The following is a 68,516-nucleotide window of genomic DNA, read 5'->3' as shown; positions in this document are numbered from 1 at the left end:
GTGGGTGTCCCTTTTAGTGAGACAGCCCTTCTCGGGGGTCCACTCTCTCTCGGGGTCAGGCCCCTCCACCTCCTGGATCCGCACCTCTCTGAGCCTTAGCACGTCTGTCTCTGCCGTGGGCCCCCTCAGGAAGTCCACTCGCTCTGGACCCCCGGGGCCTCCACCCCCGAAGGGGTTGATGCAACCCTGTTCTCTAGACGGGAGTGACTCTCAGCCAGCAAGAAACAGGAGGGTTTATTGAGAGTTGAACACAGCACAGGAAACTCTCTGACCCTCAGGCCTGGCCTCCCTCAGCACAGCACATCCCAGTCTCCCCTGCATCCAGGGGAGGGGACGCTTGCTTCCCCTCTCCAGCCCAGAGCCCCCCTGCTCCCATCTGGGCATCTGAGATCCCCGGCCCCAAGCCCCGCCTCTGTCCATTGTCTTCTCTCCAGGTAAACAGGGTCGTAAACCGGGGCCTCCTCTCCTGCTTCTGTCCTTTGTCTGGAACCGGCTAGTTAGGTCACGGGGTCCTCACTCTGCAGCCCATTGTCCTCCCACTGGCCAGAACCGGCTGCATCTCCTCAGCTGGGCCTCTGGGTCACCACGTCGCCAGGTCACCGGTCGCTGGGGTATCCATCCTCCCGGCCATCGGCTGGGTCCCCACATCCTCTCTCCAGTCCTCTGCAAAACACACTCCCTCTCCCCTCACCTCGTTAAACCAGTAATACCCAGGGTAACTGAGTCCCACCCCCTCTGCATGCAAACCATTGAAACTCCACAGAAAACAAGAAAACCCTCCACTTCGTCACAAGGGGTGTGTACACGGAGGGATGGATGGACGGAGGGGTGTGTGCGTGGAGGAATGAATGGATGGAAGGGATGTGGGGATGGACAGAGGGGTGTGTATGGGGATGGAGGGGTGTGTACGCGGAGGGATGGATGGAGGGTTGGGGGGATGGCTGGAAGGATGTGTATGCGGCGGAACGGATAGATGGAGGGATGGGGCGGGAGATGGATGGAGGGGGTGTACGCAGAGGGATGGATGGAGGGAGGGTTGGGGGAGGATGGACGGAGGGGTGTGTACGCAGAGGGATGGATGGGGGGATGGATGGATGGAGGGCTGGGGGGATGGATGGAGAGGTGAGGATGGACGGAGGGGTGTGTAGGCGAAGGGATGGATGAAGGGGAGTGTATGGGGATGGATGAAGGGATAGAGGGGTGTGTACACGGAGGGATGGATGGACGGAGGGCCGTGTATGGGGAGGGATGGACGGAGGGAGGGCTGGGGGAGATGGACGGAGGGCTGTGTATGGGGATGGAGGGGTGTGTATGGGGATGGAGGAGTGTGTACGCGGAGGGATGGATGGAGGGAGGGTTGGGGGAGGATGGACGGAGGGGTGTGTACGCAGAGGGATGGATGGATGGATGGAGGGGTGGGTAGGTGGAGGGATGGATGGACGGAGGGCTGGGGGGATGGATGGAGAGGTGAGGATGGTGAGGATGGACGGAGGGGTGTGTAGGCGAAGAGATGGATGGAGGGGAGTGTATGGGGATGGATGAAGGGATAGAGGGGTGTGTACACGGAGGGATGGATGGACGGAGGGCCGTGTATGGGGAGGGATGGACAGAGGGAGGGCTGGGGGAGATGGACGGAGGGCTGTGTATGGGGATGGAGGGCTGTGTATGGGGATGGAGGGGTGTGTACGCGGAGGGATGGATGGAGGGAGGGTTGGGGGAGGATGGATGGAGGGGTGGGTAGGTGGAGGGATGGATGGACGGAGGGCTGGGGGGATGGATGGAGAGGTGAGGATGGTGAGGATGGACGGAGGGGTGTGTAGGCGAAGGGATGGATGGAGGATTATGGGGGGGATGGATGGAGGGATGAGTATTCCGAGCTCTGGGAGGAGCGTGGGGTCTAGCGGTTAGAGCCCGGGGTGGGGATCAGGACTCCTGGGTTCTCTCCCCTCTCGGCGGGGGCGGGAGCAGTGTGGGTGGATTTTCTCCCCCATCTCCCCATAGGCCGTTAGCGGTGACGGCCGATCTCTAACCGTGTGTTTTCTCCATTGTCCCCTTCCCGCCCCCCAGGCTCACGTTCTGGGGACAGTGATTACAGCCAGATCAATGCGCTGCGCCTGGGCCTGGGGGCCGCCGTGCTGCTGCTGGCGCTGCTCTTTGTAGCCCAGGCCTGCTGGGAGGAGAGACACCTGCAAGGCTGAGGCCAGTGAGTTGGTCCTGGCATGGGAGGTGGGGACAAGGCCATGCTGGAGACTCCTGGCTCCCAGCCCCCCTCCCCCCACTCTAACCACTAGCCCCCACTCCCCACCCAGAGCCGGGGAGAGACCCAGGAGTCCTGACAGGTGCCTGCACCCACCTCCCCAGCACCACCACCTCGATTTCCCGCTACAGCCCAGCTCCCAGGGGGTATTTGGGGTGAAGTTGCCCCCTCCCCCCAGTCTGTTTCACGGTTGGTGCTCTCCTGCATCTCCCCAAGCTCAGGGGGAGGGCTGGGGTTTGGGTGGGTTCCAGGGCGGGAGGAACGGAGCTGAGACCCCATCTGTCCTGCGGGGGCTGGGGAGGCCCCTCTGTCCTGGAAGGGGGGGTGTCTCAGGGGTGTGGCTAATGGGGTTCTCTCTCCCCTCACAGGCCGTCATGGGCCCGCAGGCGACTGGGGGAAGGAATAGGCCCCCCCACACACTCCATGGAGCCCCCTCTGCTGGAATTCACCCCCCACTCCATCCCCCCCGGTCTATCCCACCCTCTCCCTTCGAGCCCCCCAGCCCCAGCCTACCAACCACCCTTCCGTCCTGTCCAACCCAGTCCTCTCTGTTCCCCCTCCCCCATTAGCCCCCCCCCAAATACTGTGATCTTGCCCCCCAACATCCTCTCCACCCTGGGCTATCTCAGCCCGTCCCACCACCTCTCTGCTCTGCCCCCATCCCAGCCTATGGCCGCCCCGGATTTCAGGGTGGGTCCCCCATCGCCCTGGCAAAGGGAGAGCAGATGAGTCGGAGTGGGGGGAGCCCTGGGGGAGCCCACCCGGTCCCCGGGGTGGTTGGTCAAGCCCTGCCCCCCAGGTGGGCAGGGGAGCTGCTGGCGGGAGAGGGCTGAGGGATGGTACCACACGTCGCCCCCCTCTGGAACCGCGAGCGCTGGGCTTCACCGCTGCCCGGCACCTCCTGTATTTATACGGCACTGCCCTGGTTATACGGATCAGGGACCGGGCCTCAATAAAGTAAGTGTGATACCCCCAAGGGGGTGTGTGTCTGGTGATTGGCAGCTTGTGTCTTCCCGGGCTCTTCCTCCCTCACACCCTGTTAGTACCACACTCCCAGTGTTAGTGCAAGGGCCACCACCGGGACAATGTAAGTGTCCCCATCATGGCAGGCACTGCACAGTCCCCCCCAACTAAGATCGGTGCCTCCATCACACCAGGCATCCAGGCAGGGCTTTAATGCCCGAGGCGGGTGTCAAAGGGCTAACAAAAGAGGGTAGTCGACCTAAAGTGTCCACCCATTGCAATGGAATCGCCCCGGACACTGAGATAAACCAGTGGTGGAGGGGCCCTAGCTGTCTACCCCCTGGGCGCAGATGGTCCCTCAAGGATGGGTGAGCTGGAGCAGGGAAATGCAGGCAGGGTTGCTTGGTTCTGTATGGACCAGTGCATTTGTCCCGTGATTCCATGTAGAGCCCCGGCGCTGGGCGAAGTCTCTGCATGCGTCATACCCCTACCTCCAGAGAGCGCTAAGCTGTCTCTCAGACAGCTGTCTTCGGTGAGATACTGGGAAAGGGGCGGTTTAAGCTACTGGGATATCTTAAAATACTGCGGGATCTAGAGTGAGTGGCCAGTGGGGGATGCCGGAGCAGTTCCGCAACATTCAGGGCACACAGGTGAGGCGGAAATCAGTGGGTTTTTTTCTATTGTTTTGATGGCTAATATCGATGATCTCTCTCAGCTGGTGACCCATTGGGAGGCCAGGATGGAATTTCTCTTTCTCTGATTTTCTTTTGAACCTGGTTGATTTAATTCACACGCTGAGAAAAGCCCCTTAGAACCAGACGTTACAGTGTAAAGCCGCCATCATCGCTCAGCTATGGCACAAGGGGCAGCAAACCCAGACGTTCCCCATCACGCCCGCTCCTCACACGGTGCCACAGCTCGTGTTGCATATGGGCAGGTTTGCAGGCTGAGAGAGAAAGGTGCAACATCAAACCTTCCAGACTCAGCAGTTGCCACAGTTAAGGTTTCCTGAACAACCTTAACTCTGCCCACTTGGCCATGTGCCACACTTCCTTTAATTGCATGATCATGTACTAAGTTTACCTCCGTGGGTCACCAGCTGGGTTTGAACCCAGAATATAAGAAAGGAGAGAGGGAATCTGCATGGAAATAGTGGTCAGTCAAAGACTGAAGACCAGACCCTGTGGTCTTCTGGCTTTCAGCCCACTGCATCGTCCCCAAGGCTGCAGGGTACATTGAAGGTGAGCTGTCCCCTCCTCCCCACAAGCTGCGAGTGGCATGACGCCTGGCCAGGCTGACCGTCCCAAGGTTTCCTGAGTGTTGCAGGGACCACTGCTTGATTTGGTTGAGGTAGATTTGGCCTGCAGATTAGAGACAATGTGTAAGAGACACAGGAAGAGATGAGACATCGCTGGCTTCCTATAGCTGCAACCCCTGGCTCAGTGCCTCATTCCGGGCTGGGTGGAGCTGGGCACCAAGGCATTTGTGGCAGCGCTGAGGGCCCCCCCGCCCCACTGCCCAATCATGGGGTCCAGGATCTCACTGGGCAGGGTGCATTTGGCCCTAGCGCTTTCCCAACCGCCGGTTGGATCATTAAATCCCCCAGGACCACCAGGGCTCATTGCCCAGCCCAGAGTCGGGCCCCTCCCATCCCACAGAATCATAGCCCCCCAAGACAGAGCCCCCGGCCCCCTGTGTGGGGCGCTGCGTCTGGCCTTGGCACTGGAATAACGGCACTTACTGTCCCCAGGTGTCCGTCCTCCTCCTCTCTCTGCAGCGGGTCCCCCAGCCCCTTTTCTCTCCCCCCTTTCTCCCTAGACCTCCCCCCATCCTGTATTTCTATTGCACAAACCCCCAGAGCTTCCAGCTCCCCTGCCCCCCAAATCTCCCCGACCCGTGGGGGCTGTGATACCAGAGCCTCCAAATGTCCCCTCGTGGGGGGGTTCAGCTGACGAAAGTGAGTGAGAAGTTCAGGCAGCGTCACGAGAACCTGGACAAATGAATGTTGGGGGAAAGTTGGCGAGATAGAAAGACAGGATTAGTCCAACCCGAGCGGCCCCCGGACAGACCCCACGGGCCGGCTGGGGCCCGCATGGGACACGGGAGAAGTGGGGGAGCAGAAATCCATGACCCAAAATTAGGGTGTCGGAAACGAGGCCTCATTGGTGGACAGAATATTGCGGGGACGGCCTGTGCCACCCACCACCCTTTGGGGGCCTTAAAGAAAGACACTTGTGTCATAAATATAAAGGGAAGGGTAACAACCCTTATGTATGCAGTTGTCACGGACTCACAGATCGTGCCCACTCTTGGCCCCGTGCGGTCCGTGGGGGGTGCCCCTTTCAGTGCGACAGCCCTTCTCCCGGGGGTCCACTCTCTCACAGGGGTTAAGCCCCTCCACCTCCTGGAACCGCACCTCTCTGAGCCTTAGCATGCCTGTCTCTTGCCGTGGGCCCCCTCAGGGAGTCCACTCGCTCTGGACCCCCTGGGCCTCCACCCCCCGAAGGGCTTGATGCAACCCTATTCTCTAGACCGGAGTGACTCTCAGTCAGCGTAATACAGGAGGGTTTATTGATCATTTGAACACGACACAGGAAACTCTTAGGGCCTCAGGCCTGGCCTCCCTCAGCCCAGCACATCCAAGTCTCCCCTGCATCCAGGTGGGCCCTGCCTGCTCCCCCTCTCCAGCCCCAAGCCCCCCTGCTTCCCAGCTGGGCATCTGATATGACCGGCCCCAAGCCCAAGGAAAACCAAGAAAATCCCCCATAAGAAACGAGGAAATCCAAGAAACTCTCTCACTTCGTCACAGCAGTAACATAAAATTCCTACTGGCCAGAGGTACAGAATTCCCTTACCTATAAGGGCTAATCAGTTCAAGTAACCTAGTTGGCAGCTGACCAGAAGGACCAATGGGAAAAGAAGATACTTTCAAATCTGGGGGCAGGGGGAGGTTTTGTTTGTGCTCTCTTTGTTGTTTCCCTCTCGGGACAAAGAGAGAGACCAAACAGGTAACCCAGCTCTAAAAAGATCTTGAATTGATACATCTACAAATTTACAATCCAGAAATTGTAAGTAATAGCAAGGAAATGCATTAGATTATCTTTTGTTTTAGCTTGTGAATTTTCCCTGTGCTAAGAGGGAGGTTTATTCCTGTTTTTGTAACTTTGTAGTTGAGCCTAGAGGGGAATCCTGATTGATTTTTCAGTGTCCTGAAAACCAGGGATTTGGTCTGTGCTCACTTTGTTAACCTATTGGATGGTATATTATTCTCAAGCCTCCCCAGGAAAGGGGGTGAAGGGACTTGGGGGGATATTTGGGGGGAGGTAGGGATCCAAGTGGCCCCTCCCTGAATGTTTGTTTAAAATCACTTGGTGTTGGCTGCAATACTGTCCAAGGACAAGGAAAGGAATTTGTGCCTTGGAGAAGTTTTTAACCTAAGCTGGTGGAATAGAAGCTTAGGGGGTCTTTCATGCAGTCTCCACATCTGTACCCTAGAGTTCAGAGTGGGGAGGGAACCCTGACAACTCGCTTCACCCTCGTGGCTGTCACCCCCTGTCTCCTGGGCCCACCAGGCTTTCCGGACCCTGCTCTGCGGAGACATCCTGTGCAGAGCAGCCGGAGAGAGGGATCCCGACGCCATCGCCCCTCCCCTGGCTGAACCCACAACCTGGGAGGAAATGGGGTCGGGCTTTAACAGCAACCGCGGCGACGCCGGCTCCAGCCCAGCTCCGCTGGCTTCTCTGCCCCCCAGGACAGTCACTAGCATCTCTGGGGCCAGCGGGGAGACGCCCAAACCCGGGGGATTTTCCGGCTAGAGACTCGCTCCAGCAAACGGGGCCGGGGCTGGAACAAACCCCTCGTTTCACACGGCACCTGCCACGGCTCCCCTGGTTCCTGCTCTGCTGTGTCTGTAACAGCCGGTCCCCGGGGTCAATGGGGGGGTTGCCATGGGGCTGAGCAGGCTGCGGGCTCTGGACCCCACCCCGGCCCATGTTTAACCCTGTTCAGTGTGGGGCAGGGCCTGGGGCATGTTCTCACCTTGGGCCCTATACTGCATCTCCATGAACACAGCAGGGCACAGAGTGATTTAGCCGCCGGTGCTTCTGGGACCCCCCATGGTGGGTGTTTGGGGGGAGCTGGATTGGGGGCACTGGGAGTTTGGGGGAAGTAGGTTGGGGGTGTTGGGAGGAGGTTTGAGGGGGCTGGGATGGGGGACAGGAGTTTGAGGGCAGACAGGCTCCCCCCAAAAGGTCAGAGCTGGGGGGGATAGGATTGTTGGGGTGTCTGAGGGGGGAAGGGCAGATGGTGCTGGCTGTGAGGGAGCTGGGGAGCCAGAGCTGGGCCATCTGCTGGGGGGGGCAGTTTCTCTTGAGCTCTGTCCCGGTGATCTTGTCCCTGTGACGGGTTCGGTCACAGAGACCCCCTTGGGACTGTCACCTGATGTGCTGAATTTGCCTCTGAGCCCGTTTTTCCTGGCAGCTTGGGATTCCAAGATTGTTGAGCCAGACACATTAGCCAGGTGCAAACACAGACCCAGGTCTGGTCCACGCCCCCAAAGCTGCAGACTTTAACCAAAACCTGCTCAGCAGGTCACCTATCTCCAGCACCCAGACACCCAGCTCCCAGTGGGATCCAAACCCCAAATAAATTCATCTTACTCTGTATAAAGCTTATACAGGGTAAACTCATAAATTGTCTACCCTCTATAACACTGATAGAGAGATATGCACAGCTGTTTGCTCCCCCAGGTATTAATCACTTACTCTGGGTTAATTAATAAAGAAAACTGAGTTTATTAAGTATAAAAAGTAGGATTTAAGTGATTCCAAGTAATAACAGACAGAACAAAGTAAGTTAATACATTAAAAAAGGTGAATACAGGTAAATCTCAGCCTCAGAGATGTTCCAATAAGCTTCTTTCACAGACTAGACTCCTTCCTAGTCTGGGCCCAATCCTTTCCCCTGGTACAGTCCTTGTTAGTTCCAGCTCAGGTGGTAACTTGCGGATTGCTCATAACTGGCAGCCCCCTTTGTTCTGTTCCACCCCCTTTTATAGCTCTGGCACAAGGTGGGAATCCTTTGTCTCTCTCTGGGTTCCCATCCCTCCTTCTAAACGGAAAAGCACCAGGTTTAAGATGGATTCCAGTATCATGTGACATGTTCACATGTCCTGCGAGACTTCATTACCCACTATCTGGCACAGGTACACAGGAAGGCTTACAAGTAAACAAAGTCATTTACAACCAATTGTTCTCGTCAATGGAAGCCATCAAGATTCTAAACCACCAGTAATGGCCCATACTTTGCATAATTACAATAAAACCTCAAAGTTATGCTACATAGTCCTAGTTTTAGATACAAGAATGATACATTCATACAAATAGGATGAACAAACTCAGGAGATTATAAGTTTTGTACTGATACCTTACAAAAACCCTTTTGCATAAAGCACATTCCAATTACATTATATTTACACTCATTAGCATATTTCCATAAAACATATGGAATGCAACTTCATAGTCCTCTCCCCTTTCTGGGGGGCTGGTTGGCTCCCCCTGTGACATTGCACTCTATATGATTTTATAAAAATATGCTAATGAGTATGAATATAATGTAACTGGAATATGCTTCATGCAAAAGTTCTCTTGTAAGGCATCATTACAAAGCTTATAATCTACTGAGTGTGATCATCCTATTCGTATAAATGTATCACTCTTGTATCTGAAACTAGAAATATGAAATATAACTCTGAGGTCCTATTGTAATTATGCAAAGTGTTGGCCATTAATGGTGGTTTGGAATCTTAATGACTTCCATTAACCAGGACAATTGACTGTAGAAGGCTCTGTTTTATTTGTAAGTCTTCCTGTATACCTGTGTGCCAGCAAGTGAGTAATGAAGTCTTACAGTGACATGTGATCATGTCACCTGAACTGGAATCCATCTTTAACCTGGTGCTTTTCCATTGAGAAGGAGGGGTGGGAACCCAGAGAGGGACAAAGGATTCCCGCCTTATGCAAAAGCTATGTAAGTGGTGGAACAGAACAAAGGGGGCTGCCATCATGAGAAATCCCCTAGCTACCACCTGAACTGGAACAAGGGCTGTATCAGGGGAAAGGATTGTGCCCAGACTAGGAAGGTGTCCAATCTGTGAAAGAAACATCTCTGAGGGAGAGATTTTATTTGTATTCAGTTTCATTACTGTACTATGCTTAGACTGTTTTTATTTTATTTTGCCTGGTAATTCACTTTGTTCGGTCTGTCACTACTTGGAATCACTTAAATCCTACTTTCTGTATTTAATAAAATCACTTTTTACTTATTAATTAACCCAGAGTATGTATTAATACCGGGGGCAGGGAGGGCAAACAGCTGTGCATATCTCTCTATCAGTGTTATAGAGGGCGAACAATTTATGAGTTTACCCTGTATAAGCGTTATACAGGGTAAAATGGATTTATTTGGGGTTTGGACCCCATTGGGAGTTGGGCATCTAAGTGTTAAAGACAGGAACACTTCTTAAGCTGCTTTCAGTTTAAGCCTACAGCTGTTAGGGGATGTGGTTCAGACCTCGGTCTGTGTTTGCAGCAGGCTAGCAGGTCTGGTTCAAAACAGGCAGGGCACTGAAGTCCCAAGCTGCCAGGGCAAGAAAGCAGGGGCAGAAGTAGTCTTGGCACATCAGTTGGTAGCTCCCAAGTGGTTTCTGTGATCCAACCTGTGACGAACTGGGACTGTTCTTAATGTGGTCTTTGAATGCTGAGTGGGGAGTGTGGCTAGGATGGTCTGCATTGGGGGATGGGAGACTGGCCTTGAGGGGAGATACAGGAGCATGTAACGTGAGAACGCAGGAGGGGGGTTGGAGCCAGGTGACACCTCTGCCCAGGAAACTGAACAAAGGCTGGGCGAGGAGCCAGGGGAGGCTGGGTGAGAGACGCTGGAGGGGGAGAGTTTCAGGAGCTGGCTGGTAATGGAGGGAACCCAGACGGGGCTCTGCCCCCCAATGGGGCTGTGGTGCCCCTGGGACCCCAAGATGGACCTAACTGGGGGGGATCCTGTTGTCTGTGCCTGCAAGACCTGTCTTGGACTGTGTTCCGGTCATCTAAATAAACCTTCTGCTTTACTGGCTGGCTGAGTCATGGTGAATCGCAGGAAGCCGGGGGTGCAGGGTCTTGTGTCCCCCCACACTCTGTGACAGCTGGTGGCAAAGGTGGGATGTACTGCACCCCGTGGATGGTGCTTCCTGCAGTAAGTGACTGGGGAGCAGTAAAACGAAGGGGGATCGACGGGGACCAGGCATGCTGAAGAGTCAGAGAGAGACGGTTCAGGGGGCGATTAACCCCTGGGAGAGTGTGACCAGAGAGAAGGACTTTTGCAGTAACAGGGTCCCCCGGGGGATCGCAGTGAGCGGTCCCAAGGGCGGAGGAGTCTGCAGCTCGACCCTGGCGGAAAGGTGGTGACCTGAAGAAGGGCTGGCATACTAGGGGTCTCCCTGGAACGGTGGAAAGTGGAGAGCGCAGGCCGGTGAGTGGCCAGCAGGAGGATGTATGCTAAATGCATCAAGAGCGACCTGGTGGAGCTGTGCAGGCAGAGGGGGCTGCGCATTGGAAGGTCCACCAAAGAACAGCTCATTGCCCAGCTGGAGGAGAGGGATCGCTTGGATGAACCGAGGCCTGTCCCTGAGGGAAGCCGCCCGGCGGATGCAGCGCGGGTCCCAGGGCCTGACATGGCTGGGAGGGGTCAGACTGCTGCCAAGGACATCCCGAGACCCTGCCTTCCTATACTTAGGGGAGGGGTTGGAGGAAGCCCAGCGAACACTGAGGGCACCCTGACCCCGGCGGCCAGCAGGGGATCATCCTGGTGGAGCTTCCCATCCCTGGAACAGAGGCAGCTGGAATATGACAGGGAGCTGAGACTGAAAGAGCTCGAGTTAAGGAAGCAAGAACTGAAGCAGGAGCGGGAAGAGAAGGAGAAATGACATCAGCATGAGCAGGACCAACGTCAGCATGAGCTGGAACTGGCCGGGCTGAGGAGCAGCGAGCCCCTGGCTGCGGTGAGCAAGGGGGGACCCAAGACTGCAAAGAGCTTTGATAAGTGCTTCCTGGCCCAGCGTAAGGAGGGGGAGGACATGGTGTCACGGACTCACAGATCGTGCCCACTCTTGGCCCCGTGCAGTCCGTGGGGGGTGCCCCTGTTAGTGAGACAGCCCTTCTCGGGGGTCCACTCTCTCTCGGGTTCAGGCCCCTCCACCTCCTGGAGCTGCACCTCTCGGAGCCTTAGCACACCTGTTTCTCGCCGTGGGCCCCCTCGGGGAGTCCACTCGCTCTGGATCCCCGGGGCCTCCACCCCCGAAGGGATTGATGCCACCCTGTTCTCTAGACCGGAGTGACTCTCAGCCAGCGTAAAACAGGAGGGTTTATTGAGAGTTGAACACAGCACAGGAAGCTCTCAGGGCCTCAGGCCTGGCCTCCCTCAGCCCAGCACACCCCAGTCTCTCTGCATCCTGGTCGGCTCTGCCTGCTCCCCCTCTCCAGCCCAGAGCCCTCCTGCTTCCCAGCTGGGCCTCTGAGATTACCGGCCCCAGGCCCCGCCCCTTCCATTATCTTCTCTTCAGGGAAACAGGGTCATAAACCAGGGCCTCCTCTCCCCTCTTCTGTCCTCTGGCTGGAATCGGCTGGTTAGGTCACTGGGTCCTCACTCTGCAGCCCATTGTCCGCCCACTGGCCAGAACCGGCTGCCATTGAAACTCCACAGAAAACAAGAAACCCCCCCACTTCATCATACATGGATACCTTCCTGACGGCCTTTGAGAATATCTGTGAGCTGCACCGGGTTGACCCTGCAGACAGGCTCCAGTTTCTCATTCCCTCACTGGACTCCGCAGCCGTGGACGTGTATAGCCAACTGAAAGGGGCGGAGACAGGGGACTACGAACTGTTCAAAAATGCCCTGCTCTGCGAGGTTGGGCTGACCCCTGAGATCTATCGGAAAAGGTTCCGGAGTCAGTGTAAAACCCGTGAGGTCACATACCTACAACTGGCCAACCGGACGCAGGGGTATGCCTGCAAGTGGACAGCTGGGGCCCAAACTAAAGAAGACCTGCTAGACCTATTCGTACTGGAGCACGTGTATGAGCAGTGCCCATCCGACCTGAGGCGATGGTTGATGGACCAAAAACCAGAGAACCCGCAGCACGCAGGCCAGTTGGCCGACGAGTTTGTGAACTGTCAGGCAGGGGATGACAGGGAGGAGTCCCAAAGGAACAAGCCCGCCACAATGCAGGAAGAGAGTGACTCTGGGACCTCCCAAAGGGGAAACATGGAGAATCCCCTTCCAAGGGGAACACCCAGCATCAGGACCAACCGACCAGCTCGAGGGACCCACGGGACATGGGCTGCTATTACTGTGGCCAGAGAGGCCACATACGGACCCAGTGCCCCAAGCTCAGGGACAGACTGAGCAGACCCAACCCACAGAGGGTTGACTGGGTAGAGACCCAGCCGGACGAGGGGAAGACGGCCCAGGCCAGGGGGGCTGACAGCTTCCCAATGGCTCAGAAGGGAGGATGGCCCCAGGCCAGCTTCTCTGGGGGGCTGGATGCTCCAGACACCAGGTTCTCCGTTTACAGGGTGGACGTGGGGCGGTCCCTGCGGAGCGAGTGCCTTGTTTGCCTGGAGGTGGATGGGAGGAAGGTCAATGGATACTGGGACACGGGCGCAGAGGTGATGCTGGCCCAGCCTGAGGTGGTAGCTCCAGATCAGGTGGTGCCCAACACATATCTAACCCTGACGGGGGTGGGTGGGACTCCATCAAGGTGCCTGTGGTGAGGGTACATCTGAAGTGGGGGGCCAAGGAAGGCCCCAAGAACGTGGGGGTGCACCACCATTTGCCCACTGAGGAGCTAATGGGGGGGGGGACCTGGAGGACTGGCCAAGCAACCCCTAGGGTGCCCTGGTCGTGACCCATAGCCAGAGCTGGCGAGGGGCACTGCGCCCTGACAACGGAGAGGGTACCTTGCCCGAGGCATTTGAACCTAACCTGGTCGGGAGGGAACGCCCAGGGACATGGCTCAGGGAGGCTGCAGCTTCAGACCCAGCCGGCGAGAGAGAGCAGGTGGCCATCCCTGTCCCAGCTGCTGAGTTCCAGGCCGAGTTACAGAAAGATGCCTCCTTGCGGAAGATAAAGGACCTGGCCAACCTCAGATTGGTACAGACCATGGAGGGAGGTGGCCGGAAAAGGTTCCTGTGGGAGAAGGGGTTCCTGTACCGAGAATGGGCTTCCCAAGGGAAAATGGAGTCGGGGGGGATCAGGAGGCAGCTGGTGGTACCCGAGAAGTATCGCCGCCAGCTGCTGTACAGGTCCCATGACATTCCCCTCTCAGGGCACCAGGGAACCTGGCGTACCCAGCAGAGGCTGCTATGAAACTTTTACTGGCCTGGGGTCTTTGTTACTGTCCGACAGTACTGCCGATCCTGTGACCCCTGTCAGAGCGGGAGGAAGGCCCGGGACAAGGGGAAAACGGCTTTAGGACCCTGGCCCATCATAGAGGAGCCTTTCCAGAGGGTGCCCAAGGTCAAAAGGGCGGCTCTGAACCAAGAGAGCCCGAATCACAGACCTCCAGACTGGAACGCTGGGAGAAGACCCCAGCCCAGTTGGAACCCCAGGGGTATTGGGGTGGGAAAAGGGCACGGGCCGCATAAACCTTCCCACAGGTGAACTACGAGTGCCATCGAGCACACCCGACCTAAGGGGGGGCGTGAAACTGGAGGGGTCTGGTGTAATTCTCACCAAGGAATGGGAGGGATGCTGGGGCATCCACAGGAACGGGGGTAGGTTCGAACTTCCCCAGGTCACTGGCTGAAGTGACCCCGCTCAGTTCGGTCTCAAAGGGGGGAGAGATGTGACGAACTGGGACTGTTCTTAATGTGGTCTTTGAATGCTGAGTGGGGAGTGTGGCTAGGACGGTCTGCATTGTGGGATGGGAGACTGGCCTTGAGGGGAAATACAGGAGCACATAATGGGAGAACCCAGGAGCGGGCTGGGGCCAGGTGACACCTCTGCCCAGGAAACTGGACAAAGGCTGGGGGAGGAGCTGGGGGAGGCTGGGTGAGAGATGCTGGAGGGAGGGAGAGTTTCAGGAGCTGGCTGGTAATGGAGGGAACCCAGACGGGGGTCTGCCCCCCAATGGGGCTGTGGTGCCCCGGGACCCCAAGATGGACCTAACTGGGGGGGTCCTGTTGTCTGTGCCTGCAAGACCTGTCTTGGACTGTGTTCCTGTCGTCTAAATAAACCTTCTGCTTTACTGGCTGGCTGAGAGTCATGGTGAATCGCAGGAAGCCGGGGGTGCAGGGCCTTGTGTCCCCCCACACTCGGTGACAGAACCCATCACACCCCCTCCCCTCATGTCCCTTTCGCAGCATCCTGAGGTCAGAGAGGGAAACTCGGCTCAGGCGTCGACTCCTGTGAGCTCTGCCCAGAGCCCTGAGCTGCGCAGATCCACTGCCCCGGGGATGGGACACGGGGCCTTTCACTTCTAGGGGGCTGGCTATAATCTGTGTCCTTTTCTCTAAGCACCAGACTCCACCCCCCAACCAGAGCCAGGGAGAGAACCCAGGAGTCCTGGCTCCCAGCCATCCATGCCCCCCAATCATTGCCCCCTCACCCCCACCAGAGCCAGGGTATATAACAGGGTAGGTGCCGGGCATCAGGTTTACGCAATTTCACTGGCAGTAGCAGAAACAGGAAGCGAGCGCCAGCTCTGGGCAGACTTCCCCTTTCATGGATTTATCCGCTGCTCCTTTAACAACTCAGGATCTACATTTATCCCTCCCTCCCCCACTCATGGGGGCTAGAAACCACAATCCCCACCCCCGTCTTCTGTCTCTCTGCCACATCACTTGGCTAAGAATAGTGTCTGCAGCGACACTACCTGAGAAGGAGGTTGTCCAGGCCCTTCCACCCTCATGCTCCATGGTGGGCACTGGGCCCAGCCGGGTCAGGAAGGAATCTCTGCCCTGCTCCATGGGAGAGGGTCGCTCTGTGGGGGGCACTGTGTGTGTGTGTAGTGGGAGCCCTCCTCTGCTCTGAGCTGCTGCTCCAGGGAGGCTAGACGGGCCTGTTGGAAAAGGTCAGGACAGCCTGAGCCTGGGCACCTCTTGACGCCTCCTGAGATTCCCCCTGTTCCCAGCTGGTCCCTGAACTGGGCAGCTCCCATGTGGGGCTGGGAGGTGATGGTGGGGGGAGGGGACCAGGCAGCTGCAGGAGGGGATGTGGTTTGCTCGGCATTGCAGGGAGCTGGTATTGCTCTGACCGCAGTAGATTTGGTCTGGAAATTGCAGAGAAACCATATGAAGAAAGGGGCCGAGCGCATCATGGGCTTCCTGGGGCTGCAGCCCCCAGCGCAGTTCCTCATTCCGCTCGCACTCGGGCCTCAGGCTCGGTGGAGCTGGGCACCGGGGTGTTGGTGGCAGCGCTAAGGGGCCCCCCACTGCCCCGTCATGGCGTCTGCTCTCATAAGTGAGTCTGCTCTCGTCCTCCTCCTAAGTGAGTATTGGAGACAGCCAATTGTGTGTGTGTGTGGGAGATCTGAGACCAGGGTGTGTGTCCATGGGGGGTGGGGGGGGGTGTGGGGGAGGATCTGAGACCAGGGTGTAGGATCCAGTTGCTCTGGGATCTGCTCTCTAACGAGCCGTCTCCTCTCCAGGCTTCTGGCTGGCCGGGCGGAGCCGGGAGTTGGGACGTGAGTATCTGTGGGGAATGGGGCAGCTGGGGGAATTTCCGCATTAAGGAGAAGGGATGTGGGTGAGGGGCGCCAATCCCCCAGAGGGATGATCCTGTCAGACATGTGCTCCCTCCCACACCCAGAGGTAGGGACTGGGACCTCGCCCCACTCATTACAGGGATGGGAACCTATTAGAACAACTAGGGGATTTTGTAAACATGTTTTCTTGGGGGTCCTGTCCTGGGATCCACTTGCTCAAATGAGCCAAATTTGGACCAGGAACCCCCCAGGGTAGATCCCAATTCACCGCCTGACTGTGATGGGGGCAGGGTTGGGTTCTGATCTCAGTTCCCCAGGCACAATCCAGAGTCGCCCCTGAGTGCACTGGGGGCAGGGACAGGTTCTGATCACATCTCTTTGGGGTCAATCTGGAGTCATCCCTGACTGCAGCGGGGGCAGGGCTGAATTGACCCTGGATAACTAAAGGAATCTGAGATTGGAAATCTCCTCTCCCTGTCCTGTGTCTCACCCTGGCTGTGAGCCGCGGGGCCGAGCCTGCACCCCAGGGAGGGGCGGGGAAAAAATGCTGGAGCGACAGATGGGCAGAGGGTTGAATCAGATGGACACGATTTGTGTCACCCCCACTTACTGCCTGTTTGTTTGTGAATCCAGAAGGGTCCTACCCCAAACCCTCCATCTCCGTCAGCCCCGGTGGGGTGATCCCTGTGGGGGGAAACGTCACCATCCGGTGTCGGCATCAGCACCTGGGCATGAGGTTCCTCCTCTACAAGGATGAAGATGAGAACCATCTGACTTACACAGACCCTGCTGGCTCTGAGGCTGAATTTCCCATCACCAGCGCCAGACGGGAACAGGGCGGAAACTACACCTGTCGTTATAGCCACAGAACAGGACCAGCTGCCTACTCGGAGCCCAGTGACCCTGTGCAGATCATTGTAGCAGGTGAGGAGCCCAGTCTGGCATCTTGGCTCCCAGCCCCACACTCAGCCAGACCCCCAGGGGGTCTTTGTGAGCCCTGGTGCCCAGCAGATGGGATGTCCAGCCCAACCAGTGAGGGTTGGGTGGAGGGGGGATATCTCGTCACAGACTCACAGATTGTGCCTACGCTTGGCCCCGTGCGGTCCGTGGGGGGGTGCCCCTTTCAGTGAGACAGCCCTTCTCGGGGGTCCACTCTTTTTCGGGGTCAGGCCCCTCCACCTCCTGGAGCTGCACCTCTCGGAGCCCTAGCACACCTGTTTCTCGCCGTGGGCCCCCTCAGGGAGTCCACTTGCTCTGGACCCCTGGGGCCTCCACCCCCAAAGGGGTTGATGCAACCCTGTTCTCTAGCCCAGAGTGACTCTCAGCCAGCGTAAAACAGGAGGGTTTATTGAGAGTTGAACACAGCACAGGAAACTCTCAGGGCCTCAGGCCTGGCGTCCCTCAGCCCAGCACACCCCAGTCTCCCTGCATCCAGGTGGGTTCTGCCTGATCCCCCTCTCCAGCCCAGAGCCCCCCTGCTCCCAGCTGGGCATCTGATATCACCGGGCCCAGGCCCCGCCTCTGTCCATTGTCTTCTCTCCAGGTAAACAGTGTGGTAAACCGGGGTCTCCTCTCCTCGCTTCTGTCCTCTGGCTGGAATCGGTTGGTTAGGTCACTGGGTCCTCACTCTGCAGCCCATTGTCCGCCCACTGGCCAGAACCGGCTGCGTCTCCTCAGCTGGGCCTCTGGGTCACCAGGCTGCCAGGTCACCGGTCGCTGGAGTATCCATCCTCCCAGCCATCGGCTCGGTCCCCAAGTCCTCTCTCTGGTCCTCTGCAAAACACACTCCCTCTCCCCTCACCTCGTTAAACCAGTAACACCCAGGGAAACTGAGTCCCACCCCCTCCGCATGCAAACCATTGAAACTCTACAGAAAACAAGAAAACCCCCCACTTCGTCACACTCGTCCCCGTGGTTCTTTGGTGCCCTGGATCTCTGCCCCTCTGCTGAGTGACAGGGCCTATGTCTCATGGCCTGTCTCCCTCCCACTGCAGAGGTCAGCTACCCCAAACCCTCCATCTCCCTCAGCCCCAGCGGGGGGGTCACCGTTGGGGGAGCCGTGAGCGTCTGGTGTCGGGGGCAGCGCCGGGGCGTGCGGTTCGTGCTGAATAAAGAGGGCCGCCATTTCCCACCTGTGGATTCGGACAGGTTTGAGGCTGTGTTTCCCATCAGCAACGTGCGCCGGGAGGACGGCGGGAGCTACAGCTGCTCCTATCACAGCAGATCAGAGCCATTCGCTGTGTCGTACCCCAGCGACCCCGTGGAGCTGGTGGTGAGAGGTGAGGAGCCCGGCTCGGTGTCCCCGTTCCCAGCCCCACCCCCAGCCAGACCCTCACGGGGGCTCGGTGCCAATGGGACGCTCAGAACCAGGCTCTGTCCTGAGCCCTGACCCCACAGAGGGGACGCCCGGCCGGGGAGCGGGGACGGAGTCACTGGGGGGTTCCCCAGCCAGGCTGTGTGGGGCTCAGGCCCTGCAGTGCCGGGCACCACCAACCAGCCCGTGAGTCGCTCTGTACTCAGGGTGGGGGGTGGGGTGGGCGGAATGAGGCAGGGACCACGACAGCATGTGAGGACCCCAAGAACTATCAGCCGTGGCTCTGTGTCTGTGGGGCTGGGAGCCCAGTTCACAGGGCCCGGATTCTCCATCAGGGGGACTCTGGGATCTGGGAGAGAATCTGCTGGGGGGGCCCCTGGATTTGCCCCTGGGGGGAACTGCAGAGCAGGGGCCTTTCCCAGGGGATGGTCCCCCAGCTGCCCTTGCACTGGGGACTCACAGAGGAGTCAGGGCCCAGGGGCTGCCGAGCCGGCACCGTCCCCAGCCACAAACCCCCCACCCCGGGACTGACAGTAACGATCGATGCTGAGTCACGGGCAGAGGTGGATTAAGGTTTCCTGGGACCCTGGTCCAGAGCAAGGGGGATCCCTCTCCCCCTTCCACCTGCGTCCCTCTCCTGTTCTGCCTCCTCAGCCTGCGGCCTCGCCTATGACTCCACCCCTTTCTGCCCGTTCCCCGGGGCCCCGCCCCATTCCACGCATAGCCCCACCCCTTTCTGCCTCTTCCCCGGGGCACTGCCCCATTCCACCCATGGCCCCACCCCATTCCGTCCCCCCACTACAGCCCCACAACTTATTTGCTACTTTCTGCCTCCACCCACTGCGGCCCCAAGACCGGAGGAGCTCTGTCCCCGCACCTCAGACCCGGGGTGCAGCGGGTAGCAAGAGCTCTTCCCGTCAGGGGCCGCAGCGGAGGTCCTGGTGCTAAGGCTTCCCCTGCCCCCCCGGCCCCCGTGCTTCTGTGGGGCACCAGGATCGGGGTGCTGGGGCTTCCCCCGTCTTGCTTGCCCGGGGCTCCGGGGTAACTGAAACGTTCCCGGTCAGTGCAGCTGTGGGGAGAACCCCCCAGATCCGCCCCCAGATCCACCCCCAACAGCGCCCTCCCCTGCACTCAAAGTCCCTCCCCCCCCCGTTCCCAAGGCCTGGGGAAAGGTGGGTCTTGTGTGACTTCCGCCGGTCATAGACTCTATTTCCAACTCCGGGGTGGGGGGCAGAGCTGCAGGGGGCCCACTGGTCAGGCTCCCTGGCTGGCCTCAGGTGGGGCCGGGGGGGGGGGGGGGGGGGGGCAGGTGATCTCTCATGCAGCCGGGTCCTGAGCGACGTCTGGGTCATCCCCCTGCCCCCGAGCCCCATGGGCAGGCAGTGCCAACCCTGGTAGGGGACAGACTCCTAGAGAGGCCGAATGACGGATGGACTGAATTGGGGTGGGGGGAGGCGGGGGCTGTGTCTCCTCTGTTTAACTCCTGTCTCTTGTCGAAAGCAGGGCGTGAATTTCTCAAACCCACCATCTCGGTGAGCCCCAGCAGGGTGATGGCGCTCGGGGGAAACGTCACCATCCGGTGTGAGGGTCGGCAACGATCCATGGAGTTCTTTCTGCGTAAAGCTGGACACCCGAACCGGCAGGTGCGGTCGGTGCCTGATGGGACAGTGGCTGAATTTCCCATCGCCAATGTCAGCCGGAAAGATGGAGGGAATTACACCTGTGAATATCGCTCCATAACGGATCAGAGTCGCTGGTCGTATCGCAGCGACCCCGTCGAGATCATTGTAGCAGGTGCGGGGCCTGGCTCAGTGTCCCGGCTCCCAGCCCCACACTCAGCTAGACCCTCACGGGGTCTCTGCACCGATAGGATGCTCAGAGCCAGGCTCTGCCCTGATCCCTGGGACCAGCAGAGGGGACGCCCAGCCGGGGAGTGGGGACGGAGTCACTGGGGGAGTTCCCCAGCCAGGGGGGAGCAGCAGCCACTGGAGATATGGGTCAGAGGAAGGGGGGATCCCTGCCCAGAGGGGGAGCTGCAGAGCAGGGGGGCCTTTCCCAGACAACACATCAGTTAGGGGGTGATTGGCGGAGCTGAAGGTTATAAACCTCAGTGTATAGTAGAGACTTGCACAGTCCCCTACAAGTCAGTGGTGGTGCTGCACAGAACCCAGGAGTCCTGGCCCCCATCCTCCCTGGTCTCCCCACTAGACTCTACTCCCCTCCTAGAGTCAGGGGGATTCTGGGATCTGGGAGAGAATCTCTGCTGGGGGGGCCTTGGATCTGCCTGTGTCTGGGGCTGGCTGGGGAAACACAGAAGATTAGGGTTGGAAGAGATCTCAGGAGGTTCTAGTCCAACCCCCTGCTCAAAGCAGGACCAACCCCAACTAAATCATCCCAGCCAGGGCTTGTCAATCCGGGCCTTAAAAACCTCTATTGATGGAGATTCCACCACCTCCCTAGGGAACCTATTCCAGTGCTTCACCACCCTCCTAGTGAAATAGTTTTTCTTAATATCCAACGTAGACCTCCCGCACTGCAACTTGAGACCATTGCTCCTTGTTCTGTCATCTGCCCCCACTGAGAACAGCCGAGCTCCATCCCCTTTGGAACCCCACTTCTGGTTGTTGAAGGCTGCTATCAAATCCACCCTCACTCTTCTCCTCTGCAGCTGCAGGCCGGGGCTGGGTGGGTGACCAGATCTGGCTCTCACAGCCTGTCTCCTGTGCGCAGATCCCAGCTTACCCAGACCGTCCATCTCTCTGATTCCCACTGGGGTCACCGCCCCAGGGGCAGACGTCACCATCCGGTGTCAGGGGCAGCGCTGGGACGTGAGGTTCTTCCTGCACAAGGCTGGAGACCTGAACCCGCAGCGACACATGGACCCTGCTGGGGACGGGGCCGGGGCCGAGTTCTGCATCCCCACCGTGGGCCGGCCGCACGAAGGGAGCTACAGCTGCAGCTACCGGCTCCAATCACAGCCCTTCGTCTCCTCGCAGCCCAGCGTCCCCGTGGAGCTGGTGGTAGCAGGTGAGGGGCCCAACTCGGCATCTCCGCTCCCAGCCGGACCCCCAGAAGGTCGGCACCTGATGGGATGCTCACAGCCAGGGTCTGCCCAGAGCCCTAGGACTGGCCTGGACAGGGAGTGGGGACAGTGTCACTGGGGGGTTCCCCAGCTAGGGGGGAGCAGCAGCTCCTGGAGGTTCAGGGCTCAGGGAGGGGGGATCCCTGCCCCCAGGGGGAGCTGCAGAATTGGGGGGACCTTTCCCAGGGGATACTCCCCCAGCTGCCCCCACACTGGGGATGCACAGAGGAGTCAGGGCCCAGGGGCTGCCGAGCCGGCACCGTCCCCAGCCACAAACCCCCCTCCCCGGGACTGACAGTAATGATCGATGCTGAGTCATGGGCTGAGGTGGATTAAGGTTTCCTGGGGCCCTGGGCCAGAGCAAGGGGGATCCCTCCCCACCCCTCCCACCTGTGGTCCCTCTCCTCTTCTGCCTCCTCCGCCTGCGACCCCACCCACGGCTCCACCCCTTTCTGCCCCTTCCCTGGGACCCCTCCCCTATTCCACCCACAGTCCTGTCCTAGTCCATCCCCCCACTGCAGCCCTGCAACTCATTTGCTACTTTCTGCCCCCCTCCCCACTGTGGCCCCAAGACCGGAGAAGGTCTGTCCCCACGCACCGGCCCTGGGGTGCAATGGGGAGTGAGAGTCCCCCAGCCCTGAGACTGCAGCAGGTAGTGAGAGTCCTCCCGTCCCGGGGCCGCAGCGGAAGTGTTAAGGCTTCCCCTGCCCCCCTACCCCCCTCCGCTTCTCCCGTCTTCCTCGCCCGGTGGCTGGGGCTCCATAGGCCCAGTGGCTGATCCACCACTGGTCGCAGAGGGTGGGGGGAGATCTCTGAGTCGGTGTTTCAGCTCCTCCCCCGACAGACGCGGGTTCTATTCCCGCAGGGGAAATTGACCAGACCCAGCCTGGAGCGGCGCCGGACAGGGTGGGGCCAGGTACTGGGGCTGGGGGGGAATCTATTGAGTCACAGATTATGGGGCAGTTTCCCCCAGTGGTTGCCCAGGGGGAGGGACAGAGGCTGTTCTCAGGGGCAGTGACTCCCCCGCACCGACGGATTTGGGAGGGGAGAGAAGCCTCCCGCTCAGACACAAACCCGCTGCTAACGGGGCAGCCGGAGGCTTTCTATGGGTGCAGCTGGGCCCATCAGTGGCCATGGGGGGGGGAGGCGGGCGGTGACCTGGAGCTCCACAAGAAGCAGCCAGGAGCAGCCAGCATGGGAGGTGGGATACCGGGCTAGATGGGCCCGTTGGCCTGAGCCGGTGTGGCCATGAGGCAGGGGGTGAAATGCCTTAAAAATGTTGGCCAGGCTGGATCAGACAGCGCCCCCTAGCGCTGTACTGGGGCAATGGGGCCAGCCCTGACTGAGGGGGAGAGCGCCCCTACTGAGCCGCCCACCCCCTGCAGCCCTGTCCCCTAGTGCTACAAATCCCCCAAATCTTGCTCTGACCCCACTTAATGCCCTGGGGCCCCCGACATTCTCCCCATAGAATTTTCTGCTGCCTGCGCCCTGCGGTGTCCCACCCCCTTGGGTGCCGGCTGGGAACAGACGAGGCGCTCCCGGCGCTCACGGCTGCTGCTGTTTCCCAGGTGGATCGGAATCGCCGGCACATCTGGGTCAGACCAGCCCCATCATCGCCGGGGTGAGCGCGGCAGCCGCCATCCTCCTCCTCCTCCTCCTCCTTCTCGTGGCCTTCGTCGGCTTCAGAAAAACCCGAGCCAGTGAGTGCCCCACCCAGCGAGGGAAGGGTTAAACCTGCCGCTAAGCAGGGCGGGATGGGGTCACGGCTGGGATGGGGGACTGTGCTGGGAAAGCCAAGGAGCAGGGGGGCTCAGCAGGGGGCGCTGTTGCATGTGTAATCCCTGTACACACAGCTGTCCCACCCCAGAGGTGTCCGCATTTCAGCGCTGAGCGAGGTGTCCCTGTATAAAGAGCTGCCGGCACCTTGCTTCTCCGGTACCTGGGGTGACAGAGAAGCTGACCAGCCTGGATCAGGTTCGTTATAAGGAGTCATTAACGAGGGAGGACTGGGGACAGGAAATCTGCCCCTCTCCCCGGCGCATGCTCTGGTGTTGTGCTGCCCCCTGCTGGTCCAGCCCAGCCCAGCCGGGATCCAGGCTCAGCACCAGCAGTAGAGGGGACCCCCTCAGAGTCCCCCATCCCTGCTGCCCTGTGGGGGTGAGTGGCCGGGTGCTGGGACCGGGGGATCCCGATCGGCTCATGGGGGATTCTGGTTTGTGTCCCTCTGCAGGAAAAGGAGCCGCACCGAGACCGAGCAGGTAGGAACCCGGCTTTTCCCTGCTCCTGCTCGACCTGCCTGGGTCACAGGGCTCCTGGGTTCTGTCCCAGCTCAGGGAGGGGAGTGGGGTCTAGTGGTTACAGCAGGGTGGGGTGCGGTCTGGTGGTTGGGACAAGGAGGGTTTAGGGAACTGGGTTCAGTGTGAGGCAGGATGGGAGGGCTCTCTCGGTGTGTTGGGGAATCTCCCCACTGGTCGGGGGATATGACATTTACAAAGGGATTTTGTCTTTTAGCACCAGCCCTAAGGGGGCATTAAAGGCACCGGCTCAGCAAGACCCCATCTGTGAGTAGCACACCCAAGGGGGTACCAGGGTGGGGCAGGACCCCTGGGGAGGGACGGGGCTTGTGGGGGCTCCACCCATATGAGGCAGGGTCTGATTTACAGCTGCTGCTGGGCGGGACTAAGGAGAGGACCTGTGATGCAACAGGGAGCGGGGTGGATTTGACCTGGGAATGTTGCAGGGGAGTTACACTGGGGATGGGGGCTTCCCTTGAAGGAAGCTACCTGAACTGTAACCTGAGCCAGGAGGGGGGTTGGGAGAAGTGACACCTTTTGGCCAGGAGACTGGACAAAGGAGAGGAGGAGCTGGGGGGAGGGGGAAGAGAGCTGCTGGAGGAGTTCTGGCTTTCAGTTTTGGGCTGGGTGGTAAAATGCAGGGAACCCCAAGCTGGGGTCTAAGCTCCCTAACCCCCCCTCACCCCCCCCAGGAAGGACTTAACTGAGAAATCCTGGTTGTACCTACACGCTCTGCTTGGGACTGTGTTCCTGTCATCTAATAAACCTTCTGTTTTACTGGCTGGCTGAGAGTCACGGTGAAGCGCAGGAAGAGGGGTGCTGAGCCCTGACTTCCCCCCACTCCATGACAGGGCCCCAGAGGTAGCCGGTGTCAGCTGAGAGTGTTGGACTCCCAGGAGCTCCCTGGGGCCACCCTCCCTTCCCGCTCTGGTTCCCCACCCACTCCTGGCTCCCAGCCCCCTGCTCTAACCACTAGTTCCCAACTCTCCTCCCGAGCCAGGGTGAGAACACAGGCGTTCTGACTCCCGGCCCCCGCCCCCGCTGTAACTCCCCAGACATCTTTGTGCCTCAGTTTTCCTCTCTGTAACATGGGGCTAATGACCCTGGCAAATGCTGTAGGGTGGGGGATAGCTGTGCTGGGCTCTGACCCCCCTGGCTGGACGAAGGGGTCGGAGCTGGGTGTGGGGTTCTGCTCTGGGCCGGCCGGGGGTGCAGCTCAGCGGGTGTCTCTGTTCCACAGACGCCTCCATGGATGAAGGGAAAGAGCCGCAGACCCTGGTAAGTGTCCCCTGTTCCCCCATGGGGCCTGACCCCAACCCTGACCCACATGGGCCCCAGCAGCCTCCTCCCACCTCACCCCCCCCATGCCTTTTCTGGCACACTCAGTGGCTTGGGGTGGGGGTCGGGCTGGTGGGAGAGGGGTGGGCTTAAGGGATCTCCAGGTGTGTGTGTGCGTGTGTGTACCCTGTGCTCTGTGTGTGTTGGGGTGTTGGTGGATTCACACACACACACATGGGTGACTCTCTCCCCTCCCAGCCCCAGGAGCCCGACCCCGGCGCCGACGGACTCACCTACGCCGAACTGGACGGCCAGGCGCTCCAGGCCAAGCGGGGGGGCCCGGCCCCTGCCCCTGAGCCCGCTGAGACCAGCATGTACGCCGCGATCAATGTGAGCCGGGGGCCCCCACAGTGAGAGCCCCCTGCAGCCATGGGGCGCCGGCCCCCACGGGGCAACAGACTCACCCACCTGCAGCACCTGCCCCGAGACTCTGCTTCTAGGGAAGATTTAGGGGGGACACTGCCCTCCCCCCATGGCTGCCCCTTCTCATCGAGCTGCTGTCTCCCTGCCCCACCTAGGCCCCCATGTAGGGGCCGGTGTGGGGGGCTCAGCACTGGGAGGGGGAGGGGATGCGCTGAGGTGGCTGTTTATTTTATTTTGCTTCCTGTTAATCTCCAGATTAGTAATAAACACAGAACCACAAACCAGCCCAACCTGGGCACCTCACAGCCCCCCTCTGCCGGGAATGTGTGTAACACCTGGGGGAGATGGGGTGGGGCATGGGGGCTGGTTATACAGGGACCCCTCACCCAGCGCTGGGTTGCAGCCCCTCTGGGGAAGGGCGTCAGTTGGGCAGGACACCGGGGTTCACACCCTGACTCTGGGTGAAACTGCAGAAGGGTCTGATGCCCGTGACTAATTGGTGCCGGCTGTTTACATCCCCCCATGGGGTCGTCCCTTCCCCGCTGTGCTGGGGGATCCATCCCTGTGAGCCGGTGTGCGGGGAGCAAAGGGGAGGTGATCCCTGGGCGGTGCCCGTATGAGAGATCGGGGGGGCATCACCCTGTGACCCCGATGTTTCCCTCCTCGGGGCCCCGGGCCGGTCAACGTAGGCACAGGGAGAACCCCACAGCTAATCCCCTGCTTGTATCTTCCCCATAAGGGCCCCAGGCCCCACCCTGAGGCCCTGCCTCTGGGGCGATGTGGGAATCGCCACTTGCTGGGAGCAGTGCGGGGGCTAGGACACAGAGCGGGGCAGTTCTGAATCCCCCCTGCAGGGGTAGGGAGTGGGGGCTGTTTTCCATTGAATGAGGCTTTGTGACTGTTCAGTGATGTGTGGAGGAAAAGTCCCCTCAGCTCCACCATCCTGGCTCCTGCATGAGATGCTCCCCCCCACCCCTGAAATCCTGGCCCCTGCAGCCTCCGGACCCACAGATTGGCCTGACCCATGTCTGCCTGCCCCTGGGTGCTCAGACATCAGCCGTCTCCCCATTGCCTCGGTTTCCCTTAACTCCTGCTTAAAGAGCCCCCCTGAGCCTGATAGTCTCCACCTGTGACACTCTGTACCTCTGGGGAACACCCTGCACCCCCATGTTCATCTTTATAATATGATTATGTGGGATCTAGTGTAAAGTTTGTCATGTCGGGTGTCTTCGGAAGGCTCATGATGCACCGAGCATTGTTGTTACAGTGATGTTATAGGTTGTAATTTCATGTATATAGTTATGTGGCTGAAAATGTATCCTCATGGTGTGTGCCCATCGGAGGAGGATCTGAGACCAGGGCATGTGCCCATGGGGGGGTGTCATGGACTCACAGGACTCGTGCTCTCTCTTGGCTCCCCTTTCAGTACTACAGCCCTTCTCAGGATCACAATCTCTCTCGGGGGTTAAGCCCCTCTGCCTCCTGTCATGAACATACAGCTAAGGATAGCATAAAATCCCTCCTTTACCTGTAAGGGGTTAAGAAGCTTAAATAACCTGGTTGGCACCTGACCAAAAGGACCAGTAAGGGGAGAAGATACTTTCAAATCTGGGGGAGGTTTTTGTTTTGTCTCTCTTTGTTGTTCTCTCCAGGACAGCGAGGGATCAGGGCAGGGAAAATACATCTCCTAAAGCCAGACCTGAACTAAGCAGCTAAGATTACAAATTGTAAGTAAGTAATAGCAAGGAAATGCGTTAGGTTATCTTTTGTTTTAGCTTGTGAATTTTCCCTATGCTAACAGGAAGGTTTATTCCTGTTTTTTGTAACTTTAAAGTTTTGCCTATGGGGGAATCCTCTGTGTTTTAACTCTTACTACCCTGTAAAATTATCTTCCATCCTGATTTTACAGAGGTGCTTCTTTTACTTTTTTCTTTATAATAAAGTTCTGTTTTTAAGAACCTGATTGGTTTTTAGTGTCCTAAAAACCCAAGGGTCTGGTCTGTGCTCACCTTAGTTACCTATTTGGTTGATATATTATTCTCCAGCCTCCCCAGGAAAGGGGGTGAAGGGGCTTGGGGGGATATTTTGGGGAAACAGGAACTCCAAGTGGTTCTTTTTCTGAATCTTTGTCTAACTCACTTGGTGGTGGCAGCTGTTAGGATATAGATATTCAGGCCTGTCTGCAAAGGCCTAGACTTTAAGAATTTAGATGTATTCTTATCACTTAGCTAGTTATAGAGGTATAAAAGAAAGAGTCAAAATTACTCTTTGTATGTGTAAGGGACAGTTTGAGGCCTGGTTCTTAGGCTAAGGCCTTCGGCTAAGCAGCAGAGGCAGCCATAAACTGGGAAATGTATGGTCACCTCCTCACATCCCAAACTAGTCACATTGAAATAAGGTGCTATTGGGCTGTTAGGAATACAATCCTGTCCTGATATTCCTATCACCTCCAGAGAAAGGAAAGAGCTTAGAAGATGTAAAAGGAAACGTAGTTTGATAGTTTTCTGTCTGGTAAGAACTCACTTCTCAATAGACACAGCTGGAAAACCCTTATGTCTGTATAGATGTAGTTGTGAAATCCTGACTTCTGTATTGTTTTGTATGTTTATTTGCATGGTCTCGGTCTGGTTCTGTGATTGTTTCTGTCTGCTGTATAATTAATTTTGTTGGGTGTAAACCAATTAAGGTGGTGGGATATAATTGGTTAAATAACCGTGTTACAATGTGTCAGGATTGGTTAGTTAAATTTCAGTAAAAAGATTGGTTAAGATTATAGCTACGCAGAACTCAAGTTTTACTATATAGTCTGCAGTCAATCAGGAAGTAAAGTGGGGGGGAATGGGAACAGGGACTGGGGGAACTGGAATCATGCTTTGCTAAGGGGGGGGCAGAAATAGGAACAGGGACACAGGCAAGGCTCTGTGGTATCAGAGCTGGGAAGGGGGACACTGAGGAAGGAAACTGGAATCATGCTTGCTAAAAGTTCACCCCAATAAACATCGAATTGTTTGCACCTTCGGACTTCGGGTGTTGTTGCTCTCTGTTCATGCGAGAAGGACCAGGGAAGTGAGAGGGTGAAGGAATAAGCCCCCTAACAGCAGCGATACCGTCCAAGGATAAGGAAGAATTTGTGCCTTGGGCAAGTTTTTAACCTAAGCTGCTAGAAATAAGCTTAGGGGATCTTTTATGTGGGTCCCCACATCTGTACCCGAAAGTTCAGAGTGGGGAGGAAACCCTGACAGCGCCTCTCTGAGCCTTAGCACGTCTGTCTCTCGCCGTGGGCCCCCTCAGCAAGTCCACTCGCTCTGGACCCCCGGGGCCTCCACTCCCAGAGGGAATAAGGCAACCCTGTTCTCTAGCCTGGAGTAACTCTCAGCCAGCGTAGAACAGGAGGGTTTATTGAGCGTCTGAACACAGCACAGGAAACTGTCAGGGCCTCAGGCCTGGCCTCCCCCAACATAGCACATCACATCTAGGTCTCTCCCCAATCCAGGAGGGGTCTGGCTGCTCCTTTCCCCCATCCAGCAGCCCCCTCCTTCCAGCCCATCATCCTATATTATGTGCCCCAACAGCCCCTCCTCCATCCTTTGTCTTTGGTGACCTGTTTACCTGGGACCTGGGTCCTCCCTCCTCAGCCCTTTGTTCTGGCTGGAACCGTCTGGCTGCCAAGCTGGGCTGGGCCTCCAGGTCACCAGTTGTTCGGGTTCCCCATCTCCAGGCCGTTGTCTGGGGTTCTGGCCCCTAGGCGAGGTCACACCTGGTCTTCTGCACCAACAAACCCTCTCCCACGACCTTGTTACATATGACACGCAGCACGCAGGGAAACTGAGGTACACACAGTATTCATGCAAAACACTAAGAAAATTCCCCCACTTTGTCACAGGGGGATCTGAGACCAGGGTGTAGGATCCAGTCGCTCTGGGATCTGGTCCCTAACGACCTGTCTCCCTTTCCAGGCTCTTGGCTGGTTGGGTGGAGCGGGGTGTCGGGACGTGAGTATATCTGGGGCTGGGGAAACTTTAATGTTGAGGGGGGAGGGGAAAAGAGGAGCTGAGCCCTGAACCTTCACCCCAAACTCAGTTCATCCTCCTTGTACTGATGCCGGGGAGCTGAGATCAGAACCCAGCCCTGCCCCCAGTGCAGTCAGGGGTGACTCCGGATTGACCCCGGGGGGCTGAGATCAGAACCCAGCCCACAGGTTCCCTGTAGATGCAGTGAGGTGTCTGTTACCCCGGCGCTGTCCCTGGGGCTGGGCGCTAAGGGCAGGTTACAGACACCCAGGGAGGGGTTTGTGACTCCCCATCTCACTCCTGTTTGTGTGTGAATGCAGAGCTTCCTGTGCCCGGACCCCCCAGCTCCGTCAGCCCCAGCGGGGTGATTGCCCCGGGGGGAGCCATCACCCTCAGCTGTCAGTGTCGGTGTGAGGCCAGGTGGTTATTTCTGTATAAAGGTGGAATCCAAATCTGGGAGCTGGATGCTGCTGGGGACGCGGGTGAATTCACCAGCGCCAGCGCCAGACGGGAACACGGAGGGGTCTACAGCTGCCGATCTTGCTCCAGATCGGAGCCGCCCAAGTGGTCATATCCCAGTGACATCGTGCAGATCATTGTAGCAGGTGAGGGAGGGGCCTGGCTCGGCATCACCACTCCTAGCCCCATACCCAGCCAGACCCTCAGGGGGACTCTGTGTCGATGGGATGCTCAGAGCCAGGCTCTGCCCTGACCCTGGGCCTAACAGAGGGGACGCCGGGCCGGGGAGTGGAGATGAAAGAACTGGGATGTTCTCCTGAGGCTGGAGATTTGGGGTCAAGAGAGGGGGAATCCCTGCTCCCAGGGCACCCTGGGGTGTCACTTAACCTGCCCGTGTCTCCATTTCCCCTCGTATGAATCATCCTCCTGCACCGTGTGTCTGGTTAGATAGCCAGGGCTTGGCATTAGGGTGGGGACTTTTTGTCACTGCTGGGGTTGCCAACTTTCTACTTATACAAAACTGAACACCCCTTCCCTGCTCTTTCCCTAACCGCGCTCACCCACCCCTCCCCTTCCCTGACCGCCCTCACCCCCCTCCCATTCCACCTGTAGCAGGGTGCTGGTGCAAAAGCACCTAATTAGCCCTGCCCAGTCAGCTCCAATGAAGGGAAGCAGATTGGGGCTGATGGAAAAGGCCTGATGCCGGCCTGAGGATTAGCAACACCTGTTGGCTTGAGAAGCCAAGGGCTATAAAGGCTGGGAGGGAGCCAGAAGGTGGGGGGCAGCCAGGGAGAAGTCAGTCAGGGAGGGAACTGGAGGCCTCCTAGCAGAAGGCTGCCTCTGCCTGTAAAGGAGGTGACTAATCCTGTAAAGCTTGTACATAGATGGACACTGGTGGTGGGGTGAAGTTAAGTAAATAAAGACACGGGTGTTGCACAACCCTGAAGCCTCTCTGAGCCTTATTGGGGGCAGCAAGCGGGCCCCGGGGAGAGGGGCGGGATGTGAGCCCTATTACACCACCCCTTCCCCAAAGTCCACACCCCACCTTTTCCGACCCCGGGCAAGCCCCATTCCACACCCTTCCCCTAAGTCCCCGCCCTGGCCCTGCCTCTTCTCCGCCTCCTGCCCTGAGAGCGCCACATCCCTCTCCATCCCGGAAAGTCCTAAGCGCCGCCAAACAGCTGTTAGGTGGCAGGGGGCAGGAAGTGCTGGGAGAGGCGGGGACGCAGTGCGCTTGAGGAAGGGGAGGCTAGGAGGAGGTGCCTGCAGAGCCCAGCTACCCCAAACCCAACATCTCCCTGCGCCCCAGCGGGCAGGTTGCCCCGGGGGAAGCCGTGACCATTCGCTGTGAGTGTCAGGGAGAGAGGGTCCTTCTGAATAAAGCTGGAGACCCGGCTGCACAGCAGGTGACGGACCCAAAGGCGGATGTGGCTGAGTTTCCCATCTGCAGTGTGAGCCGGAGAGACGCAGGGAGCTACAGCTGCTGATATAGCACCAAATCCGACCTGCCCGTCTGGTCAGAGCCCAGCGACCCCGTGTCAGCACTAGGGTCCTTTCCCAGGGGAATCCTCCCCTGGGCTGCCTCTGATCTGGGGACACAGGGAGGAGTCGGGGCGCAGGGCTGCCCAGCCAGCACTGTCCCCAGTACTGAATTCACTCCCTACTAGCCTGGAGAACTGTATACTCCTGGGGGAATTCTGCGCCAAAAACTTAAATATTCTGAACCAAAAAAATAAAAATTCTGCACACAATATCTGAAAATTCTGCAAATTTTATTTGTCAAAACAACACAATATAATCATGCCAGTTTCAATTATTTTGGTCATTTATTTCAAAAGATCTGTCAGTGCGTATGTCTGTAACAATTCAGAGCAAAAAAGATTCTGGTAATTAAAAAAAAAATAGTTTCCTCACTAGGCGTATTAACACAGAACTTTGAGTAATTCATTTAAATCACACGACAGAACTGTATTTCCTGCACCCGACTGAAGCAGTGCAAAGGCCTGGGGGAGACAGGGGTAACGGAGGAGCTGAGGGAGAGGGAAGGAGCCTGGGAGTGAACCTGGAAGGTGTTGGGTGTGGGCGGCAGAAGGTTTTTTTTTGTGGGGGGAGGATTGTTAGGGGGCTGGGAAGCCTCCCCCATGCAGACCCTGGCTGACCTCAAGCCTCCCCCATTCAGTCAGGCACATCAGCCCCTGTCCCACAACCCCCGTCCCCATGTGTCCCTGCCGCCTCCTCCCCCCTCCCCAGACTCAACGCTGTCACCCCACTAGCTCCTGAGCCCCAGTCTGTGACCCCCCAGCAGCCCTGGGTGCCCCACTCTGCCCTAACCTGGCTCTGCGGCAGGTGCTGTGATGAACTTCTGCTCCTTGGGGAATTCTGCAGCACGGGGCAGGCAGAGAATTTTTTTCCCACAGAAAATACATTCTGCGCCAGAAGTGCTGCAGTTCCGCCTCTTCCCACCAGGAGCCGCTGTGGCACCAGAATAGCCAGCTCCGTTCCTGCTGCTGGCAGCTCTGGTGCCACAGCGGCCTCTGGTGGGCAAGATGCAGAACTGCAGCACTTCTTGGGCAGAATGTATTTTATGCGGGAAAAACAAAATTATGCGGGACAGAAGAATTCTATGTGTCCACAGATGCACAGAATTTTCCCAGGAGTAACAGTGTGTGTGTGTGTGTGTGTGTGTCCCTGTCACCCCCTGCTGGAGGGGCTGGGCCCTGCTCTGCATATTCAATCACATGGGTCCTGTGCCCTAGTGCCGTGGTTGTCCAAGTTCGGATCATGACCCAGTACTGGGTTGCAGAATGCCAGGCACTGGGTCGCCTTGCTCAGCCCCCACGGACCCTGGCAGCTGGCCTGTAAAAACTACTAGTAAAACTACTAATTGCCCACGCCCATGAGCCAGCCATTCCCAAGCCCCAGAAGAAGGAGATACCCCACTCCCCTCCCAGAGCCAGGGGTGGAACTCAGGAGTCCTGGCTCCCAGGCCCCCTGATCTTACCCCTGAGACCCCCAATAAGCAGGGAGGGGGACATAGGCTAGGGGGCCCATCGCTCTGCCCCGATGTGGCGGGGGGGGGTTGGTGACAGTGACCCCACATCCCTGGGGAGCCCCCTGCCCAGCGCTGGGGCCGTGGGCCGTGGCACAAGAGGATGTGGTTTGCTGGGGCTATTTTGATCGAGGATGTAGGTGTGGCTGGCAGATGAGAGAGCAAAGGTGTGAGGGACACAGGCAGAGATGAGCCATCGCCGGCTTCCCGTGGCTGCAGCTCCGGCTCAGTCCCTTGTTCCAGGCTCAGTGGAGCTGGGCACTGGGGCATTGGTGGCAGCGCTGAGGGGCCCCTCGCTGCCCCCATCATGGCATCTGCTCTCACCGTCCTCTTCCTCAATGAGTATTGGAGACAGCCAGGGCATGTGCCCATAGGGGGATCTGAGACCAGGGCATGTATCCATGGGGGAGGATAGGAGACCGGGGCGTGTGCCCATGGGTGGGATCTGGGACCAGAGTGTAGTATCCAGTTGCTCTGGGATCTGGTCCCTAACTCCAATTTCCTTTCCAGGCTGCTCACTAGCTGGGCGTTGGGACATGAGTATCAGTCTGTGGGGAGGATATTAGCATCAGGGAGGGTCCGGGATGCGGGGGGTGTTACCAGATTTGCCCGTTACTTTGGGGTATGCTCATTTAGTCGGGTTACTCTTCCGGGTGTGTGTGTGGGTGTTTTGTAATTCTATCAATGTGCTTGTGTCACGTGTGTTCTCATACGGGGCTCTACTTCTCCCTGCTGCAAGTCCCCTCCCAATGGAGTGACACTGCAGGGACTCGGTTCCTCTGGGCTGGGTTCCTCCAGCCCCAGAACCGGATGAACACACACACAGAGAGCAAATCTGAGTGGACTGGGGCAATCAGCACTTTCAAGCTGCCACCCTTATGCGTCCCAGATTCAGCACATCCCTGTCCCCCCTCTCACGTCACAATTGTACTGGTAGTAACCCACGTGATGAGCAAACCCCACAGTATTCTGGGCGCTGCAGGCATCTTTAGCTTAGGTAAAAGAAGCGTTACTGTAGAGTAAATGGGGGAAGCTAAAAACACAAAAGAGTAAAATTCAGCAAGAGAGAGAAGCAACCAACTTAACCATACAAGTTATTTATTGAATAATAGTGAGAACTACACAAGGAGCCTAAACCAACATAACAGTTGCATTATTAAAGGTTAATACCTAAGGTAGAAAGGAAAACAGAGAGAAAGAGGAAAGGGGGGGAATCTCACCCACTCCATGAGGCTTGAACTGGTCGGGGTTCCCAGGTGGTGGTGGTAGTTCAGGGTCCTGAGGGCCGGAGACAGGCAGAACCCCCAGCACGATCAGTCAGGAGATGGAGTTCCAGTGGAACTGATGCAGAGCTCGGGTCTATGCATCAGAACACTGCCTGGAGGGTGAGTTGGGATTTTTGTAGAGCAAATAGAATGGTTGAAGGGAGACACTAGATTTGTTTATGGGTAAACTGATGACTCAAGGGCTGTCTTTAGGCTAGACCAGTGCTTCTCAAAGTCGGGCCGCCGCTTGTTCAGGGAAAGCCCCTGGTGGGCTGGCCGGTTTGTTTACCTGCCACGTCCAAAGGTTCGGCCAATCGTGGCTCCCACTGGCCGCAGTTCGCTGCTCCAGGCCAATGGGGGCTGCGGGAAGTGGCGCGGGCCGAGTGACGTGTTGGCCGCCTTTCCGCAGCCCCCATTGGCCTGAGCCCTGGGCCCAGCAGAGGGGACACATGGCCGGGGAGAGGGGACGGAGTCACTGGGGGTTTCCCCAGGCAGGGGGGAGAAGCAGCCACTGGAGATTTGAGGCAGAGGAAGCTGCAGAGCATGGGGGGCCTTTCCCAGGCAACACATCAGTTAGGGGGTGATGGGTGGAGCTGAAGGTTCAGTGTATAGTAGAGACTTGCACAGTCCCCTACAAGTCAGTGGTGGTGCTCTGCATAGAACCCAGGAGTCCTGGCCCCCATCCTCCCTGCTCTCCCCACTAGACCCCACTCCCCTCCTAGAGCCAGGGAAAGAACCCAGGAGTCCTGGCTCCCAGCCCTCCCAGCAGAGAAGCCAGGGAGTGAATGGACCCTGGAGACTGGACTGGCCTGTCACACGCTAGGGAACAGAGCTCTGGGCCCCCAGGGGCTGGGGTTGCTCCGTGTCTCAAGCTGTTAGCCCAGGGCTCAGAGGAAACTCTGGGCCCCTGTGGAAAGGCATCCAGGAGCCTGTCCCCAGGGCCCCGGGTCTGACCCACCACTGAGGCTGCATGGTGAGGAGTAGGGTTACCATATTTTAATATTCTAAAAGGAGGACACTCCATGTGGCCTCACCCCTTCCCCGCCCCAACTCCGCCCCTTCCCCCACCCCGGCCCTCCCAACTCTGCCCATTCCCCAAAGTCCCCGCCCCAACTCCGCCCCCTCCCTGAATGCTCCGCCCCCTGCTCCTCCCCCTCCCCTGCTTCCCGCAAATCAAATGTTCTCGGGAAGCCTGAGGCAGGCAGGCAGCAGATAAGCTGGGGCTGGAGCTGGAGCTGGGCACGAGGAGGCACGGCCCAGTCCAGCCCCCTGGCCGAGCGGCTCCCTCCAGCGGCCGGCCCCAGCCAAGAGGCTCTGGCCCCAGCATCTCTGGCCTGGCTTGGGCCCTGGGGCGCCGGCCCCGGTTCCATCCGAGCGCACCGGCTCTGGCCGAGCGGCTCCGGCCCTAGCGACTCCAGCTCGGCTCGGGCCCCGGGGCCCCGGCCAAGTGGCGCCAGCCGGCGGCCGAGCACCCGCAGCCCCGGTCCCAGCGGCTCGAGCCCTGGTTCCGGTCGAGCGGCTCCAGCCCAGCTCCAGCGGCTCCAGCCCAGACCCAAGCCTCACGACCCCTCCCTATTTTCCCGGACATGTCCGGCTTTTTGGAATTTCCTCCCAGACAGGGATTTGAGGACCAAAAAGCTGGACATGTCCAGGAAAATCCGGACGTATGGTAACCCTAGTGAGGACGGGCCCCAGGAGTGAGTGACGGGGCCTGCGTCTCACGGCCTGGCTGCTTCCCACTCTACATGAATTTCAGGCTATTAGGGTTACCATTCGTCTGGATTTTCCCGGACATGTCCGGCTTTTTGTGTTAAAAGTAGTGTCCGGGGGGAATTTGTAAATAGCTATAAATGTCTGGGATTTCCCCCCCATGCAGAGCGAGGCGCGGCTGGGAGGGCTGCAGGAAATTCAGCCGCTCACATGGGGCTCCGGCAGCCAGAGCCCTTCCCCCGCAGCTTCAGATCATTGGCCGGGCTGGACTCCGGCAGCTGTAGAGCTCCTCCTCCCCCCGCTCCCTCCCCGCATTCTCGGATCGCCGGCCGGGCCGTTCGCTTCGGCCTCGGCAGCTCCTCCTCCCCTGCTGCCCAGCGCCCACTCCGGCAGCACTGGGAGGGGGTGGGGACCAGGTTGTGTGTTGCGCTGGGGAGTGCAGCCATGTGTCAGGCTCCGCACAGAGCCCAACACCCTGTTCTGAGCGGCGGGGTAAGGGGGCCAGGGGGCTGGAGAAGGGGCAGGGGGTTTCTGGAGGGGGCAGTTAAGGGACAGGGAGTAGGGGGGGTTGGATGGGTCAGGAGTTCTGGAAGTCCTGTCAGGGGGCGGGGGTGTGAATATGGGGCAGGGGTGTGGATAAGGGTCGGGGCAGTCAGGGGACAGGTAGGGTCCTAGGGGGGCAGTTAGAGTGGGAGGTTCTCAGGAGGGAGCAGAGGGGTTTAGATGGGTCGGGAGTTCTGGGGGTCCTGTCAGGGGGCGGGGAATGGTTGGATAGGGCATGGGAGTCCCCGGGGTCTGTCTGGGGGAGGGGGTGTGGATATGGGGCGGAGGTGTGGAGAGGAGTCGAGGCAGGCAGGGAGCAGAGGGGTTTGGATGGGTCGGGAGTTCTGGGGGTACTGTCAGGGGGCGAGAAGCAGTTGGATAGGGCGTGGGAGTCCCGGGGGTCTGTCTGGGGGTGGGGGTGTGAATATGGGGTGGGGGTGTGGATAAGGGTCGGGGCAGTCAGGGGACAGGTAGGGGGTAGAGTCCTAGGGGGGCAGTTAGGGTGGGGGGTTCTTGGGAGGGGGCAGTCAGGGGACAAGAAGCAGGGAGGCTTACATAGGGGGTGGAGTCCTAGGGGGCAGTTAGTGGCAAGGGTCCCAGGAGGGGAAAGTCGGAGGACAAGGAGCAGGGCGGGTTGGGGGTTCTGAAGGGGGCAGTCAGGGGGTGGGAAGTGGGAGGGAGTGGATGGGGGCGGGGCTAGAGCGGGGCTCCCTCCCCCCAGTGTCCTCTTTTTTGACTGTGGAAATATGGTAACCCTAGAGCTATGCAACCTTAATGTATATTGGAGTTAGGTGTCACTAGCTACACCTTGACCTGACTTGTTAATTGTTTAGATTATTTTGCTTACTTTTGTGTCCTTCATAGGGTAAGCTGGTGATGGTGGTATATAGGTGGGGTTGGCAAGCAATGCTGAGGTAGATCATGGATTATCAATTATAGAACAGGCTTCTCTAGGGGGGTTTGAGATACCGCCAAGTCCTTAGAGTTTTAAGCGTTTATGCTTGTAGTTCTCTGGCGGATATTTTTGTATATAAAATATCTAGGTTTAGGGCTAAGCATAGTGGGGTATCTAATCCCAGTTTGTATCTTAGTGATCGTGGGTTCAAATAGTTCTGTTGTATTAAGTTTCAGAGTAGCAGCCGTGTTAGTCTGTATCCGTAAAAAGAACAGGAGTACTTGTGGCACCTTAGAAACTAACAAATTTATTAGAGCATAAGCTTTCGTGGACTACAGCCCACTTCTTCGGATGCATACAGAGTGGAAAGTGGGCTGTAGTCCACGAAAGCTTATGCTCTGATAAATTTGTTAGTCTCTAAGGTGCCACAAGTACTCCTGTTCTTTTTTGTTGTATTAAGGTTATTTTCATAGTGTGTTAATATATACTTTTAGTATGACAGTTAAGTAAGGGGTTCACCTTAATTTTGTAGGTTAAAATTTGAATCACATTTTACGCTGGTTGTCTGTTAGTTTGGGCTTCTTGTATAACCGCAGTGGCTGGCACGAGATTTACCAGCTCTAACGTTTGCTGTAACTAAGTCAAGCTTGTACTCATCGCTTAATTTTTATCACTGCTGAAATACCCTTGGGGGTGTGGCAAAGCTAGGTCTTTTGGGCTATCATGGTGTGCCTGATACCGGCTCCTTTTGTCTGATAGGACTGTTAGGGTGTTTTTACTGGTGTGCTGATACTTGCATGTGTAAGTTTAGCAAAAAGTAACAATAAGGTTAGGACCAAATCTTTCTGTTTTGGGGGTATGTTGGTTACCCATCTTGGCAACTTCAGTGCCGTGCTTTTTGGTAAGCTACAATAATATAATATAATATAATATATGTTTTAGAATTGTTTAGTATTAGTAGGTCCTTTGATTTTTATTTAGTGTCTATATAACTAATGTTTATGTCAGTTTAGTTGCTCTTGGATTTAGGGGTTTGACGAGAAGTAAGTGGCTATTTGGGCTAATGTTAGTTTTAACGGGGGGTAGGGGGGCTTAGCTAAATAAAATGTATGGTTTTAATTGTTTAGGTTTGAAATTACTGTCGTGGGTTTTTGTAAAAATATATGTCTTATAAGCATTAATTAAATAACACCATATCAATTTTGTAAGACCAACCAACTTGAACGTAAGTCCAGTTTCACTGAGTCGGCAGGTATCAGTTATGAGGGCCTGAGAACACAAAGAGAAAAAGAGAACTACTATATGCAAGTCAAAACACCGGATGCCAGGTTATAAACTTAATGTATAGAACTCATTAACCAGAGGCCTTTTAAAGAGAAACAAATGAACTTCATTAGTGTTATGTGCCTGAAAAAACAACCAGAGGCCAGAATAGATCAGTTATGTACACCACCTATCACATGGGCCTGAAACTGGTAATGTGGTATCTTACTAACAAGGGTTGCTTATTTCTCGTGATTAGCTAAATTGATAGATAACCTGGTACTGCGGCTATAGTCATGCTGTAGAATAATTATTTAACTCTATGTTCTTAAACCATTCCATTTATAATACCTGTGTGATAGTCACATTGAATAAATATGTTATGTAAAACCAATAAAATGTATGTCAATAATCAAATTAAGCAGTAATATTACTGGAGATATGCTAATGGAAAATAAATGAATGTACAATAGTACATAGGGGGGTATAACGGAAACTATTCTACCGGGCCTGGTAGAGAAAAATGGGCAAATGTTTGGCGTTAGATGCCGTGGTGTTTACTACCTGTGTCCAAAGGCAGTTTAATAAAAGATTCCGGCTTTGGGGGCCGGGGATGAAGATTTAAGTCCTTCTCTTTTGATTATTCTAGGAAGGTTGTAGTCTTCAGTCTTTGGTTTACAAGACCAATGCTTTATAGGTTAAGCTACTAGAATGTTTTAAGTTAGTATTTTGTTTTCGATTATTCCATAGGTATAAGGATTAATAGAATTAAGAAGTAGAGGATAGAGGCTACTTGGCCGATAATGATGAATGGGTCTTCGACTGGTTGTCCTCCGATTCATGTTAGTACTAAGAGGTTAGTGACTAAACAACAGAATAGGGTTTGTGTTAGTGGTCGGAATTGGGCTGTTCGTTGTTTTGATATATGTAAAGTGGGCATTAGGAATAGTACGAGGATGGAGAATAGGAGGGCGAGTATGCCACCTTTGTTTGGGATTGATTGTAGGATTGCTTAGGCGAAAAGGAAGTATCATTCTGGTTTAATATGTGGATGGGTAGATAGGGGGTTGTCTGGTGTAAAATTGTCTGGGTCTCCTAGAAGATTAGGGGAAAATAGTACTAGGGTTAATAGGAAGGTTAGTATTGAAATGAATCCTAATAGGTCTTTGTATGAGAAGTAGGGATGGAAGGGGATTTTATTGGCATTTGAGTTTAGTCCTGTTGGATTGTTTGATCCGGTTTCATGTAGGAAGAGTAGGTGTACTATTGCTAGACCAATAATGGCAAATGGTAGTAAAAAGTGGAAGGTAAAGAATCGGGTTAGGGTTGCGTTGTCTACTGAGAATCCTCCTCAGATTCACTGTACTAGTGTGTTACCGACATATGGAATGGCTGAGGGGAGGTTGGTAATGACGGTGGCACCTCAGAAGGATATTTGGCCCCATGGTAGGACGTAACCTACAAATGCAGTGGCTATTGTTAGAAGTCAGAGGATGATTCCTGTGTTTCAGGTTTCTTTGTATAAATATGAGCCATAATAAAGTCCCCGTCCGATGTGGATGTAAATGCATATGAAGAAGAGGGGGGCACCGTTGGTGCGTATGTTGCGGATAAGTCATCCGTATTGTACATCTCGGGTGATATGGGCTACTGATGAGAATGTTAGTGAGATGTCTGGAGAGTAGTGTATAGCTAGGAAAATTCCGGTAATAATTTGTAGAATTAGACAAGTGCCTAATAAGAATCCAAAGTTTCATCAAGCAGAGATGTTAGAGGGGCTTGGTCGGTCAAGGAATGAATTATTGATGATTTTTACTATTGGGTGAGTTTTTTGTAGGTTTGTGGCCATTGGGTTTTTGTAGTTGAATACAACGGTGGTTTTTCAAATCATAGGTCTTGGTTTAAGTTCAAGCAAGAATTGTGATGTATTTTATGTTTTTATTTGGGTTTTGTTTTGATTTTTGGATGGTTGGTGTGTCTTGTAATCCGTCTCCTTATTATGGGGTTCTTAGTTTAGTTTTAGAGGCGGCTTCTGGGTGTGAGGTGTTGGTTGGTTTGGGAGGGTCTTTTGTTTCTTTGGTGTTATTTTTAATTTATTTGTGTGGAATGTTGGTGATTTTTGCTTATTCACCTGCATTGGCGGCGGAACCTTATCCTATTGGTTGGGGAAGTTTAGGAGGGGTGGTTTATGTGGTGGGTTATATTTTACTTGTTGTGGGTCTTGTGGTTAGGGGTTCTTGTTTATGGAGTATAGAAGGGTTTGGTTGTGTTACGGCTGATGCTGATGGGTTATGTGTTGTTTGTTTAGATTTTGGTGGGGTGTTGTGGTTTTATTATTTTGGTAATGTGATGTTTTTGATTACTGGTTGAGGGTTGTTGACATTGTTTGTTGTGTTGAAATTGGTCCGTGGTTTATCCCGTGGGGTACTTCGTGCAATTAGGTTGCGATAAGTAGTAACATGATTGATAGGATGAATGAGGTTATGTAGATTTTGATAAAAAGAAGAACAGGAGTACTTGTGGCACCTTAGAGACTAACAAATTTATTAGAGCATAAGCTTTCGTGGACTACAGCCCACTTCTTCGGATGCATCCGAAGAAGTGGGCTGTAGTCCACGAAAGCTTATGCTCTAATAAATTTGTTAGTCTCTAAGGTGCCACAAGTACTCCTGTTCTTCTTTTTGCGGATACAGACTAACACGGCTGTTACTCTGAAACCTGTAGATTTTGATGAGGCCTTTTTGTAATGCAGAGGTGAATTTTATTGGGGCAACTTGTAATTTGGTTAGTCCTTTTGGGCCGATGTTTTCGTATCAAGATAGGTCGGTTGAGTGAGTTGCAGCGTTTTGGCATAATTTTAAGTATGTTGTTGGTAGTGCACGATGGGTTAGGGTGTTGAAGTACACTGATGAGTTAAGTATCAGAGGGGTAGCCGTGTTAGTCTGAATCTGTAAAAAGCAACAGAGGGTCCTGTGGCACCTTTAAGACTAACAGAAGTATTGGGAGCATAAGCTTTCGTGGGTAAGAACCTCACTTCTTCAGATGCAAGTAATGGAAATCTCTAGAGGCAGGTATATATCAGTGTGGAGATAACGAGGTTAGTTCAATCAGGGAGGGTGAGGTGCTCTGCTAGCAGTTGAGGTGTGAACCCCAAGGGAGGAGAAACTGCTTCTGTAGTTGGCTAGCCATTCACAGTCTTTGTTTAATCCTGAGCTGATGGTGTCAAATTTGCAAATGAACTGGAGCTCAGCAGTTTCTCATAGGGTGTATCCATCTGGATAATCGGAGTAACGTCGTGGTATTCCAGCTAAACCTAAGAAATGTTGAGGGAAAAAGGTTATGTTAACTCCTGCGACTATTACTCCAAAATGTACTTTTGCTCAAGTTTGGTGTAGTGAGTATCCTGTGAAAAGTGGGAATCCATGGGTAAATCCTGCTATGATAGCGAATACAGCCCCTATTGAGAGAACGTAGTGGAAGTGTGCTACTACATAATAGGTGTCATGTAATACGATGTCTAAGGATGAGTTAGCAAGTACAATGCCTGTTAGCCCTCCAATAGTAAATAGGCAGATGAAGCCAGGGGCTCATAATATGGCGGCGTCTCATTTGATTATTCCGCCATGCGAGGTAGCTAATCAACTGAATACTTTTACTCCTGTTGGAATAGCAATAATTATTGTTGCAGATGTAAAATAGGCTTGGGTGTCTATGTCTATTCCAACAGTAAATATGTGATGGGCTCATACAATGAAACCTAAAAATCCAATGGATATCATTGCTCAAACTATTCCTATGTAGCCAAATGGTTCTTTTTTGCCAGGGTAATGGGTGACTACATGAGACATTATGCCAAATCCTGGTAGAATTAGGATCTATACTTCGGGATGGCCAAAGAATCAGAATAGGTGTTGGTATAAGACTGGGTCTCCCCCTCCTGAAGGGTCAAAGAAGGTTGTATTTAGGTTTCGGCCTGTAAGTAGTATAGTGATACCTGCAGCTAGTACTGGTAATGATAGTAGTAATAGGACAGCTGATCACACAAATAGGGGTGCTTGGTATTTTGATATGGCTGGGGAGTTTATGTTAATTGCTGTAGTAATGAAGTCGATAGCCCCTAAAATTGAAGACACACCAGCCAGGTGAAGAGAAAAGATAGTTAGGTCTAGAGAGGCACCAGCGTGAGCTAAGTTTCCAGCTAGTGGAGGGTATACAGTTCAACCTGTACCTGCACCTGCTTCAATTCCTGATGATGCTAGAAGTAGTAATAGGGATGGAGCTAGAAGTCAGAAACTTCTATTATTTATGCGTGGAAATGCTATATCTGGTGCTCCGATTATTAATGGTACGAGTCAGTTTCCAAATCCACCAATTATAACTGGTATGACTATAAAGAAAATTATAATAAAGGCACGGGCTGTAACAATAACATTATACATTTGGTCATCCCCTAAAAGGGTTCCTGGTTGGCTTAGTTCTGCACGGATTAGTAGACTTAAAGCTATGCCTACTATTCCTGCTCAGGCCCCGAAGATTAAGTATAGGGTGCCAATGTCTTTATGATTAGTAGAAAAAAATCAGCGGGTTAAAATCACAGGTAGGATGGCTGAGTGCTTAAGCGTGCACGGGAATTGAAATAATGACATCTTCGTTATTTTATTTGTATTTTTTTTCATCTTTTTCATTTGATTTTTTCCCCTCGAATTTGGTGCCTCATTTAACTTAGCACCCTAGGCGACCGCCTAGTTTGCCTATATGGATGGGCCGCCCCTGCATAGGAATCTCTCAGGGCCCTCAGACCTGGCCTCCCTCAGCCCAGCACACCCCAGTCTCCCCTGCATCCAGGTGGGCTCTGCCTGTTCACCCTCTTCAGCCCCGAGCCCCCCTGCTTCCCAGCTGGGCATCTGATGTCACCGGCCCCAAGTCCCGCCCCTGTCCATTGTCTTCTATCCAGGTAAACAGGGTCGCCTGGGCCTCCTCTCCTTGCTTCTGTCCTCTGGCTGAAACCGGCTGGTCAGGTCACCGGGGTCCTCTCTTCACAGCCCATTGTCCTCCCACTGGCCAGAACCGGCTGTGACTCCTGAGCTGGGCCTCCCGGTCACCAGGTTGCTGGGGTATCTACTCTCCAGGCCATTAGCTGGGGTCCCAAGTTCCATTGTCGGTTCTCTGTACCAACAAACTCCCTCTCCCCTCACCTCGTTAAACCAGTAACACCCAGGGAAACGGAGTCCCACCCGCTCTGCATGCAAACCATTGGAAAAACCAAGAAACCCCCCACTTCATCACACCAGTCGCCCTCACTTACGGCCTCCCCCTCGGAGACCCACCGTCATCCCCCGTCCATCCAGGGCCTCACTAGGCAGGGTGCGTTTGGCCCTAGCGCTTTCCCAACAGGCGGCTGGGTAGTTAAATCCCCCAGGACCACCAGGGCTCATCGCCCAGTCCAGAGCTGCTCCCCCATCCCGCAGAACCCCAGCCCCCCGCCCCCAGCTCCCAGAGACAGACCCCCCGGGCCCCCTCTTTGGGGACGCTGCGTCTGGCCCTGGCGCTGGAATAACAGCATTTACTGCCCCCCAGGTGTCTGTCCCCCTCCTCTCTCTGCAGCAGGGTCCCCCAGACCCTTTTCTCTTCCCCCTTTCTCCCTAGAACTCCCCCATCCTGTATTTCTATTGTACAACCCCCCAGAGCTTCCTTCTCCCCTGCTCCCAGATCTCTCCACCCCAGGGGACGGCTGTGATAACAGAGTCTCCAAATGTCCCCTCATGGTGGGTTCAGCCGACGAAGGTGAGTGAGAAGTTCAGGCAGCGTCACGAGAACCTGACGAATGAACGTTGGAGGGAAAGTTGGCGAGACAGAAAGACGGGATTAGTTCGAGCGGCCGCCGAACTCATGGGCCAGGCTGGGCGACATGGGAGAAGTGGGGGACCCAAAATTGGGGCTTTGGGGGAGACGGGCTGATTGGGGGTGAGCTTGGGGGGGCAGGCCGGGGAGCTCTTTCACGTGTAGCTCCCCCCACACAGCAAAGCAGGGGGCAGGATTGTTTTCACACTAACTCCCATTTGAGATAGGGCAGCTCCAGCTGGGGGAAGCAATGGGGGGTGGAGGCAACAGGGGGTGGGATCAAGAAATGGGAGTTGGGGGCACAGGCTGGGGGTCAGGTTAGGGTCAGAGATGCCGGGGGGTTCGTGCCTATGCAGCCATCGCCCCACCGCAACAGTCTGGGGGGGATTGTTCCTGCTCCCAGGCTGAGGCGTCGGCCATCTTAGCCGGGGGCAGCATGGCCGCCCTGCCAGGGCTGCAGGGGGCAACGGGGCGGCCATGTTAACTGAGTGCATCCAGGGGTCCCTTCCCTACAACAGGGAGGTCGGGGGCCTGAGGGGACGTGGGGGGAGAACAGGGGACAGGACGTGGGGGGTACAATGGTGGGTGAAGGGACATGGGACGGGGCAGCACTAGGAGGGTGGGGAGCTGATGGGGGGGACGTGAGGGAATTACAGGCTGGGGGGACAGAACTAGGGGGACAGCCAGGGACATGAGGGGACACGGGATGGGGTGGGGTTGGGGGGATGTGATTGGGGGAGGGGACACAGGCCAGGGGGCAGAACGGGGGGCTGAGGGGCCCAATGGGTGAACGTTGTGGGAGGTGAAGGGCAAATGAGTTGGGGAGCCAGACTGGGGCATCTGCTGGGACGGGGGGGGGGGGGGCAGTTTCTCTTGAGCTCTGTCCCTGTGATCTTGTCCCGTCCCCTGTCTGGGCAGCTCCCACCTCCCCCATGTCCCTTTCGCAGCATCCTGAGGTTGGAGAGGGAAACTCAGATCAGCTGTTGGCCCCTGTGAGCTCTGCCCCGGGCCCTGAGCTGCACAGACCCGCTGCCCCAGGGATGGGCTGGGGAAGGGACATGGGGCCTTTCACCTCTAGGGGGCTGGCTCTAATCTGTGTCTTTTTCTCTAAGCACCAGACCCCACCCCCCAACCAGAGCCAGGGAGAGAATCCAGGAGTCCTGGTTCCCAGCCCCTCCTCTCCAATCACTAGACCCCACTCCCCTTCCAGAGCCAGGGTATATTACAAGGTAGCTGCCAGGGCATCAGGTTTACACAGAGTTTCACTGGCAGTAGCAGAAACAGGAAGTGAGCGCGGGCTCTGGGAAAATTTCCCCTTTCACAACTTTATCGGCTGTTCCTTTAACAACTCAGGATCTACATTTATCCCTCCCTCCCCCACTCATGGGGACCAGAAACCACAACCCCCCCTGACGCCCATTTCTGAAGTGATACTACCTGAGAAGGAAGTTGGCCAGGCCCCTCCACCCTCATGCTGCAGGGCGAGCACTGGGCCCAGCTGGGTCAGGAAGGAATCTCTGTCCCTCTCCATGGGAGAGGGTCGCTCCTTTGGGGGCTGGAGGAGAGAGCCCTCCTCTGCTCTGAGCTGCTGCTCCAGGGAGGCTAGAAGGGCCTGTTGGAAAAGGTCAGGGCAGCCTGGGCACCTCTTGATGCCTCCTGAGATTGCCCCGTTCCCAGCTGGTCCCTGGACTGGGCAGCTCCCATGTGGGGCTGGGAGGTGATGGGGCGGGGGGTGGGAACCAGGCAGCTGCAGGAGGGGATGTGGTTTGATGGGTGTGGCAAGGAGTTGGCTTTGCTCTGACCGTGGTAGATCTGGGCTGGAGATTGCAGAGGAACCATCTGATGGGGAAGAACAGGGCCAAGTGCATCACAGGCTTCCTGGGGCCGCAGTCCGTGGCGCAGTTCCTCATTCCGCTCGCACTCGGGCCTCAGGCTGGGTGGAGCTGGGCACCAGGGTGTTGGTGGCAGCGCTGAGGAGCCCCCACTGCCCTGTCATGGCGTCTGCTCTCACTGTCCTCCTCCTCGGTGAGTATCAGAGAGAGCCAGGGAGAGTGCCCATGAGGGGGATCTGAAACCAGGGCGTTTGCCTATGGAGCAGGGGATCTGAGACCAGGGCGTGTGCCCATGGTGGCGGGGGGGGGGGGGGAGTGGGGGTCTGAGACCAGCGTGTGTGTCCATGGGGGGATCTGAGACCAGGGTCCGGTCACTCTGGGATTTGGTCTCTAACAAGTTGTCTCCTCTCCAGGCTGCTGGCTGGCCGGGTGGAGCAGGGTGTCAGGACGTGAGTATCTGTGGGGAATGGGGCAGTTGGGGGAATTTCTGCATTAAGGACGAGGGACGTGGGTGGGGGTGCGGGGCACCAATCCCCCAGAGGTATGAACCTGTCAGACACGTTCTCCCCAGAGGTGGGGACTGAGACCTCGCTCTAATCATTACTGGGATGGGAACCTGTTGGAACAACTGGGGGATTTTGTAAACATGTTTTTTGGGGGGCCTGTCCTGTGAGCTGCTTGCTCAAATGACCCAAATTTAGACCAGGAACCCCATGTCACGGAGTGTGGGGGAGTCAGGGCCCTGCACCCGCCACTTCTTATGATTCATCGTGACTCTCTGCCAGACAGTAAAACAGAGGTTTATTAGATGCCAGGAACACAGTCTAAAACAGAGCTTGTAGGTACAGAAAACAGGACTCCTCAGTCGGGTCCATCTTGGGGGGTGGGGTCTAGGCCTCCCCCCCAGCCAGTTCCAAACTGAAACTCCCTCCAGCAGTCTCATCCAGCCACACCCCCTGGCCCCTCCTCCAGCCTTTGTCCAGTTTCCCCAGGCAGAAGGTGTCACCTGGCCCCAACCCACTCCTGGGCTCATGTTACTGCTGGCCGTCAAGTATCATCCCTCAGTGAAGTCACCCCCTATTTCCCATCACCATCTAGTGTTGGTGCAGTACCCCAGGGAAAGGGAGGCACGCCCCGTGTTAGCAGAAGGCAGTAAACTAATAAAACTCCCGTGCAACATTCCCAGGTTAATACTCCCCACTCCCTACTCAGTCACATCTCTCCTGCCTTCAAGACTGAACTGAGCGTGGTCACTCTAACCAGTGACCTGGGAAAGTTCAGGCCCCCGTCTCCGGGACAACACATCAGCTTTGGCTTTCCCCCTCACATGGACCACCTCCATATCGTAATCCTGCAGGAGCAGGCTCCACCTCAGTGGCTTGGCAGTGGCTCCTTTCATCTGGTGTAGCCAGGTCACGGGGAGTGATCAGTGTACACAGTGAAGTGTCGCCCAAAGAGATATGGCTCTAGTTTCTTAAGGGCCCACACCATGGCCAGGCATTCCTTCTCGATGGCCGCGTAGTTCTGCTCCCGGGGTAGCAACTTCTTGCTCAGGTACATGATGGGACATCTCTCCCTCTTTTCATCTGCCTGCATTAACACTGCCCCTAGCCCCATGTCTGAGGCGTCGGTGAACACCATAATGGGCTTGTCAAAGTCTGGGGTTACCAGAACTGGGCCACTGACCAGAGCCTCCTTCAGCGCACAGAGAGCCCTCTGGCACTGCTCAGTCCAGACCACTTTGTCTGGCTTCCTCTTCTTGCATAACTCAGTGATGGGGGCGGCTATGGAGCTAAATTGGGGCACAAATCTTTGATAGTACCCCGCCATTCCTATAAAGGCTTGGACCTGCGTTTTGGTTTGGGGAGCGGGCCAGTCTCTGATCGCCTCCACCGTGGCTGGTTCTGGCTTTAGGCAGTCGCTCCCCACCTGGTGGCCCAGGTAAGATATGTCAGCCATCCCCACCTTGCACTTCTCAGCTTTTACGCTCAGCCCAGCCTCCTGGAGTTGGTCCAGCACTTGTTTAACCTGGGACACATGATCCTCCCAGGTCTGGCTAAAGACACAGATGTCATCGATATACGCCACGGCAAAACTCTCCATCCCCCTCAGTAGCTGATCCACCAGGCACTGGAAGGTGGCCGGCGCCCCCTTGAGGACAAAAGGCAGGGTCAGGAACTCAGAGCCCCAGAGGGGTGATAAAGGCTGATTTCAGCCTGGCATCTGAATCCAGTGGCACCTGCCAGTAGCCCTTTGTAAGATCCATGGTGGTAAGGTACCGAGCTCCTCCCAGCTTGTCTAGGAGCTCGTCAGGCCTGGGCATGGGGTAGGCATCGGCTACAGTGATGGCACTGAGCTTCCGATAGTCCACAGAGAACCAGATCGACCCGTCCTTTTTGGGGACCAGCACCACCGGCGAGGCCCAAGGGCTGGAAGACGGGTGCATCACCTCCAAAGCCAGCATGTCCTTGACCTCTCTTTCCAGGTCCTGAGCAGTTTTCCCTGTGACTTGGAAGGGAGAACATCTTATAGGGCGTTGCGATCCTGTCTGCACGCAGTGGACAGTCAAATTAGTGGTCCAGGCTGGTTGGAAAACAGCTGTCGGTACAGATGCAGCACCCCTCTGATCTGAGCTTGCTGGGCAGGGGTCAGCCGATCAGAGAGGGGAATTGTTTCTGGGGGGAGCCAGCTCCTGTCTCAGGGACTAGATCTACTAAAGGGTCATCTCCCTGTTCCTCCTAATGTCTACACACGGCCAACACCACATTTCCAATGTCATAATATAGCTTCATCATATTGACATGGTACACCCGGCGGTGATGCGCCTGGTTAGACAGCTCCACCACGTAGTTTAACTCATTTAGTTGCTTGACAACCTTGAAAGGGCCCTTCCCTGGCGCCTGGAGTTTGTTTTTCCTTACGGGGATGAGAACCATCACCTGGTCCCCAGTGGCGTAGGTGCGGGCCTGCGCCATGCCATCATACCAGACCTTCTGTTTTCTCTGGGCTCTGGCCAGATGCTCCTTGGCTGGCCGTGGGGGTCACAGTGCCCCCAGGGTTCGCCGGGCTCCTTCCAGCCCCTCCCCTAGTCATAGGTAGGAGGGGCCTTGGAGTGCTCTCGGCAGCAGTCTGACCCCTCCCAGCTGGGGCAGACACCGGTGCCTGTGCTGCATCTGCTGGGCTGCTTCCCCAGGGGTGGGATCAGCTCCTCCGAGCGATCCTCCTTCTCCAGCTGGGCAATGAGCTGTTCTTTGGTGAGCTTCCCAATGTGCAGCCCCTGCACAGCTCTACAAGGTTCCTCTTAAGGAGATGGTTATACATCTTCCCGCTGTTCCCAAGTTGTTGTGGACTCGCAGGCCTGTGTGCTCTCAGCTCCCCACGGTTTCCAGGAAGAACCGCTACTGTGCCAGCCCTTCTCCAGGTCACCACCTCTCCCCCAGGGTCAAGCCGCAGTCTCCTCCGCCCCTGGAAACGCTCACCACAGTCCCCAGGGGGACCCCATTACTGCAACAGTCCTTCTCACTGGTCACACACTCCCAGGGGTTAGGCCTAGCTCCTCTCTGAGCCTTCAGCATGCCTGGTTCTCGTTAATCCCCCTACGTTTTACTGCTCCCCAGTACCTCACTGCAAGAAGCGCCATCCACGGGGTGCAGTGCATCCCACTGCTACCACCAGTTGTCACGGAGTTTGGGGGAGACAAGGCCCTGCACCTCCCACTTCCTGCGATTCACCGTGACTCTTGGCCAGCCAGTAAAACAGATGTTTATTAGAGGACAGGAACAGGGTCTAAAACAGAGCTTGTAGGTACAGAGAACAGGACCCCTCAACCGGGTCCATTTTGGGGGGCAGTGAGCCAGATAACCATGTCTGCACTTCACTCCACGTCCCCAGCCAGCCCCAAACTGGCTCACTCTCCAGCCCCTCCTCCTCTGGGCTTTGTCCCTTTCCCGGGCCAGGAGGTCACCCGATTCCTTTGTTCTCCAACACTTTTAGCTATCACCTTGCAGGGGGGAAGGGCCCAGGCCATTAATTGCCAGGAGACAGAGTGTCGGCCATTTATGTACACCGACCCTTTGCTCTGCAACAATTACACCCTGTAATAGTCCGGTGCGGGGGCCGCGCCCTCTCAGGGGGCCGTCGGGAGCCAGGCCGCCTCACTACACGGCCCAAATCGTGCCTCAGGTTCTGAAGGTCTTGGGGTTCCGCCCCTCAGGCAGAGGCTAAACAAAGGTACACGGCCTCTGTAAAGAGCTACAGCCCTCAGTCAGGGCTGGACAACAACCCCAGTTCGGGCTCCGGTTCTCGCGGCCGGAGCTGAGTAATTACAAAGTCAAATAAGCCCACACGCTAGCTCAGGGCAGCGACACACCAGGGGTCCAGGGGGGCTCAGAACCTTCCTGCAGGCTGAGCCTCAATAAAGCCAGTAGCTAAGGCCCGGCCCTCAATCAGGGCGGGGCAGCAAACACTTGTCCAGGGGGGCTCAGGTCAGTTTAGCAGGAGCTGAGCACTAACGAAGTCAGGAAGCCCAGGCCCTTAGTCAGGGCGGGGCAACAAACAATAGTTCAGGGGAGGATGCCGGAGCGCTGGCTGGAGAGGGAGGCTGCCACCCATAAGCGGGGTGGCAAGGGGGACACAGGCCCACCCACTCCACTGTGTCCCAGCCCGGGGCCCTAAGAGCGGCAGTCAGTCTGCTGCTGTGTCGGTGGGGTCCTGACCGCAACACACCGACATTGGCTCTTCCTCTGCTGTAGCCAGACTGGGGTCGGCTACCCCCGGGCTACTTTCCATCTCCCCCTCCATGGGTACCTGCTCATCGCTGGGCTCAGCGGCTGGGTCCCACACCATGCGCTCCTCGGCTTGCTGAGGGCTGTCTAGGTCGGGTCGCTCCTCCGGTCTCGGGTCAGGGGGGCGCTTGGGCCCCTCCTTGGGGTACCATGCTCAGGGTAGGCTCAGCCAATCCACGTCGGGGTACCTGGCTCGGGGGAGGTTCGGCCAATCCACGTCGGGGTACCTGGCTTGAGGGAGACTCGGTCCGTCGGCGTCAGGGTACCTGGCTCTGGGGAGGCTCGGTCTAGCAGGAGCTTGAGCCGTCTGTCCTCTCCGGCTGCCGGGCTCCAACTGAGTGCTGGGGCCTGGCTTTTATACTTCCTGTCCCGCCCCTTGACTTCCGGGGGGCGGGAACAGGTGGAGATGGCTCCACCCACTTGGGTGCCTGCTCTGGTTCCTCTCTCTCAGTGGCCGTCGGGAGCCAGCCTCACTACACACCCCCTTATCTCACCACCTAGAAACTTAAGACATGCATGGGAAAACTGAGGCATCCCTACAGTATTCAGAGGAAACATTAAGAACTGTCCCACTTCGTCACATCCTCCCATGACTCTCCCCAGCTGTGAGCTGCAGGGCCGGGCCTGCACCCCAGGGACGGGCGGGGGGTAAAACGCTGGAGCGACAGATGGGAAGAAGATTGAGTCAGATGGACATGGTTTGTGTCACCCCCACTTACTGCCTGTTTGTTTGTGAATCCAGAGGGGTCCTACCCCAAACCCTCCATCTCCGTTAGCCCCGGTGGGGTGATCCCTTTGGGGGGAAATGTCACCATCCAGTGTGGGCATCAGTACCTGGGCCTGAGGTTCCTCCTCTACAAGGCTGGAGATGGGAACTATCTGACATACACAGACCCTGCTGGCTCTGAGGCTGAATTTCCCATCACCAGCGCCAGACGGGAACACGGTGGCAGCTACACCTGTCGTTATAGCGACAGAGCAGGATGAGCTGCCTACTCGGAGCCCAGCGACCCTGTGCAGATCATTGTAGCAGGTGAGGGGCCCAGCCCAGCACCTCGGCTCCCAGCCCCACACCCAGCCAGACCCCCAGGGGTCTCCGTGAGCCCTGGTGCCCAGCAGATGGGATATCCAGCCCAACCAGTGCAGATCAGGTGGAGGGGGGATATCTTGGCCCCATGGTGCCTTGGTGCCCTGGATCCCAGGGGAGACCCTGACCCTGTCTCTGTCCCATCACTGATGCTCCATGCCGGGGATGGGGCGCGGTGGCTGTGCCGATGTCTGTCTCACGCCCCGTCTCCCTCACACTGCAGAGCTCAGCTCCCCCAAACCCTCCATCTCCCTCAGCCCCACCCGGTGGGGGTTGTCCTGGGGGGAGCCGCGACCATCCGGTGTTGGGGTCAGCGCCAGGGTCTGGAGTTTGTTCTGTACAAGGCTGGGGACAGGAACGCAGCAGCGCTGGGCGGGGACTCGGCTGGGGTCAAATTTCCCATCCCCAAAGCGAGCCGGGCAGATGGAGGCAGCTACACCTGCTATTATCCCCCGACTCGGATCCCCACACCTGGTCAGAGCCCAGTGACCCCGTGGAGCTGGTGGTAGCAGGTGAGGGGCCTGGCTCAGTGTCTCTGTTCCTAGCCCCAGGCCCAGCAGAGGGGACGCCCGGCTGGGGAACAGGGACGGAGTCACTAGGAGGTTCCCCAGCCAGGGGGGAGAAGCAGCTGCTGGAGATTCAGTGCTGAGGGAGAGAAACCCCTGCCCCCAGGGGGAGCTGCAGGCTCCCAGGCAACACATCAGTTAGGGGGTGATGGGTGGAGCTGAAGGTTTTAAACCTCCGTGTATAGGAGAGACTTACACAGTCCCCTACAAGTCAGAAGTGATGCTGTGCACAGAACCCAGGAGTCCTGGCCCCCAGCCATCCCCTCCCCCGCTCTAACCACTAGCCCCCACTCCCATCCCAGATCCAGGGACAGGACCCAGGTGTCTTGGCTCCCAGCCCTCCCAGCAGAGAAGCCAGGCAGTGAATGGACCTTGGAGACTGGACTGACCTGTCACCCACTAGGGAGCAGAGCTCTGGGCCCCCAGGGGCTGGGGTTGCTCCGTGTCTCATGCTGTTAGCCCAGGGCTCAGAGGAAACTCTGGCCCCCGTGGAAAGGCATCCAGGAGCCCGTCCCCAGAGCTGCTGGGTCTGACCCACCACTGAGGCTGCGTGGTGAGGATGGGCCCCAGGACTGAGTGACGGGGCCTGCGTCTCACGGCCTGTCTGCTTCCCACTGCAGAGCCCAGCTACCCCAAACCTAGCATCTCTCTGAGACCCAGCGGGGGGGTCTCCCTGAGGGCAGCTGGGACCATCCAGTGTCGGGGGCAGCGCCTGGGCATGCGATTCATGCTGAATAAAGAGGGACGCCATTTCCAAACTGTGGATTCGGACGGGTTCGAGGCTGTGTTTACCATCAGCAACGTGAGCTGGGAGGACGGCGGGAATTACAGCTGCTCCTATCACAGCAGATCGGAGCCGTTCGCCGTGTCATACCCCAGCGACCCCGTGGAGCTGGTGGTGAGAGGTGAGGAGCCCGGCTCAGCGTCCCCATTCCCAGCCCCTCCCCCAGCCAGACCCTCCCAGGGGCTTGGTGGCAGTGGGATGCTCAGAGCCAGGCTCTGCCGAGTCCTGACCCCGCAGAGGGGACGTCCAGTCAGGGAGCGGGGACGGAGTCACTGGGGGGTTCCCCAGCCATGGGGGAGCAGCAGCCCCTGGAGACTCGGGGCAGGGAAGCTACTTTAATGCTGCCCGTTGTGCGTAGGAACCGTGAGTCGCTATTTAATCCTGTGATCTCATCCCCTCTGTTCTCCAGGCCCTGCCTCAGGCAGTGCTCCAGCCAGGGCTGAATGAGGCAGGGGCTGCAGGAGAAGTGGTGACTTGGTGGACACGGCGCTGGGCTGGGACCCAGGAGATCTGGCCCAGCTCCTGGCACAGACACAGACTCTGTGTGATGGGAGCATGTCGCGGGTTTTAAAAGTGTCCTTCCTTGTGGGGAGGCCTCAATCTTGGGGGATCTCAGGCCGAACGCCCACAAACCGAGACGCCCACAGTTAGTGGAGACCTCTGCAAACGCTGACCTCAATAGCGCTGGATCCCTTGTGTTGGGGGAGCATGAAGGGCCCCCGCCATGATCAGGGCCCCGTTGTGCCAGACGCTGCATAAACCCAGAGTAAAGAGAGTCCCTGCCCCAGGGAGCTCACTAAGGAAAGTGAATCTGTCTTTGCCTCAGTTTCCCCCCCATAGAATGGGGATAATGACACCTCCCTGGCTCTCAGGGGGCTGACTCCCTTCCATGCCTAGGGCCGGCCGGGGAATCATAGAAGATCAGGGTTGGAAGAGACCTCAGGAGGTTCTAGTCCAACCCCCTGCTCAAAGCAGGACCGACCCCAACTAAACCATCCCAGCCAGGGCTTTGTCAAGCCGGGCCTTAAAAACCTCTAAGGATGGAGATTCCACCACCTCCCTAGGTAACCCATTCCAGTGCTTCACCACCCTCCTAATGAAATAGTGTTTCCTAATATCCAACCTAGACCTCCCCCACTGCAACTTGAGACCATTCTGTCATCTGCCACCATTGAGAACAGCCGAGCTCCATCCTCTTTGGATCCCCCCTTTCAGGTAGTTGAAGGCTGTTATCAAATCCCCCCTCACTCTTCTCTTCTGCAGCTGAAGGCAGGGTTGGGTGGGTGCCCGGGTCTGGCTCTCATAGCCTGTCTCCTGTGCACAGATCGCAGCTTATCCAGACCCTCCATCTCTCTGAGCCCCACTGGGGTCACCGCCCCAGGGGCAGACGTCACCATCCGGTGTCAGGGGCAGCGCCGGGACGTGACGTTCTTCCTGCACAAGGCCGGAGACCTGAACCCGCAGCGACACATGGACCCTGCTGGGGACGGGGCCGAGTTCCGCATCCCCACCGTGGGCCGGCAGCACGGAGGGAGCTACAGCTGCAGCTACCGGCTCCAATCACAGCCCTTCGTCTCGTCACAGCCCAGCGACACCGTGCAGCTGGTGGTAGCAGATGAGAGGCCCAGCTCCACGTTCTCGCTCCCAGCCGGACCCTCAGAAGGTCGGCACCCTGATGGGATGTTCAGAGCGGAGGTCCCAGTGCTAAGGGTTCCCCTGTACCCCTGTGCTTCTGCGGACCAGGGTCGGGGTGCTGGGGCTTCTCCCATCACTGGTCGCGGGGAGTTGGGGGCAATCTCTGAGTTGGTGTTTCAGCCCCTCCCCCCACCCTGACAGACGCTGGTTCTCTTTCTGCAGGGGGAACCGACCCGACCCAGCCTGGAGCAGCGTCGAATCCCACCCGCCCGGGCAGTGCGGGGCCAGGTACTGGGGCTGGGGGGAATCTACTGAGTCAGAGATTATGGGGCAGCTTCCTCCAGTAGTTGCCCAGGGGGAGGGACCGAGGCTGTTCTCAGGGGCAGTGACTCCCCCCCACCAATGGATTTGGGAGGGGAGAGAAGCCTCCCGCTCAGACACGAACCCGCTGCTAACGGGGCAGCCGGAGGCTTCCTCTGGGGGCAGCTGGGCCCATCAGTGGTGGGGGTGGGGGTGCCCTGGAGCTCCCTGCGAAGCAGCCAGGAGCAGCCAGCATGGGAGGCGGGATACCGGGCTAGATGGGCCCATTGGCCTGAGCCGGAGTGGCCATGAGGAAGTGGGTGAAATGCCTTAGAAATTATGGCCAGGCTGGATCAGACAGCGCCCCCTAGTGCTGTGCTGGGCAATGGGGCCAGCTCTGATTGATGGGGAGAGCGCCCCCTACTGAGTCCCTGCCCTGCAGCCCAGCGCCCCCTAGCACTACAAATCCCCCAAATCTTGTTGCTCTGACCCCACTTGATGCCCTGGGCCCCCCCGACATCCTCCCCATCTAATTTTCTGCTGCCTGCGCCCTGCGGTGTCCCAGCCCCTTGGGCACCGCCTGGGGTGGGAGGGGCTGGGAGGGGGGAACAGACCAGCCGCCCCCGGCACTCACGGCTGCTGCTGTTTCCCAGGCGGATCGGAATCGCTGGAACCTATGGGTCCGACCAGCCCCATCATCGCCGGGGTGAGCGCGGCAGCCGCCGTCCTCCTCCTGCTCCTCGTGGCCTTCGTCTGCTTCCGAATAACCCAAGCCAGTGAGTGCCCCGCCCAGCGAGGGAAGGGTTAAACCTGCGGCTAAGCAGGGCGGGATGGGGTCACGGCTTGGATGAGGGACTGTGCCGGGAAAGCCAAGGAGCAGGGGGGGCTCAGCAGGGGGCACTGAGTGAGTAATCCCTGTACACACAGCTGTCCCACCCCAGAGGTGGCCGCATTTCAGCGCTGAGTGAGGGGTCCCTGTTTAACGAGCCCCTGGCACCGTGCTTCTCAGGTACCTGGGCTGCCACGGGAGCCACTGGCCTGTGGATCAGGTTCGTTATAACGAGTCACTAATGAGGGAGGTTTGGGGACCAGAAAAACCCCCGGAGTCAATCTGCCCCTCCCCCCGGTGCATGCTATGGTGTTGTGCTGCCCCCTGCTGGTCTGGCCCAGCCCAGCAGGGATCCAGGCTCAGCACCAGCAGCAGAGGGGAGCCCCCCCAGACCCCCCCCATCCCTGCTGCCCTGTGGGGGTGAGTGGCCGGGTGCTGGGACCGGGGGATCCCGATTGGCTCATGGAGGATTCTGGTTTGTGTCCCTCTGCAGGAAAAGGAGCCGCACCGAGACCGAGCAGGTAGGAACCCGGCTCCTCCCCCCTCCCGCTCGACCTGCCGGGGTCACAGGGCTCCTGGGTTCTGTCCCTGGCTCTGTGTGTGTGTGGGGGGGGTAATGGGGTTGGGAGTCAGGACTCCTCAGAGATGACCTGGGCCTGCTGACAGTGGAGGGGCACAACCCCAGAACAGCTGGAGTCACACCACACCCGCCCCCCCTCCCGGAAAGCAGTGACCCCCCACGCTGCAGCTCCCAGCTGTTTCTCTGCTCCTGCCTCTGCCTCTCCCTGTCCAGCGCAGCTCCCCAGCTCAGCTGCTCCACAGGGAGGGGCCCGGCTGCACCATGTGACCGAGCAATCTGGGGAGGGTCATGTGACCCTGCATGCCCCCCCCCCCCCCCACGTTTCGCCTCTGGCAGGGGAGTGGGGTCTAGTGGTTGCGGCGGGGGGGGGGGGGTTAGGGAACAGGGTTCAGTGTGAGGCAGGATGGGGGGCTCTCTCAGTGTGTTGGGGAATCTCCCTGCGGGTGGGGGGATATGACATTTACAAGGGGATTTTCTCTCTTTTAGCCCCAGCCCCTTGAGGGTATTGAAGACCCCGGCACAGCAAGACCCCATCTGTGAGTAACACACCCAAGGAGGTACCAGGGTGGGGCAGGACCCCTGGGGATGGGAGGGGCTTGTGGGGGCTCCACAGCTGCTTCTGGGTGGGACTAAGGAGAAGGCCCCAGAGGTAGCTGGTGTCAGCTGAGCTTCTTGCCTCCCTCCACACCAACTTCCTGTGGGACACCCTCCCCTCCCCCTCTAGTTCAGTGTCTCCCTCTGTGGGCCCCCCATTCTCCCCCCCCAAGCCTGGAGCGTTGTGTGTCCCCCCTTCACTTCTCCATTGGACCTTCCCAGCCAATAACCTGGGGAGAATCCCCATCCACTCCTGGCTCCCAGCCCCCTGCTCTAACCACTAGATCCCAGTCCCCTCCCAGAGCTGGGATGAGAACCCAGGAGTCCTGACTCCCAGCCCCCCTCCCGCCATAACCCCCTAGACGCTGCTGCCGTCTCTGTGCCTCAGTTTTCCTCTCTGTAACATGGGGCTAATGACCCTGGCCCATGCTGTGGGGCGGGGGAGGGGTGGCTGTGCTGGTCTCTGAGCCCCCTGGCTGGACAAAGGGGTCAGAGCTGGATGTGGGGTTCTGCTCTGGGCCGGCCGGGGGTGCAGCTCAGCTGGTGTCTCTGTTCTACAGACTCCTCCATCGATGAAGGGAAAGAGACGCAGACCCTGGTAAGTGTCCCTGTCCGCCCGCGGGCCCTGACCCCCAACCCTGACCCACATGGGCCCCACTCACCTTATCTGGCACACTCAGTATTTTGGGGTGGGGGTGGGGTTCCTGGGAGGTGCTTATGGGATCGCCAGCTGGGATTGCAGGGGTGTGTGTGAGTGTGTTTGTGTGTGTCCCTGTCACCCCCTGCTGGAGGGGACAAACCCTGCTCTGTGTGAATGTGTGTGTGTGTGTGTGTGTGTGTGTGTGTGTGGTGGGGGTGTTTGGTGCACACAGACGCACACCCCAGTGACTCTCTCTCCTCCCAGCCCCAGAAGCCCGACCCCGGTGCCGATGGACTCACCTATGCCGAGCTGGACGGCCGGGCGCTGCACACTAAGCGGGGGGGCCTGGCCCCTGCCCCTGAGGCCGCCCAGTCCAGCGTTTATGCCGCAATCAATGTGAGCCGGGGGGCCCCGCAATGAGAGCCCTGCGCAGCCATGGGGTACCACCCCGAGGGGGCAACAGACTCACAGACTCACAGACTTTAAGGCCAGAAGGGTCCATCGTGATCATCTGGTCTGAGCTGCTGCACATCGCAGGCCACAGAGCCTCACCCACCCACTCCTGTAGCAGACCCCAGCCTCCGTCTGAGTCACTGACGGCCTCAAATCATGGGTTAAAGACGTCAAGTTTCAGAGAATCCACCACTGACACTACAGTAACTCCGCACTTAACGGTGTAGTTCTGTTCCTGAAAAATGCGACTTTATGTGAAACGATGTTAAGTGAATCCAATTTCCCCATAAGAATTAATGTAAATGGGGTGGTTTAGGTTCCAGGGAATTTTTTTCCGCCAGACAAAAGACATTATATACATATACAGTATAAGTTTTAAACAATTCTAAACAAACAATTGAATACTGTCCACAGCAATGATGATTGTGAAGCTTGGTTGAGGTGGTGAAGTCAGAGGGTGGGCTATTTCCCAGGGAGCCTTGCTGCTAAATGATGAACTAGCACTCGGCTGAGCCCTCAACGGAACATGCTGATGAGCCCACCCTATCCATGGAGTGCACCACTCCCTCCTCCTGACAGCGCATGCACGGCTGCGCAGGTGCTGACTTTCCAAAGTGCAGGGGGCTGCGTGCATGAGTGAGTGAGAGACAGAGAGAGAGAGGGGTGCATTGCCCCTTTAACTATGCTGACCCCCACTTCAAGAACGTTGCCTGTTTAAGCAGATCAGGCAGTTCAGACAGGAAAACAACAGCTTCCAGCAAGCCCCCCTTCCCCTGTTCTGTCCCTGAGCCCTGTCCCCTCCTTCGCTTTGTGGAGAGAGGGTACGGGGGGGGGGGGGGAGGAACAGGTGCAGGGAGACATCCTAAGGTTACCATATTGCAGTCCTGGAAAAAGAGGACACTCTAAGGGGCCCCGGCCCTGCCCCAACTCCGCCCCTTCTCTGCCCCAACTCCGCCCCTTCCCCGGCCCCGCCCCAACGCCGCCCCTTCCCCAAAGTCCCCACCCCGACTCCATCCCCTCCCCTGAATGCTCCGCCCCCTGCTCCTCCCCCTCCCCTGCTTCCCGCGAATCAAATGTTCGGAGAACGGAGTGGTCTCTAATAGTCAAAGACTTCCCCGTCCCCTCCAGTCTATGTCTATCCTATTGCTGTCTAACCCGCCCCAGCTCCTCATCTGATTTCAACTGCCCCCCACTACCGCTCTGGATTCCTTGTCCCAGTTTCCTGGTCCTGTCTCACTCTCTTCTCTCCCCGCCCCCTTCCCTCAGATGGGATGTTCGTTCCAGATTGGCAAAATGATAAGGCTTCCCAACATTTCAACACTTCCCATTCTAAATTTTCGGTTGCTTAACTATAGGCTAGCTCTGCCTACAACAAAGCATATTCAGAACCTCTGATTAAAGGGATTATAAGTGTAGCAACCTCCATCATAGCTAGTCACCAAAGATTGAACCCGAGCCATCCAGACTTAAAAGCATGAGCTTCTACTACTTGAGATCAAGATATAACTCCCTTAGCTGGTAGCTATACAGTTATCCTCTAAAAATCCACCAGAGGAGGGCACAAAACACAGGTTGGACAGTGAATTACAAAAGTGCCAAATATTATTATTAGACCTGTAATACTTTTCACAATGAACATCAGCAGGGGATAAACGGGGAGTTTAAGAATATGTGGAAAACAATTTTAGAATAACATTCAGTGCTGTCGTTTAAAAGAAAAAAAAACTGTTAAAACTCATAACTTAGCAGCATTCAGTGTTTGAAAAAAAACAACTTCTAGGAGGGATACAAGTTAAGAATGTTGAAACAGGAAGATGTTATGCTTAGTTACCACTGGGGCAAGGCGGCGTGCTATGTAATACTTGCAAGATTTCACTGTAATGTTTTCAATATATAGCAGCGCAATGCTGATTCCGTTGATATTGTTGAGCAATTCATGCTGATTTTATTTCAGCCCACATCTTAATAGTTTTGAATACAAGATCACAATTCTCAGCTCAGTTGGTCTGAACATGCAGAGCTTTAAAACTGCTATGCTCTAAACTGTATATTAACTACAGTTTTATAAACCTGCATGTCAGAGAACTGTGTGCCACTACTACTAGACAGTGGCACAAGGCAATTCAGTGTGAATCACAGCAATGTAGGACTGGAAGGGACATCAACAGGTCATCTAGTCAAACCCCTGCACTGAGGCAGGACTGAGTAATAACAACACTAGACCATCCTTGACAGGTGTTTGTCTAACCTCTTAAAAAACTCCAATGATTGCTATTCCATAACCTTTCTAGGTAATTTGTCCAGTGCTTAGCTACCTTTAAAGTTTGGAAGTTTTTCCTAATGTCTAACCTAAATCTCCCTTGCTACAATTTAAACCCACTGCTTCTTTTTCCTGCATATCCTGAGTGGGACGGGGGTGGGTCCAGGCAGTGGGATTGGGGGAAGGGAGGTCGAGGGAGTCGGTGGGTGTGTGGGGATGGACCGGGGGAAGCAGGGTGGAGGAACTGAGGGGGACAAGACTGGGACTGTGGGGGGCTGAGGGGGATGGGACAGGACTGGGATGGGGGGAGTAGGGTAGGGGCTGAGGGGAGCATGAATGGGACAGGGTAGAGAGAGCTGTGTAGAGTGGGGCGGTGGAGACAATGGGACTGGGCTGGGGGGGTTGGGGAGAGGGACAGGGTCTGGTGGGGATAAGACAGAGGGGAGCAGGACTGGAATGGGGGGAAGTTGAGGGGGTGGGACAGCAGGGGGAGCGATGGGGGTGGGATGATGGGGGAGGCTGAAGAAGAGATTTGGGGTAGGGCAAGGCTGAGGGCAGTGGGTTGGGGGGAGCAGGGGGACTGGGGGAGGCTGTTGGTACGGGGGCAGGGACTGAGGGCAGTGGGTTCGGGGTGGGAGGTACGGGGGAACTGCAGGGGAGGCTGAGGGAACAGGGTCAGGGTGGGGGCTGAGGGCAGTGGGTTGGGGGGAGCAGGGGGACTGTGGGGGAGGCTGTTGGTACGGGGGCAGGCACTGAGGACAGTGGGTTCGGGGTGGGAGGTACAGGGGGAACTGCGGGGGAGGCTGAGGGAACAGGGTCAGGGCGGGGGCTGAGGGTGGGTCGGGTCTACACTGGCACCTCTCAGCATTGCTGTGCCGGGTGACAGACCTGCACCAGCGCTACCCTGGCGATGGAAGAGTCCTCAGTGGAAACGCAGACTTCATGACACAGACCCTCCTCGACACGTCAAACCTGGCGCTGCTCTGGTCAGTCGCTAGGCTCTTGTCACTTTCAAACCCATGCAGGTATCCGGCTCTTTTTCAGTGCTCAGGTTAAGAAAAGCCTCTGCATTTTGTGAGGGCTTCAGCATTCACTTTCCTACTTGACAAACTGTCTGCCTGACACATTGCTCCCAGGGCATTCATCTTTCTTCATTATGGGCAGGTCCATCAGATTAATGAGCAACACAGGGGAAAGCAACACAATGGTGTCAAGGATTTTTAATTTTTCAAACCACTTTGGCCTCAACAGGGATAACAGCAAATCTGGACGGAGCAGATGGGTGTCAGGATGGGTTTGGGTTTTTTTTTTTTAAGTGAAAATGTTTGGGTCTGAGCAAAGGCTGCAAACTTCCCTTTGGAAACCTCTGCTGATCTTTTGCCCCAGGGGCTAACAACAGCCTGGAATCCGGGACAGATTTCCACATCCATGCGGGGTGAGATGATCGGGGGGGGGGGGGGGGAGAGGGGAGGGGAGGGGAGGGGAGGGACTGTGGGGGAGGCAGAGGGAACAGGGTCAGGGGGCTGAGGGCAGTGGATTGAGGGTGGGAGATACAGGGGGAACTGCGGGGGAGGCTGAGGGAACAGGGTCAGGGTGGGGGCTGAGGGCAGTGAGTTGGGTGAGATGATCGGGGGGGAGGGACTGTGGGGGAGGCAGAGGGAACAGGGTCAGGGTGGGGGCTGAGGGCAGTGGATTGAGGGTGAGGGCACAGGGGGGTCACTGTGGGGGAGGCTGAGGGAACAGGGTCAGGGGGCTGAGGGCAGTGGATTGAGGGTGGGGGGCACCGGGGGGACTGTGGGGGAGGCAGAGGGAACAGGGTCAGGGTGGGGGCTGAGGGCAGTGGATTGAGGATGGGGGCACAGGGGGGTCACTGTGGGGGAGCCTGAGGGAACAGGGTCGGGGGGCTGAGGGCAGTGGATTGAGGGTGGGGGCACAGGGGGGACTGCGGGGGAGGCTGAGGGAACAGGGTCAGGGTGGGGGCTGAGGGCAGTGGGGCTGAGGGGAGCCCCCGCAGAGGGACCTGCCAGGGGGCCAGGTGAGCCCAGCAGTGCTTACCTGGACCGGCTCCCAGGAAGCATCCAGCAGGCAGGTCCCTCCCAGTCCCTCTGGCTCCTTCCTACGGTTGGGTCAGGTCTAGGGGAGGGGGGCAGGGGCCCCCCCGCTCTCTGCCCGAGTCTACAGGCCCTGCCCCGCTGCAGCATGCAGGGGAGCGAGACCTCCTCCCTGCCTCTCTGTGTGCCAGGGCAGGGGCAGGGCTGTTCTCTGCAGGCTCCTGCCGGCCGGGCGGGGGGCCCCGTGGGCTGACACCGCCGCGCCAGGAGCACTCAGCTGCGCACTGCCCCAGGGCCCAGGGAGGAAAGGTGAGTGGCGCCGGCTTGCCACAGTTCCCCCAGCATGGCTGCACTGTCAGCCGCTTTTGGGTCTTTAAATAGCCGTCCGGGGGGAAATCCTGGACATTTTTAGCTTTTTACAAATTCCCCCCGGACGGCTGTTTATAGACCGAAAAGCCGGACATGTCCGAGGAAACCCGGACATATGGTAACCCTAAGACATCCTGATATCAGCACCCCTCCCTCGTCCCCCAGCAAGCAGGAAACTCCCGGGAGCAGCTCCAAGGCAGAGGGCAGGTCCAGAGCAGCACGGCAGTGGGGGGAGAGACAGCTGAACTGCTGCTGGGAATTTAGGGGAGCTGTTTGGGGGGGCTGCTGGCCCCCCCTGGTTCTAATCCCCACAAGGAGGGGCTGCTCTTCCAGAGAATCCTGCAAGCAGTGGACAAAGCAGGCAGCGGCCAAACGACGCTATAAGGGAGCATTGCGCAACTTTAAACGAGCACGTTCCCTAATAGATCAGCAACGTAACAACGAAACAACATTAACCGGGACAACATTAAGTAAGGAGTTACTGTAGTTGAAACCTGCCAGTGCCCTGCGCCCCAGGCTGCAGATGAAGGTGAAACCCCCCCAGGGTCTCTGCCAATCTGACCTGGGGGGAAAATTCCTTCCTGATCCCAGATACGGCGACCACTTAGACCTTGAGCATGTGGGCAAGACCCACCAGCCAGACACCTGGGAACGGATTCTCTGTAGTAACTCAGAGCCCTCCCCAGCGAGTGTCCCGTCTCCGGACGTTGGGGATATTTGCTGCTTCAGTCGCGGATCAGCTCCATGCCGTTGTGGGATGTCTCCTCATCCCGTCCCCTCCAGAAACGTCTCGAGCTCAGTCTTGAAGCCAGTTATGTCCTTTGGGAGGCTGCTCCAGAACTTCGCTCCTCTGACGGTTGGGCCTTGTCTACACTACAGAGTGTTGTCGGCAAAAAGCGCCACAATAACATCACTATTGCAAGTTCACGCTGCGCTTCCTCTGCCAGCTTCCTTCTGGCATTCACGGAGCGGCTGCACGCGGCGGAGCGTCGCTTTTGGGCTCGGGAAACAAGCGCTGAGCGGTGGGATCACACTGTTATGCAGGTCTGGGATAGGTGATGTGTGTGTGGGGGCACGCGGTGTTACATGGTCCCCCAGATTGCGAGTTGGCCTGTGCGTGGGAAAGGCACCAGCAGCAAGTGCTTCCGCTGAGACCCACTAGGCGTTGCCCAGAGCCGGGAAGTGAGACCGGGCTGACAGTGCAGCTCTCTGCCAGAGGGGTCACGGGGAAGCTGGCTGAGTCCCATCCCTTCCTTGCCAGCAGCCACATGGCCCCCATGAGAATAACTTCTCTTCACAGATGACACAGCAGGGAAATGTATGTACCTGCTCGAGTGCGTGTCTGGACTAGCCTGCCTGGGTGCACAGAAGGCAGCTCAGAGAGTCAGGAAAAGGGGGGAGGAGGCAATGGGGGCCGTGATGATATGGGGGTTGGGGGCTGGGGGAGGCAGCAGGGGCCAAGGCGCCAAAATACAAGTTCGCCTAGGGTGCCATTTCCCCTAAGGACGACCCTGGCAGGACCGGCCTTAAGTGTGGGCCAGGTGGATGACTGTCCAGGTGCCGTGGTCACAAGGTTGTTGCTGGAGTGGCCTTGGCAGTCACCAGGAAGCTGACCGTGGCTATGATGGTGTGTGTGTGGGGGGAGCCTGTCATTGCACACACCTTCCCCCCGCCATTATCTGCAGTTACCAGTCGCCTGCTTTGGGATGACAAGCCACGGCTACAGAATGTTCGGATGCGGGAAGCCCCCTCCCTGGACCTGTGTGCGGAGCTCGCCCCAGCCCTGCGGCACAAGGACACCCAAATGAGAGCAGCCTCCCGTGGAGAAGCGCCTGGTGATCGCAGTGTGGAAGCTGGTGACTCCAGACTGCTACCGGTCAGTCATGAATCAATTGGGAGTGGGGAAATCGACAGCGGGTGCCCTGTTAACACAAGTGTGCAGAGCCATTCATCACATCTCACTACAAAGGGCTGTGACTCTTGGCAATGTGCGTGAAATAGTGGACGGCTTTGCGGCAATGGGATTTCCTAGGTGCAATGGGGTGATAGATGGAACTCGTGTTCCAATTTTGGCCCTCAACCATCTTGCAACTGAGAACATCAATAGAAAGGGGTACTTCTCCATAGTATTGCAGGCGCTTGTTGATCACTGTCTGTGTTTCACTGACATCAGTGTAGGGTGGTCTAGGAAGGTGCATCACACATCTTCAGGAACACTGACCTGTACAGAAAACTTCAAGCAGGGATTTTCTTTCCAGGCTGGAAGATTCCAGTGGAGGGTGTTGAAATGCCCACAGTGATCCTGGGAGACCCAGCGTAGCCCTTACTCCCATCTTTACATTGAAAGCCTTATATGGGAAACCTGGACAGCAGCAAGGAGCACTTCAACAATAGGCTGAGCAGGTGCAGAATGACCGTGGAATGTGCCTTTGGCAGATTAAAAGCGCGCTGGCGATGCTTTTATGGCAGGTTAGACCTAAGTGAGGAAAACATTCCCATGGTCATAGCTGCTTGCTGCACGCTCCATAATCTTTGTGAGGCTAAGGGTGAAAAGTTTGCCCAGGGGTGGAGGCAGATCACCTGGCTGCTGATTTTGAGCAGCCTGATACCAGGGCTATTAGGGGGGCACAACGGGGGGCAGTTCAAGTCAGGGAGGCTTTGAGATAACATTTTGTTAATGAGCACCAGTAATATGTATTTCTATTCAGCAGTCTGCCATGATTCATTAATTTGAGTTTTCTTATTTTGCCTAACACTTGTGATGAATCTTGAGCAGGATTTACTGTAAGCAAATGATTAAACTGCATGTACCAGCAATACTCACTATGTGTAGGACACAAATAAAGATTGGTCCTCTTTCAGAGAGTTTGTTTTTATTAAACACCAATTAACACGCACAAAGGGATTGGTGGGAAGAGAGGTAGTAGTGCAGGGCAGTGGAGGCTGTCATAGCTGTGTGTAAGTCCAGCTATCATTTTGGAAGCTGTCCGAAGGAATGGAGTGAACGGGATACCGAGATGTTCCAGAAAGTTCGAAGGAACGTGTGGAAGGAGTTTGGGGAGGGCAAGGAAAATAGTTCTGTATCTGCTGCAGAAGGGGGCAAGCACACATCTGTTCTGACTGAAGCATGATGAGAGACTTCAGCATTTCTGTTTGCTCCTCCATGACTTTTATCATCCGCTCATGGGCCTTTTGAACATTCTCCTCACTCTCCTTTCTGTCCTGCCTTTCCATTTCTCTCCATTCCCTGTGTTCTCTTTTTTCTGCCTCTGAGAATTGAAGCACCTCATGGAACATATCCTTCTTACACCACCTAGGTCACTTCTTTATCTAGTGGAGGCGCTCCACTGGTGTGTAGGGGTTTCACCTGAAGGCCACATCTGCAGAAGCACAAGAAGCAATACATAGAAGCATGATTGTTAGTTCACACACAGCTTTGAATCATTACCTTAAAATACACCTCTTGTAACATACCAGTCGCTTTCTCACAGACCCTGAGCAAAGCACACATCTCGGGGAACACCCTAAACATGCTGAGTTCAGCCCAAGTGGATGGTGGGCGTTCAAACTGGGGCAAAGAGTGTAGGTGATGTTTCAAGGGGAACAGTGCAGATGAGTAGGGACAAGATGGTAAATTCTGCCACCATTTTCCACAGGCAGGGGTCATAGAAGCCAGTATCTCACTCCTGAGGGTGTAGGGTGCAAGGATGTAAGGACTGTTGGGATTTTGTGGTTCCCAATGAGTCAGATGCTGGGCAGAATCAAGGGTCTTCGATTCAATGCGAGGCGATTCAATTCAATGCGATTTGATTCAATTCAACAAGGCTTTATTCAATGGGCACAAAGGGAAAGCCCCTGGTACAAAAATCATGCAGAACCCTCCAGCAAGGAGCCCCTCCCCTTGCTATTTTATAGCACGTGGCACTTACATAACAAGTTACGTAACACAAACCTCTAACCAATTATATTTAACCTTTCCATATATGGATTTGTTCATCACATGCTCATAGTTCTCCACTCCACATGCTGAGCTCACCCCCCTCCCCTTGGCCTTCTCCAGGATGTTCCCTGCAAGCCACATTTTATCCGAAATGAACACAAGCAAACCCTTCAGCGCCCCCATTTGGTTTTGGGGCTAAGAACAATTCTTAGACCCCACTAACACCACTTCCTTGTATTTATTAGGAGCAATGATTAACTTTAGCAACACTTAATTGACTACAATTTTGAGAACAGAATTAAATAATACATAATGATAGCTACAATAAAAAGAATAATAAGTCCCCATGCCCATTGCGAGAACACAACCCAAAGCCATCCCCATGGAATCTTTGTTTCCACAATAGCAAACCCTTCTATCCACTGAATCACTATAATTGCCCCACCACTTTTTTGTAATATTTTTTAAAAGGCTTAACACAATAGGAAGAACGAGATGTTTAAGCAAGGCTTGCCTGCTAAAGTTAATTACCCAAATTCACACCAGGTAGTGGAGTCCTTCCTCACTGCGATATCATCCATTAAATTAAACATTACATGCACCATTACGTCAGGTCCCAACATTTGAGATAAGGCTTGTCCTGACTTCAGGTTTTCCATACACAAAACCCAACCTTCCAGGATGGAACATTGGTCCCATGGGAAAGCTATATAATTATCGCCGGCCTTTATTCTACACGAGTGTCTGTGACATGAGAATGGGAGTGGGTGAGCCTCCAATTCAGGAGCCCAACCCACAGGAATTAACACCCCTCCAAGGATGGAATGACCATCCCAACATGCCCCTGTTATCGATAGGGACCACTCCCCTGCCACCATCCAAGGTGAAGACATTTAATCTTTGAGAACTGCAGCTCTCACCCAACAGGGCACCTGTGACACGGGCAAGTTTCCTATCAGGGCTGCAACTTTCATGTTGAACACCATGCCAGGATGATAACACAATTCTTCCACACACCTAGACCAATGCTTGCTTATACGATGAATAGAAATGTCATGCTCTAATAAGAATATAACATTAGGAATCTATTATCGACCACCTGACCAGGACAGTGATAGTGATGATGAAATGCTAAGGGAAATTAGAGAGGTTATCAAAATTAAGAACTCAATAATAGTGGGGGATTTCAATTATCCCCATATTGACTGGGAACATTTCACTTCAGGATGAAATGCAGAGATAAAATTTCTCGATACTTTAAATGACTGCTTCATGGAGCAGCTGGTACGGGAACCCACAAGGGGAGATTCAACTCTTGATTTAGTCCTGAGTGGAGTGCAGGAGCTGGTCCAAGAGGTAACTATAACAGGACCACTTGGAAATAGTGACCATAATACAATAGCATTCAA

General features: G+C 56.4%; 3 protein-coding genes and 2 pseudogenes across 3 annotated transcripts; 3 read left to right on the top strand and 2 right to left on the bottom strand.

Moving 5' to 3' along the window:
- Positions 1–15,537: 15,537 nt before the first annotated feature.
- On the top strand, positions 15,538–21,054 carry LOC122173204 (immunoglobulin superfamily member 1-like). Its single transcript, XM_065570947.1, has 6 exons — positions 15,538–15,760; positions 15,921–15,956; positions 16,611–16,901; positions 17,972–18,256; positions 19,795–20,085; positions 20,960–21,054. The coding sequence occupies exons 1-6, from the start codon at positions 15,715–15,717 to the stop codon at positions 21,052–21,054; spliced, it is 1,044 nt and encodes a 347-aa protein (XP_065427019.1). The 5' UTR covers positions 15,538–15,714.
- LOC101945259 (leukocyte immunoglobulin-like receptor subfamily B member 2) lies at positions 20,368–28,376 on the top strand. Its single transcript, XM_065570934.1, has 6 exons — positions 20,368–21,318; positions 22,942–23,073; positions 23,604–23,631; positions 23,885–23,934; positions 24,908–24,945; positions 25,204–28,376. Exons 1-6 carry the CDS (start codon positions 21,168–21,170, stop codon positions 25,357–25,359), a joined length of 555 nt encoding a protein of 184 aa, XP_065427006.1. The 5' UTR covers positions 20,368–21,167; the 3' UTR covers positions 25,360–28,376.
- Positions 28,377–39,276: 10,900 nt separating this feature from the next.
- LOC122173206 (cytochrome b-like) lies at positions 39,277–40,411 on the bottom strand (annotated as a pseudogene).
- Positions 40,412–41,819: 1,408 nt separating this feature from the next.
- On the bottom strand, positions 41,820–43,895 carry LOC112060746 (cytochrome c oxidase subunit 1-like; annotated as a pseudogene).
- A 2,328-nt stretch (positions 43,896–46,223) lies between these two features.
- On the top strand, positions 46,224–60,405 carry LOC122173205 (osteoclast-associated immunoglobulin-like receptor). The gene is made up of 10 exons (XM_065570933.1): positions 46,224–46,428; positions 46,649–46,684; positions 53,293–53,577; positions 54,781–55,119; positions 55,314–55,379; positions 56,045–56,167; positions 56,714–56,741; positions 57,287–57,336; positions 57,955–57,992; positions 58,299–60,405. Exons 1-10 carry the CDS (start codon positions 46,398–46,400, stop codon positions 58,452–58,454), a joined length of 1,152 nt encoding a protein of 383 aa, XP_065427005.1. The 5' UTR covers positions 46,224–46,397; the 3' UTR covers positions 58,455–60,405.
- The last annotated feature ends 8,111 nt before the right edge of the window (positions 60,406–68,516 follow it).

The sequence above is a fragment of the Chrysemys picta genome, chromosome 17 (genome assembly GCF_011386835.1).
Source record: "Chrysemys picta bellii isolate R12L10 chromosome 17, ASM1138683v2, whole genome shotgun sequence".
In the NCBI taxonomy this organism is placed as follows: domain Eukaryota; kingdom Metazoa; phylum Chordata; order Testudines; family Emydidae; genus Chrysemys; species Chrysemys picta.
Note: the sequence above shows the minus strand (reverse complement) of the source record. Positions and strands in the feature narration are given on the sequence as shown.

Excerpts from the sequence above, each read along its gene's own strand:
- LOC122173204 (XM_065570947.1), top strand. The coding sequence starts at position 15,715 with ATGGCGTCTGCTCTCATAAGTGAGTCTGCTCTCGTCCTCCTCCTAA. Across the intron at positions 15,761-15,920 it reads TGCTCTCGTCCTCCTCCTAA|GCTTCTGGCTGGCCGGGCGG; the intron begins GTGAGTATTGGA and ends TCTCCTCTCCAG. Across the intron at positions 18,257-19,794 it reads CGTGGAGCTGGTGGTGAGAG|GGCGTGAATTTCTCAAACCC; the intron begins GTGAGGAGCCCG and ends TGTCGAAAGCAG.
- LOC101945259 (XM_065570934.1), top strand. The coding sequence starts at position 21,168 with ATGGACCCTGCTGGGGACGGGGCCGGGGCCGAGTTCTGCATCCCCACC. Across the intron at positions 23,074-23,603 it reads CTTCAGAAAAACCCGAGCCA|GAAAAGGAGCCGCACCGAGA; the intron begins GTGAGTGCCCCA and ends GTCCCTCTGCAG. Across the intron at positions 23,935-24,907 it reads GGCTCAGCAAGACCCCATCT|ACGCCTCCATGGATGAAGGG; the intron begins GTGAGTAGCACA and ends TCTGTTCCACAG.
- LOC122173205 (XM_065570933.1), top strand. The coding sequence starts at position 46,398 with ATGGCGTCTGCTCTCACTGTCCTCCTCCTCG. Across the intron at positions 46,429-46,648 it reads TCTCACTGTCCTCCTCCTCG|GCTGCTGGCTGGCCGGGTGG; the intron begins GTGAGTATCAGA and ends TCTCCTCTCCAG. Across the intron at positions 57,993-58,298 it reads GGAAAGAGACGCAGACCCTG|CCCCAGAAGCCCGACCCCGG; the intron begins GTAAGTGTCCCT and ends CTCTCCTCCCAG.